General features: G+C 51.5%; 1 protein-coding gene and 1 long non-coding RNA gene across 3 annotated transcripts; one reads left to right on the top strand and one right to left on the bottom strand.

Annotated features, from left to right (window-relative positions):
• Window positions 1–16,704: 16,704 nt before the first annotated feature.
• Window positions 16,705–45,362, bottom strand: CHST3 (carbohydrate sulfotransferase 3). 2 transcript variants are annotated; one of them, XM_059397675.1, is made up of 3 exons: window positions 45,251–45,362; window positions 19,567–19,792; window positions 16,705–18,342 (listed from the first exon to the last, which is right to left on the bottom strand). In XM_059397675.1, the coding sequence occupies exons 2-3, from the start codon at window positions 19,704–19,706 to the stop codon at window positions 17,046–17,048; spliced, it is 1,437 nt and encodes a 478-aa protein (XP_059253658.1). In that variant the 5' UTR covers window positions 19,707–19,792; window positions 45,251–45,362; the 3' UTR covers window positions 16,705–17,045. The 2 variants fall into 2 exon arrangements, with proteins under 2 accessions (XP_059253658.1, XP_059253657.1); XM_059397674.1 differs by lacking the exon at window positions 45,251–45,362 and adding an exon at window positions 44,318–44,800.
• LOC132015238 (uncharacterized) lies at window positions 23,722–32,707 on the top strand. The gene is made up of 3 exons (XR_009403600.1): window positions 23,722–23,903; window positions 24,445–24,525; window positions 32,536–32,707. It is a non-coding gene; the product is annotated as an uncharacterized LOC132015238 (long non-coding RNA).
• Window positions 45,363–70,541: the final 25,179 nt, after the last annotated feature.

Here is a 70,541-nt window from a genome sequence, read left to right as displayed (position 1 = left end):
GCAAGCACATAGGACCTCGGTAAGACAACAAATAAAGCATGATTAACCTATTTTGGGGTGCCTGGGTGGCTCAGTGGGTTAAGCCACTGCCTTCGGCTCGGGTCGTGATCTCAGGGTCCTGGGATCGAGTCCCGCATCGGGCTCTCTGCTCAGCAGGGAGCCTGCTTCCTCCTCTCTCTCTCTGCCTGCCTCTCTGCCTACTTGTGATCTCTCTCTGTCAAATATATAAATAAAATCTTTAAAAAAAAAAAAAAAACCTATTTTAAGGTTGGCTCTTTTTTTTTCCCCGTTTGACACGCCCTGACCCACTGAGTCAGAAACTCTGAAGTTAGGGCCAGAAATCTGTGTTTTAGCAGGTCCTCCAGGAGATTCTAATGTGTAGGAAAGTTTGAGAACAAGTGGGTGATTTTTTTTTTTTTTAAGAGAGAGAAAAGCGGGGGAGGGGCAGAGGAGAGGGACAATCTCCCGCAGGCTCCGCACCCAGGGTGGAGCCCGATGCAGGGCTTGATCTCACAACCTTGAGATCATGAGCTGAGTCGAAATTAAGAGTTGGACACTTAACCGACGACTGAGCCAGCCAGGCTCCCCGAGAACCAGTGGGTGATTTTAATGTGTGTCCGGAGTTGAAAACCACTGGGTTTAGGGAGCTCTATTTGTTGTTGCTGTTGTTAAATAAGTAGTATAAAGGGGTGCCTGGGTGGCTCAGTCGTTAAGCGTCTGCATTTGGCTGAGGTCATGATCCCAGGGTCCTGGAATCGAACCCCACATCAGGCTCCCAGCTCAACGGGAGGCCTGCTTCTCCCTCTCCCACTCACCTTGCTTGTGTCCCCTCTTTCACTGTGTCTCTCTCTGTCAAATAAGTAAAATCTTTCAAAAAATAAAATAAATAAGCAGTCAAAGGGTGAGTGTTGATTTGAGTGGCTTCTTCGGACAGTGGACCATGGTTTATCTCTTCCCTGCTGAGCCCCAGGGTTCAGGATGAAGGCATCGGGTCTCTGCTTCCTGGAGGGGGAAGGGAATGTGACCTGCCCTTTCTTTGAACATCTTCTACACACATCAGGGATAGCAAGGCAATTAATATTCCTGCCCAATCTGTCCCATTACTAACAGACCCCAAACCTGCTCAGGACATCCTTGACCAACGGTATTTTTGAGATTTTACTGATACGCAGAGAAGTCAAGCACAGGCTGCCTCAGCTGCTTCTGCATGAGCTCCATTGAGCCAACTTCACGCCCTGCAAACATAAGGCCTTTTTTCGGGTTTTGGCACATCCTTCACAATCCTAATCCTGGAGGAATTAATTTCTCATTCTGGAGTAATAGAATAGTTATGGGAAGTGGGTGGAGTGGGAATTTCTAGGAATCACAGCTTTTTTAATGCACTTTCTCTCATTTTCAACCTGATGCTTCTGTTTACCCTTCCTGATGCTGTATGCAACAACGATGGGTACTCTGCTTTGCCTTGGCTCCACAGAATGAACACCCGCATCCTTCCCCATTAAATGTGGAACTCGGAGGCATCCTTCTGGGTTAAACCCACTGGAGGATGGAATCTGGCCGGAAAACCCCATAACCCTTTTTGCCTACCCTGTCCCAAAGGAGGGTGTGTGTGTGTGTGTGTGTGTGTGTGTGTGTGTGTGTAGAGGAACAACTACAACATGTTCCATGATCCTATTCTTCTCTCATGTCTGGAGAAATCTGTGACCATATGAGCCAGCTGCTGCCTCATGAGGGGCCACAGAAGAGGATAGAAACCAAGGGCAGGTGGATGCTTACCAGAGGCGGCTGTTGGCTCCAGTGAGCATGTCTCACTCTGGCCCCTTCCCTCCTGATTTCTAAATACCTCAGTCACGTGGACATGCCGCCCCGCCCCAGATGCACCCTGGTCCTCCCGAAGGCTCTTAACCACCCTCCTCATTGCTCTCCATCTCTGCCTTTTAGGGCTCCTGCTGGCAACATGGGGTTTCTCCGTGGCTTCTTCCAAGTCTGCTGGGCTAAGGGAGATGTCTTGGATTTATTAAAATCAGCTCCATATTGGAGCCAGATGCTTCACAGCAAACGATGTGGTCAGGATGGAGTGAGGAAACCGGCAGGACAAACAAGGAGACTCCAACAACGATGACTGTCTCTTCCTGGGCCTTACTGAAAAGTCTCCTTTCTTGCTCCTTCTCTCCTCCCAAATCAAACATTTGCTTATGCATTTTTGTAAGCTTCCGTGCCTCACTCTGGGACCAGCAGAGCAATGTTTGTTGGGCCGTTTCTTCCAAGCTCTCTCTGTGCCCAGGGGCTGGAGTCCTGGCGAGTGTGAGTGGAAGGCCTGGTGGGAGGTCAGAGAGCAACTGCCAGCCTTGGGGGTTGGGGATGAGCTGGTGGGGATGGCTTTCTGGCTAGGTGGGCAGAGAAAGCAGGCAAACACTCAGGCTTTTCTTCTTCCTAATTGCGAGAGTTATGCTGGTAATCATAACAATAATTAGTCATGGCAATCATAGCAATGGTGATGATAATTCACTGTGAGGCTTTGTACTAGGGACTTCACACATACCGTCTCTCTTAGAGCTTCCCAGCTCCCCTGGAGCAGGTGCTCTGATATGACTGATATTATCCCCATTTTATACTTGAATGCAGAAACTTAGAGACATCTCTGCGTAACCAGAGGTAGAACTGGGAGGCACCTGGGTGGCTTAGTCGTTAAGCGTCCGCCTTCAGCTCAGGTCATGATCCCAGGGTTCTGGGATCAAGCTGCCACATCGGGCTCCCTGCTCAGCGAGAAGCCTGCTTCTCCTCTCCCACTCCCCCTGCTTGCATTCCCTCTTTTGCTGTGTTTCTTTCTGTCAAATAAACAAAATCTTAAAAAAAAAAAATAAAAAGAGGTAGAACTGGGATCTGATGGGGCACCTGGGTGGCTCAGGTGGTTAAGCATCTCTCAGTTTTGGCTCAAGTCATGGTCTCAGGGTCATGGGATCAAGTCCCGAGGCAGCTCTGTGCTCAGCAGGGAGTCTGCTTGAGATTCTTTCGCCCTCTCCCTCTGCCCACCCCCCAACTCACTCTCTCTCTAAAATAAATGTAAAAAAAAAAAAAAAAAAAGAATTGGGATTTGAACTCAGGAAGCCTGACTACAGAGGCTACACGCTTAAACGCCAAGTGACAGATGCAAAGAATACATGTTTGTTAGAGAAATTGTTGAAGACTCAGATAAGTAATTTACTGTCAACAGTTTAGCTTATGTGTTTCCGATCATTTCTCTTTGCAAATGTATTCACAGTACAGAGAATAGTTTCTATAAACTGAGTCATATGGTACTTGCTGTTTTATACTTCCGTCATGCAATTTTCCTAAACATCTTTGTCATTAAAAGTCTTCTGCATGATCATTTTAATGGCTGCAGAGAATCCCATCATATGTGTAACCACAATTTATGTGACCAATTCTCTGTTTATTCAACACTTAAGTGGTTTTCCTCTTTTTCACTGTTATAAGCAACATTCAAGTTCAACAATATTAAATCATAGCATTCAGCCACAGTTATCTCCTTAGGATAAACTCCTGTACTGGGTTTGCTGGGTGAAAATGTATCAAAAAAATATGAAGGTGTTTGATATATACATACAAACATATATACATACAAACTTTGCTCCTGGGTTCTCCGGTTAAGATGAAAGGGTGTTTCTCCACACCTTCGCCAGCAGGGGTGTTTACTAGTTTAAAAACTTTGTTGCCAGTTTAAGAGGTCTTTGTTGTTTCGGTTCACAATTCTTGGGTCTCTGCTGGGTTTGAGCTTTATTCCACTATTCATTTGGGTGTCTGTCTTGAGGGCATCAGGTGACCTTTCCTCCAGGAGCCCTGCGTGTGATGTTTCCCTGCCTTAGCTCCACACCTCTGTCATTGAAAGCCAAGTTCTAAAGAGAGTCTCAGGTCCCACTGCCTCTTTCTTGTCCGGGTCAAAATTTCAAGAGCGATGTTCACAGAGGCAGACAACATCTGCAGGGATGCCCCAAGATCCCAGACCACGAGGCCAATGAATAAGTGCCTTTTATTTGTCCGGCTGCCAAGAAGAGGGACGAGGGAAGTCCCGGAGCTCACAGATGTCCCTGCAATAGTGTGGCACAGCCATTCTGAGGTCAAGCACTGGAGGCAGGAAGACCTGGGTCCGCAACCTGGATCTCTTCTCCATTCACCTCTGCAAGTCTTAGTTCCCTCAGCAGTAAAACAGGTGATACTCAAGTGTCTGTGTCAGATTGGGAGGATCATGCATGAGAGGCACGGGGCCCAGGACTAGCAGATAGACATGCTCGAGAAATCTTCGTCATTATGACTCCCATTCGGTTGTATCTGGAAGGCTTCAAGGGAGGTATTTTGAGTGAGAAACAGTAATACCAGTGGTCACTTGCTTGAAATGTTCATGGGCACTCAACCAAGAGTGGGAAGGAAATTCATCAGAAGTCCATTTTATTCTCTTTATCCCCACCTCTGACCAGGTTCTTAACATAATAGCTAACATTTATGAGCACATACAGTGTGCCTGGCCTCTTACATGTATTACTTGACTTCATCCTTAGCTTACAGTGACCTGCTGAGGTAGATATCATCTGTGTCCCCATTTGACTGATGAGGAAGCTGCAGCCCAGACAGGTTCAATGCCTTGCCCAAGATCCTAGGGCATGGATGTGGGCAGAGCCAGGGTTGGAGAACAGGCAGGCTGGTTCCAGATTGCACACTCCAGGCTACACAGATGCTAAAGTTTGTGCAAATGTGGTGGGCGCATCTGTCTACTTGGGGAAAAAATGCCCAATCTCACTTAAATCCCACTTCAGTGTATACTCCAAGAGGTCATACGTGGCCCAGCTGGGGCTCTGTGGGAGGCTCCCAGGACAGGCATTGAACTTCCTGCAGTGTCTGAGAAAAAACACGAAGGGTTAGGCTCTGAGCCCTCCAGGTCCTACCATTTGGTGCCTCTTTGCTGGATCCCACCCTGGGGGCCTCAGTAACTCAGGTGTTGGCAGGGCCCTGCAGGAGCCCTCTCCTTCTCAGGTCCTCCAGACTCCACACTGTAGAGGGCTCTCTAGGCGCGATGCTGAGAAATCATTGAGCCCCCACAGGACTGGGGTCTGGTCCCTCTTCTGTGTCTGAGATAAAGTGCATGGCAGGAGTGGTCCTGGACCATGTGAGGAGACCTATAAAGCTCCCTCAGGGAGCTGTGGTCTGTGATGCAGTCTGAGCGAGGTAGCATGGTCAAGGGCGAAAAGGAGCTGGTGAGTTACACCTGAGCTGGGGGCCCCAGCCATTTCCATCTGGACATTCCTGTCCAACGCTGGGGCCGGGGTGTGTGTGTGTGTGTGTGTGCGCGCGCGCGCGCGAATGGGTGGGTGGGGGTAGGGTTTAACATAGACACTATGTATTGATGGTGGGTTTCCCCCATTGTGAATTTTTAGGTACAGATGGTTACAAAGTAAGCCTCATTAGAAACCTCAATGAATTTCTTGTATTGGGTATTGGAAAGTATCAAAGTAAGTAATGGGGAGCCGGACCTGGAAAGTCTGAGGGGACTATGCTTGCAATTCTTTCCCCTGCAGCTCTGTGTGGGGGCTGGTACACAGCCGGCTGGCAGCTGATGCTTGCTGGACTCAACTATTTCTGTTACTTTGTATCTCAGCAAGTTCCTTAAACCTTGGAGAGCCTCAGATCCTTTATCTGTGAAATGCAGAGAGAATTTCCACCCAGCTGAGAGCAGTTCTGAGGGCTTAAGAAGAGATCACGTGCAAGTGCCCAGCACAGGGCCTGGGTCGTAGTAGGTGTGAGGAAATGTTTAGTAAGCAAAACTGTTGCCGGCAGACGGGAAGGACCCAAGGGGCCATCAGTGGATGAATGGGTAAACAAAATGGGGTCCATCCATACAACAGAATAGTATATTAGCCTTAAAAAGGAGTGAAAGAGGTGCCTGGGTGGCTCAATGGGTTAAGCCTCTGTCTTCGGCTCAGGTCATGATCTCAGGGTCCTGGGATGGAGCCCCACATCGCATCGGGAATCTCTGCTCAGCGGGGAGCCTGCTTCCTTCTCTCTCTTTGCCTGCCTCTCTGCCTACTTGTGATCTCTCTCTCTGTCAAATAAATAAATAAAATCTTAAAAAAAAAAAAAAAAAGGAGTGAAGTGCTGAGACATCCTAGGTGGCTAAACCTCAGAAACATGATGCTCAGGGAAAGAAGCTAGACACAGAAGGTCACGCGTCATATGGTTTCATTTGCATGAAATGTCCAGAAGAGGCAAATCTCTAGAGCCAGAAAGCCAGTGAATATGGGGCTTCCTTCTGGGGTGATGAAAACACTCTGGAGCTAGAGAGTGGTAGCAGCTGCACATTATGCATGTACTAAATGTCACTGACAGTATACCATTCATTCACTCATTCATTCATGCATGCGTGCATGTGATCCCACTGTGTCAGGCAAAGTGGGAGCCGATGTGAAATGCTCAAGCCTTTTCCTGAGGCTTAACCACTCTCGAAGGAGAACGAGGAGGGGGCATTGACATCTGGAAGTAAGATGTCAGGAGCATTGTCCTGTTATCGGGTTCCTTGGATTCCTGCTTGCATGGGCAAATCTTGACACATGTTTTTTCCCTAGCCAAGCAGGACATGGGTCAGGAAGCCGTGGGCGCCAAGCCAAGTGCGAACATGCCTCTATTTGGGGCCAGGGGAGTGGGGAGCAGCTCCCATCAGGCAATGTTTTGAATGAACTGACCTCAGCCCACGTCTTCTTTTTTTTTTTTTAATTTTTTTTTTAAATTATTATTTTTTTTATTTGACAGATGGAGATCACAAGCAGACAGAGAGGCAGGCAGAGAGAGAGAGGAAAGCAGGCTCCCCTCTGAGCAGAGAGCCTGATGTGGGGCTCGATCCCAGGACCCTGGGATTATGACCTGAGCTGAAGGCAGAGGCTTTAACCCACTGAGCCACCCAGGTGCCCCCAGCCCACGTCTTCTTGGTCCCCCAGCGTCAGTCACTCTACCCATACAGGTAGAAGGCAGAAGGCATGTTCTCCCAGAAGGGACGCTGCTTAAAGAAATCACTATCCAACCAGGGGAAAAGAGAGTGTTAAAGAAAGGGAATTAATGGAAACTTACAAGGGGAAGCAAGGTTAGTCCCTGATCATGTACCCAAACTCTGGAGGAACTCAGTGGGGCATCTCAGGTCTGTCCCTGAAGCTCAGCTCTGTTCTTCAGGATTTAGGACAGAGGGTAGCCTGACTGTCTGGGGCAAGTGCTGAGGGACCCATTCTCTTTGGCCCTGGGTTCCATTATAAGTTCTAGTTGGGCCTCCCTTCCAGCCTTCAAATATTTGTCAATTCACTGATGAACTGAGAGGTGTTCAGAGGAAGGCGAGCATGGAGTGAAGGGCCTCAGGTGAAAGCAGAAGCTGTTTATTCAGGACTCATTATGAGCCAGGCACACGGTGTACATCCCTATCCTTCAGGTTGATATCTGCCCCTTTTACACAAAAGCAACCTAAGGCCCAGAGAGGGCAATTCACTGGCCCAAGGTCACACAGCTAGGACACATTGCTGCTATTTAAGGCTGGAGAAGAGCAGACTCAGGGGTTGACTTTGCAAAGTGGGCACTTAGAAAAGGGGTGGGACTTGTTTTGTATGACCCTGAAGGGAAGCCTTTGGTCTGCGCATGTGCCTCCTTGGCATTTCTGTGACCTGTGGGCTCTCAACAGATCACAGTGGGACACTTGAGGCAAAGGATGGGACAGAAGGGCCTGTGGGGATGACAGACAGGGATTCATATCCTGACACTTGCTGGTCATGTCAGCTGCCTGGGCCTCACTCTTCTCATCTGTGAAATGATCACAGCAGGCCACTCTGCTTCCCTCCAACTTTCAGTGGCTCCCTAGCTCGAAGGATCAAGTCCAGCCCCTACCTAGTGTGGCTTGGAGACTCCTGAATATTCAGGCCCAGCTCTGCTTTCCAGCTTCCTGTCTGCTCAGAAGCAAGCTGTTTCTTGGGCCACAAGCACTCCCAAGCCTCTTTGTTTTCCAGGCCCTTGCACCTGCTGCCTCCTGGGCCCCTCTGTTGAGCTTTCCAGGGTGAGAGAGAATAGGGAAGCCATTTGGACACAGGCATCAGCAATTGCCACACCGATCACTGTAAGAGCACACCCAGGGGGCCTGTGTACCCCACAGGCGGGCATCACCCACTGTGCATATCCAAGAGAAAGGAGTTGAAAACTCTCCAGGGAGGGCAGCTCCGGCATGGACTGGACACAGGCTGGCTTCTTCCAGCCTCTAGGTGGACAAAACCACCTGTCTTCGTCCTCACTGCTCATTCTGGCCCCTTGCGAAGCTGAGCAGTAGCTGCTCCGGGGGTGGGGTGGGCGGGAGAAACCCAGGTGGGAGCAGATGCAGCAGTTGAGCTCACTGTTTTGACCAGGCAGATGGACAGAGCACACCGTTTCCAGACTAACCGGCTTATTCCTCAGGGTTAAGTGTTAAGGAGCCCGGGTAGGCCTTGCTGGGAAAGCCTACTCAGACCCCAGCATGCCATCAGGAATTCCAGCAGAGGCCTCTGAGTCCTGGGGAGCTATTATAATGAGCCTCGAGTCACAACAGGGGCTTTGTGCACAGATTCACAGAGATGTCTGAGTCGGAGGTAGAATGTCAGGGTAAGTGCGGTAGTCAGTAGTACCTCAATGTGGGAGGGCCCTGGGAGACAGACTGGCTTTTCTCCCCTTCGAGGGACTGCTGCCCTCCCCCAGCTGCAGCCCATTGTCCCCACGGGAATGGAAGCATCACACAGCCCAGGAGCAGGTGCCGTCAGACCCCTCCCCCCACGCCTTGCTTCGCATACTTACACTGCACTCTGGAAAGTTCCAGCTGCCTGCATCTTTGGGCCTGAAGGCTTGTTCCAGAATTCTGGAATGCTGTTCTGCCAGCAAGGTTGTGCTGAGGAATTAATATTCCCCAAAAGCAGCCTCCAGCTAGAGTCTGACAAGGATTGGTGAAGGAAAACTCTGGGCTCCCTCATCTTCCTCTTCCGGTAGAATAATTCTAAGGCACCGGCTTTATACCTCCCAGGGGGCTTCTGCTCTAATTGCCCAACAGGGCGGCTGGCTTACCAGTGCACCCTTCACTGGCTGCCTTGCTCTCCTCCTCCCCCGTGGGCTGTCTGCACGACTCAAATAATCCCTTTGCTCTCTAACCCTTATCTCAGAGGTCAAACCAAGATACCTAATGTTCTAGAAGAAGCGGAAAGCTGGTTTTCACATAAAACCCCTTACCTTTTAAGTGTGGGCCTCTAATGCCGATGGTTAAGAACAAAACGGGACCCTGTGTGGGCCATGCATGCACAGGATAGATCCAGCGTGTGGCCGGTGGTGTGCACGGCTGCGTGCGGACTGGGTCCTGGGTGCTTGGACACTGTGGCTGTGGCTGTGGCTGTCCTTGTGGGTGTTCTGGGCACCCTGGCTGTCCTCCCCCCTGCATCTCATAAGGACGCCCCCTCCTTGTTGTCACTCCCCCACCCTCACCCCCTGCTGCTTTTCCTCCCTTCCTTCTCACGGTCTGATTTTCCTGGGCAAGCCTCTCCCGCTGCGCCTTTACTACTTGCTTGCTCTTCCAATAAACCGCACAGCAGCGTTTAGCACAGGGTTTACTAGCTAGGAGAGGATTACCTCTCCAGGGAGCCTGTTTACTGTTGGTAACCTTTGCCCAGCTGTTTCAGAAATGGCTCCTTTAAGAGTTACCTCCAAGCTCAGATCAATCCGGTCCTGTGGTGTTTATGCCTGGCCTGCTTCCCCGGGGTCCCTGTTCTCTGTGGGGGTTACCAGACCTTTTGGGAAAGGCTACAGAGGTTCTGTGGGTGTGGGCCAAGAGTTGAGGAAGCCAAGGACCCGGGCTATCAGGTGACCAGGAGGTTTTACGACAGCAGCATGGATGCCTTGGGGTTTGAACTTTGACCCCCAGTGCCCCTGCGGCTGCTACAGTCTCAACAGGCCAACCCTTGCTCCCGGCCTGCAGCTCTTTGGAAATGGCCTAAAGGTGGGAGGGGGTCCTCAATCTCGATCCTGAACTTTTTCTCCTCACCCTCTTGGCCTACAACCTTCTTGTTTGCTTGTCATGGCTTTTAGTCCCATAGGCTTATATTTCCAGGTTTTTCTTTTATTTTCTGAAGATTTTATTTATTTATTTGTCAGAAAGAGAACAGCTGGCAGAGGGAGCTGGAGGGAGAAGCAGCCTTTCTGCTTGACAGGGAGCCTGATGCAGGTCTCTATCCCAGAACCCTGAGATCATGACCTGAGCTGAAGGCTGATGCTTAACCGACTGAGCCACACTGGTGCCTCAATTTGCAGGTTTCTGATAGCTACAAAGTGTTCTATAGAATGTCAGAGTCTTGAATGCATTTTGACCAAAAAATCCCCAAAAGACAAAAAACAAAACAAAACAAAATACCCCAAATTTTTCACGATGAAAGAATTCTACCCATAAAAATGGTTTGGAGTGAATTCTGGTAAGCTGGGGCAAAGGAGAGCAGGACTTCTCAGAGCCTTTAATATGCGAATGTACCCTATAACTTCCCAAGAGCAGTTAGGTGACCACAGTTCTTCCAGACACACTTGGGGACACACTGATGTGGACTCCGGTGCCAGGCCTGCCACGAGCAAATGACATGGGTCCCAGACCCCCATATCCCAAATGAATCCTGCAGACTGTCACTCCTTCAGAGACCTCAGGAAGTACTGGCTCCTTCCCAGGGCTGGGTAATTTGGGGAGGAAGATCAGTAGTCCCAAAAGGTCGGAGAGCAGAGAGAAAAGATGGCTCCAGCCTGGGGTGGTGACCGAGGGGGTGAATGGGTGGGAAGTTCTCCCGGCTTCTCTGCTCTACGATTATGGCAATTTGTTTCTCCAAGAGGTCATTTGTGGTAGGAAACATAGCCCAGAAATTAAACTAAATATACCCAGTCCCCAGAAGAGTGGGGACAGCGGTGGCGCCTGACTGGTGGGGGGAAGGGCAGCAGAGATACTCAGGTTGGGATGTCGTTGCACACAGCTGAGTTTTAAGGGTTGGGAGGAAAAACGGTTTGAGTTCCCAAGGCCCTGCCTGGGTTGAAGTGGTAGAGGCACAGGTTTGAGTTTGGGGAAGCGGTCCCATTCCTTCCCGTCATGCCTCTCTCTGTTGTCACCCCCTCACCCCAGATACTCAACTGCTCACCAGTGCTCTGCCGTTCTGTTTCTTCGAGGATGCTTGTGTCCCCGTCTCCCTTGGGCCCCCAAACCCACAAAGCTTTACCAGCTCAATCTTCTTGTGATCCAGAATGAACGGCCTCCCTTCTCCCTGGGGAAATGCCTACTGCCTCCAGGTGGCTGTTAGACAAAAGGGCCAAAAATCTTAATTTGCACTACAGTTATGAGGACTGATAGAGCCACAGAGCAACAATCTGAAAGGGCTGTGTTAAATTTCTTAGCCGAAAGGGTCTTTAGCAATCTCCTCATGTGGTTTTCTGAGATTTTGTTGTAGGCCAAAGGAATCTTAGGTGCCATTTTAATACGTGAAGCAGATGAGTGTACAGGTGCTGTGGGCGAGAGGGAATCATTGCCTGCCTTTTTTTTTTTTTTTTTTTAAAGATTTTATTTATTTGACAGATAGAGACCACAAGTAGGCAGAGGGACAGGCAGAGAGGAAGAAGCAGGCTTCCTGCTAAGCAGAGAGCCTGATGCGGGGCTCGATCCCAGGACCCCGAGATCATGACCTGACCTGAAGGCAGAGGCTCAACCCACTGAGCCACCCAGGTGCCCCTCATTGCCTGCCTTTTCAGCTGACTTTGGAACAATGCTTGTAAACCACTGATTACCTGTCTCATTCTCAAGGAAACTCAGGCTCAAGGAAAGGAAATGACTGGTCCAAGGTCACAGGATCAGACAGTGACAAAACTGGGACTTGTCCCCAGGTGCCCGGACCTCTTGTCAATGCTCCTGTCCCTGTCCTATAACCCCTGGGTGTTCATGTCTCAGCCTGAATTCTGGCTGGGAGCTCCAGACACGGTTCCCACCAGTTCTGCCATCTTGGTGACACAGACAAGGATCATCAGAGCCCCTGCGTGTAGCCATCCTTCCGTGTCTTTCACTGCTCGGGAGCTTTCCTCTGCCCTGCTAAAGTAATCCCTTTTCCACTGCTGCTCATTTTTTTTTTTTCTCATTAATTTTTGATTGCTGCTGAGAACAAATGCAAAAAGAAAGGCAGAGACACATTTCAGATTTTGCTCACTCCGTGTTTTCATTTTTAATTAAATAAGTCAAGTAAGCCATCAAGTAATGGTTCACATTCTGTTCCACAAAGCGAACCCTGACCGGCGGTGGCCCCTGTGTTTCCAGGAGATGGCAGACGGCAGCCATGGCAAGGACATCTGGGACATATGACAGCGGCAGGGCTGGGGGCAACGTGGCTGAGCAGAGCGGGCAGTATACATACATACGTGTGGACACACATGGCCACAAAGGGAGTGTCCCATACCACGTGGCCATGAAACGTGACACAGGGCCGAGAGCTTGGCAATGAGTTTGTGGGATCCAGGAGGGGGCAGGGGAGCCAGGCAAACTTTGCCTGAAACAGAGGAGATGGAGGTTTCTGGGGTGCCCACTTCAAGCCCAGTGGTAGAGGAAGCGGGGTCTTTTCCCAAATAAAATACTTGGTGTACATTGTGAGCTGGGCCCACGGGGATGGCACGGTGTCCATATCCTCAGAAACACACACCTCACTCATCCCCCAGGCACAGTCATGGAATGACCAAGGACCCCAGACCAAAGCATCTGGATCTCCCAGCTCTTAAGACTGAATTTGCCAATTCTGCTTCCTCTTTTTGAGGTTAATGGCGGCTTCCACGATTCCTGAAACTGTGGGCCACTGAGAGGGGATGTGGCTGCATTCAGGAAACGTTCAGGAAGCCTTCTGCCTCTCATCCAACTGGACCACAGCCTGGCGATCTCCACTAGCAAACCTACCAACCTGGGGCCCTTGGAGCTCAGGGGATGCTCCTTCTACTTTGTGCAGATGGGCAACCCCTACCTGCCCTTACTTGGCTTCTGCAGATGCATTTCCCTTTGCCCACCCTCCTTTCTTCCTGCCCCAGATAGCCATCCCTTCGGGACCTGCCTTTGCTTTCAGCCTTGGAGACAGGAGCCGGGGACTGCCTCAGGGACGCGGCCATCTGCTCTTCTGGTCCTCTCCTTCATAATCCAGGGCCTAGCGAAGGGCAGGCCATCAGTCAATTAAAACAGGACCCAATCTGGGACCAGGGCTGGAAGAGACCTTTGGGGGTCAGGACCAGACCATCTGATGCTTACCTCACCAGGCCAAGCGCTCATCTCCTGGGACAGGGATCCCTGACTTCCTGCTAGAACTTGCTCCATCATCAGACAGGACAGTGGTGGTGTGGAAAGACGCTACTGTAATGGGTTGGGTGGGCCCTCTGCTCTCAGGGGTCCTGTCAGCAGCTGCCCCATTAGTCGAGCACCTGGCAGAAGCTTCCAGGCTGAGGCTACTGGCAGACAGGGAGCCAATCTTCATTAAACATTTCTTTCTATTCATTTAGTTATTTTCAAGTATACGTATCACATAAAGGGACCAAAGGCTAATTTCGTTCATGTCCCTCAACCTTAGTTAGAACTTGGTGATAACGTGCAGTGATGTGGGGTGGGGAGGGAGAGGGCCACAGAGCTGAGAGTCTGCTTTTTTTCCTCTCTGTGGGGACTCAGGAACCCTGCTCCCAAAGACCCCTGCCCCCAACCTGGCGCCTTTATCCCCTCCAGCATTTACCAACAAGGCCAGAGGAGAAGCCAGGAATAGGCAGCTGCGGTAACAGCCTGTGGGTGTTAAGACACTGCCCTGTCTCACTAAGGCCTGGAAATGTTCTGAACTATTTATACAGGCCAGGCTAAAGAGGTCTTCATCAGGAAAAAGAAAATGAGTAAACACTCATTCCTGAATGGGACTCTTGTTCTAGAGAAGCTGGCAGCCCCAAAGGTGAGGCCTCAGCTGCTCCCTCCATCTGAAGGCAGGTGAACACAGTGCAGGGGGTGGGGAGGGGGACACTAGAGCTGGCAAGAGCAGAGACGCCTGGGCTGGCCTAGGTGACAGGGGAGACACTTGCCCCAAATGGGCCACCATCCTCGTCCCAGCTGCCTGCTGAAAACCCCAAATGCATACCTGAACCAGGTCCCCCAGAGTGTAAAGTCAGTAGTCACCCCACCCTGTCCTTCCTCAAACCCCGAGGGTTCCCAGGGCGCTGTTGAGCACTCTCTCGAGTTGTGTCCTGTTTCAGACACCAGGGCAAAGGGAAATACAGCAGAAAGGGCCTTCAATGTCGCATCATCAAAACTACAAGAAAAAAACAAGGTACCTCCTTAAACAATGCCCCAAGGACAGTCCAACACCCCCGGTCCTTGGGCTTTGCTCTTCTCTTGTATTTTGAATCGTCTTCTTGGAGTGTACTCCGAGTATGGCGCGAGTTTCTACTATGGTTTCTCGTCTTTCTTGATTTGGGTACAGCTTTGAGTCCCTGCAAATAAGGTATTTTATGTCTCTTCTTTGTCACAAAATAAATAAATAAAGTCAACTCGTAGTGTACAAATTGTCAATGTCCTGAGAAGTCCCAAAGGTCCATTCTCGGCACTGTCCTCAGAGCTCCGGGGTGGAGACCTTAGCTTGAGGCACAGGAAGGAAGAAGTCTGCTGTCCACACCAGGGCAGGGGTCGGGGAGGCAAGAAGAGCCCCAGAGGGAGGTGCCTGCCCCCATCCCTACCAACTACTGGTGGGACGCAGTGGGGTAGGGGGAGGAAAAGCCAGCACTTCTGGGCTCACCAGAAGGCTCTTGGGTCTCACTCTGCCCCAGAGTCAAGTTTTCAGGGCTGGAAACCCTTTGGACCCCAAATTCGAGCCCCTGCACCACTTATTCTGGGACTGGAAAGCCAAGACTGGAGACATCCTTGAATGACTGTAGTCCACGGTGATGGGAGACCCAGAAGCTCCAATGTGGTAATGGGCACAGACCCCACAAAATGGCTACGGTCCTCAGCGTCTCAAACAGCAGCTTCTGGCCAGGACACAATCCCCATGGCAGAACCAGCTGGACTCAGATCCTGTTTCCCTTGTGTCCGAATTACTCAGACTGAAACTCAGCCCTCTGGGTTTGACAACAGGACAGATTTGACAGAGGAGTTGTCCAGGAAATCAGAAACAGCCCTAGTGAGTTCACTACTCTGCAGCTCTTCAAGGTCTGAGGGAGACTGAGTTCTACTCCCCAGTGTGGGGACATTTGCTGCTTGGCCACAGGCCCCTGACCCCCTCCACCCCAAGGAAATTCATTTGGACTTTGAGATGTTCCAATCTGGCCTTGTCTTGGGAAAGGGCGAGAGCTAATTTATGTCACTTCTCGACACACAGCAAAGAACCCAGGTGGCTTCTGAGACTCATTTCACACAAGGCTCAAACAGAAAAGCCCGTGGGGCACTGTAGGCTGCCATGTGGCCGCCTAGACTCTGATCCTTCCTCCTCCTCCTCCTCCTCTCCCTCCAGCAGGAGCCAGGGTGTTCCCTGCTGGTCCTCCCAACCCCCTCATGCCAAGACTGCTTCAAAGCTGCACTCTTGCAGTAAGAAAATTAAAAAACAGAGCCACAAAACAAGATACCAAACTATAAATAACTTAAAAAAAAAAAAACCAAAAAACCAACAAGTAGAATATCCAGCCTATCCCAAGTTGAGCAACCCTCTTCCCAGAGCCCTGAAAGTTGGAATTCCAGACACTAACCATGTAACCACGGTGACCAACCGCAAGGCTGACCTCTGTACCCTGTCTTCCCAGGGTAGGGGGGTATCCTGATATGACTTCTCCCCCAAGAGCTCTCTGTACTCTCTTCTGGGCCCTGCCCCACATGAGGCCTGGCAAAAATGGCAGGACTTGCCAGCTGCCTTTTGCCTCCAGTCAGGCCTGGGGCAGCCTTCACACAGGGTCATGCTCTCAGGGAGCCAGCCCAGCTGGGACAGGGTATTAGGGCTGCAGTCATGTGAGGGCTGGCCACCCCATTTCAAAACATCCTGCCTGCCAGCAGGGAGGACATGAATGGGCCAGAGGAGATAGCCAGGGGAAACCAAGGCGGGCAGAGGCTGCAGACTCAGCCCTTCTGGGTCTACCTTTCAGTTCAAACCTGGTCAGGAGCAGGGTCATGGCTCATGATGGTGTTTCCTTCCCCATCCCCAGCTAATTCTAAAAATGTAATGAAAGGCTCCACATTAGGGGCGTGATAGTTAAATTCTGTGGAATAAAGCAACAGGGCAGCTTGCCTGTGTATGTGTGTGTGGATTTGGACTTCTATGTTGTTTGGGTCTATGTGTGGTATACATAGAGGCCTTATTTTTACACACGTGTGTGTTTTATAGTTCCTTGTAGGCCTGATTTCATAACCGGCCCAGCTCTTCCATTTGTGAAAATATCGAACCGTTCTTGGTTGAAAAGCCCCAACTGCCATCCCCTGACATTCTGGGCGGTTCCAGTCCCTCCCCAGGGATCCATGAGGATTCCACACTGGATGGTGTAGAAATCCAGAAACTGAACGATGAAGGCTGAGTACAACGGGAGGGCTGCTGTTGACTTGTCTGTGCGCACAGCCACTTCCAGATCAACACCGGGACTCTGGCCCACAGTGTCTGTAGGCATTTATGCATGTTTCTTATATTGTGTGTGTGAGAGAGAGAGAGACAAGAGACAGAGAAAGGCTTGTTGTCAATAGCTCCGGGCCTGGATGCCTACTCAGGAGACCACAGCTTCTTAGGTCCTGGCCTGGCAGCCCTGGGGGACAGGCGCTGTCCCGCTCTCGGTGAGAGACCCCAGGCCCCAGGCTGCGACATGGGGGGAGCCCACTGCTCCAGAAAGGCTGCCTGCCCCGCTCACCCGCCCGGCCGCCCTCTACCGGAGCCACCAGCTCACCGCCGGCTGTCCTGGGGGCAAGGCAGGCAAGGCGGGTCTTTCCCAAGGAGGGGAGTGCGCGTGCGCGAACCCGGGGCCGCCTACGTGACCCAGAAGGTTCCGCGCTCCTCCAGCAGGCTGACGGAGCGGTTGGTGAGCGAGGCGGCGTCCCGCGCCAGCCGGTAGCCGAAGAGGCGCATGGCGGGGCCGCAGGCGGCCTGCACCACCTGCGCCAGCTTGAAGGGCATGCCGAAGCGCCACTTCTCGAACTGCTCCGAGGAGTTCTTCTGCGTGGAGTAGATGCCGTTGCCGTCCTGCGCCGCCTGCGTGTTCCTCTGGATCCAGTCCTCCACCTGCGGCGTCAGGGGGATGCCGGCGAAGCGGTACATCTCGCGCGCCTTCTGCAGCGGCCAGCGCGCCACGTCCTCGTAGCGCACGAGCATGTAGCGGCCGCGCAGCCAGGCGGGCTGCCGCAGCCCCAGCTCCGCGGACAGCCGGATGCTCTCGCAGTTGCCCCGCAGCCGCTGCACCTCCTCCTCCCCCAGGCGCGCCTGCCCCTCAGCCAGCCACTTCTTCCAGCCCTCGTACTTGCCCGCGAAGGCCACCATGCGGGAGGCCAGCACGGCGCGCGGGTCCCGCACCAGCTGGATGACGCGCAGGTCCAGCCGCGGGTCCTCGGCCAGCGGCTGCAGGAACTCCAGCTGCCGGATGCGCACGGCCTTGAGGGCCATGTGCTCCTTGCGGCGGCAGGCTTCGGCGGCCAGCGTCACGTTGAGGGGCCCGCAGCGGCGGTTCTTGCAGTGGTACTTCTCGAAGACCTTCTTGACGAAGGGCGTGCACACGGGCTCCTCGCACAGCGAGCGGCTGGAGCCGCGGCGGAACATGAACTGGGTCAGGTGGTCCTCGGGCAGCGGGCTGATGAAGTGCTCCAGCACGTACAGGTCGCACAGGAACAGCTGCTTGAGCACGTCGCGGTAGACCAGGGCTGAGCCCGCAGCGCTGGCACCTCCCGACTCGAAGGACACTGTGCGCTCGATGTGCCACAGCGGCTCGAAGAGGTAGAAAATGTTGCCCTGCTGGTTGAAGAACTCGCCCACGAATGAGGAGCCGGTGCGCGTGGTGGCCATAAGCAGCACGTGGCGCCGGGGCCCGGCCCCTGGGGGTGGCGGTGGCCCCTCGTCCCCAGCTGCAACCTCAGCCTCTGCCCCAGCCTCTTCCCCCACCGGCTCTACACCCAGCTGCAGACTGAGGTTTCGCAGGCGGCCCTGCAGCTGGGTGAAGGCCGAATCGAGCTCACTCAGGGACAACAGGGACGCATTGTCCGCCAAGATGAGGGCTGGGTCGGTGCTGTTGGCATCAGCCAGGGGTTGCGGGATCTGCTTCAGCTTGTCTGACACCCTAGGATAGGAGGACAAAGGGAAATCGGAGTCAGCGAGTGACTAGGGACTCCATCCCTTGTGCACCTGGAAGCTGACTCCCGGCCTGATCACCCAGAGCCTATCTTAGCTGGGTTTGCCCAGAAGCTGACATGGAGGCAAGGATTTGAGGGCTGTTAAGTAGTTTATTTGGGACATGATCGCAGGAGAACTGGTAGAGAGATAGGAAGTGAGGTGGGGAGAAAAAGAGGTCTGTAAAGGGTGAGCAGGCTGTGCCTGTGGGCAAACCAGTCCCCCTGGGGCCTCCTAGGAGACCGTGTAGAACACACTGGAGGATTCTCTTGCCCAAGGGACATGAAAGGCCAGCTGGTGTTGGCTGCGGGTCCTAGCTTAACTGTGTGCAGGTAGAGAAGAAGTTTGGTGGTGGAGAGCTGCAGGGGCTTGCAATAGGACCCCGTGGGCACGAATAGTCCATGCTGAGTAACACAGTGCCTGCTACACAGCCCAATTCCTAATCTATCCATGGTGGCTACTTTCTTGCAGGGTGTTGTGTTAGGAAAATAGGTCTAAGAAATCCTTCTGTGGCTAGCAGACACACAGCAGAGACCCTGCACACACTAGTATACTGCCAACTCCAGGAGGGCAACATTCCCAGTGAAGCCAAGATAAGTACGCACCCCTGGAATTTAGCAGTATATAACACGGACAGCTGCACATGGCAGTCCTGCCCACCAGGGAATGTGTACCAGCAACCCCTGCCTTTCCATGGGCTCACCCTCACCCATGGCTTCGGCTGGTGTAGTAGATGTGCTGTTAATGTGAGGCATCATCCTATCCAAGATTAATAATAATCATCATGGTCATCAAATACTGGGTACCAACTGCGTGCCAGCCACTGAGCTAAACGTTTTACATTTCCTAATTTAATCTTTGTAAGGAAAGCCCCATCGTTAGCCATATTTTATGGAAGAGAACTTAGGACACAGAAAAGTGAATTTATCCAGGCTGTCCCTACCAGAAAGGGCCTGAATCAGGATTGCAACGCAGGTTGCCTGAGTCCAGAGCCCCAGTGTCTCCCCTGTGCATTCCTGGGGACGTGTGCAGGACCACTGCCTGGGCACAGGAGGAGCCTATGATTACCAGTTTAAGGACGGCCTTTGTAGGTCCACAAAGAGCCCTATGGCTACCTCTTTGCCCCATCCACCCCTCCCTGATAAGGAAGACTTTACGCACTTGTACTCCTCACCTTGATATGATTTTATTTTCCTTTTCAATGAAGACAAAAACCACCACCACAAAAGCCAGGAAAAGGGCATATTTGCTCCTCATCCTCAGGCTGTGCAGAAAGTCCCAGCAGTCCTGGGGTAAAGCAAGTCCTTTCTCCATGGGGAACGGTGGGGCCGTGGGCTGTCAGCTCAGCAGCATCACTCAGGATCTGGCTTGCCAGTCTTCAGGTGGGTGACACCCTCGTTCTGTGAAAAGACCGCTGGTCAGGACAACCTTGTCTGGAGGTGAAGAATGAAGAGTTTTCCCACCCAACTTTTGAGGGCCGTGGCCTGGCTTAGCAGCCAGAATCCCAGACCCACTCTCCCAATGGATGAGGTGAAATCCGGTCATTTAAAATGCTAATCAGCCCTTTAATTCATTCATCCCACTTCCATCAACTTATCCTTTGACCTCACACATAATTCAAGGGCAAGGAGATGGAAAAGAATGTTCCTTGAACTAGAAATGTTTGCAACAAGAAAAGGCTACAAATACCTAAATAAAAAATGGAGATGGACCTATTGTAATGATATATATACACATCTACATGAGATCCTTCACCTGGGTCCTTCCAAAATCCCTCACATGGCCTCAGCCTTTGCAACACAGCCCCTCCTGGAGCAGCCAGCCCCTACCTAGGTTAGGGTTCCCCCCGGTCCCACCACCATGCAGACTCCCATTAGCATCTGAGACTGTCATAAGGTGAGCTGACTTGTAAGATCTGTTCACCGCTGATCATCCTTTTGTGGCTAAGGGGGTTTTGTTCAGGCCCCTCATTATCCTTTAGCACTGGGCCAGGCACACAGGAGACACCCGAGCACAGCTGCCGAACAACAGAAGGAATAAAGGAATAGATAACTCTCACCGGAAGATATATATATTTTTAATAGCTGAGCAAATACAGCATTCCCCAAGGAGCCCATTTCTTGCACACATCTGCACCATCACACACACCTGTCCTGCATCATGAACCCCAGATTCCAGCACAACACCACCCCATCCAACTCCATCCAAAAGTCTATGCGTTCTCCATGAGGACGGTCATTCATGGGATACTGTTTGCTCCAAGTGTGGGGAAGGCTTGTGACCTAGGTCAGTGCATCCAGGATCAGCTCTCTTCTGGAAAAGATTTCCCCACAGGAAGCAGCTGCCATGGACGAGAGAGTAAGAAGGCAGGAAGGTAGATGCTGGGGTCACACCTTCGTCACACAATGGAAGTGACTAGAAGGACAGCCAGTGCATCTGTCCTTTGGGGAAAGCAGTGGGCCAGGGGCTCTGCAATACCAGAAGGCAGATGTGGAAGCTGGCAGCAGAGTGGTGTGCCCCAGCTGTGCAGGGCAGAGGGGTGGTGAGGCTTCCTGAGTGTGGGTGACTGAGGAGCGGCTCAGGGGGAGGGAGAGGAGACCTGCAGAGACAGCTCCAGAGCAACTAGAATATTCCTGCCCCTTCCTAATTCTTCTGGGCCTTTCCCCACATATTCATTAAACAACGACTCCGTAAGCACCCACTCTGTGCCAGCCTCTGGTCTAGGTACTGGGGATACAGCAGCCAGCAAGCAGAGTTGGTCTCTGGCCTCATGGAGCTGACACTCGGGTTGGAAGGGCCAACTGGAATGATCTGGGTGGCTGAGATTCATTGAGTGCTTCCTGCTCTGGGCCACGTGCCATGCTAAGCGCTTGATTTGCATTTTCTTCTCCAACCCTTACAGAGTCCGGTTAGGGAGCAGTTATCCCATTTTACAGATGAGGAAACAGGCTGACGGGTTAAGTAACTGTCCAAGGTTCCCCCAACAGGAGCCTTCATCATCCCTCCAAGACCCAGGTCGTCTGAGCTTCCCAGGGCTCCCCAGTCACCCCCACTATAGCATATATGGTTGGGCTTTCCAGCTGATGGTCTGCCTGCCTGTCCTCCCTTCCCAGAATCTGAGCTCCAGGAAGCAGGGACCAGCATCTAAAACGGCACCCAGCATATGCCAGCTGCCCAACAAAACACAGGTGAGCAAACCTGTCAAAGCTGATGCCTGGCTCAGTGCCTGGCAGGCTGTCAGCATGAGTTTGCGGAACACCCCATGGGGTATGAGGCCATCCATCTCTCTGGAAGGGTGAGAGTCAATGCTGAGTCTGCAGAGCAAAAGGGATTAAAATCCTGACTTCCCGCCCTCTCATCTCTTGGCTGGAGAGTTGCCTGTATCTGATGATGTAAGGGGAAGCAAAAGGAGCTGGGACCAGGAGTCCTGGGTTCTAGTCCTTTCTGTGTGTCTACCATGTTGTGTAGCCTTGTAGGAGTGATTTAACTTTTCTGAGTCTCAGTTTCTTTACCTGTAGCATGGAAAACCTGTACATAAGGCTGCCATGAGGAATAGTATCTGGGGCACGGTAAGTGCTCATTAACTATGATAGGAGAGAAACAAGGGGAGAAATGGCAGGGGTGGGTGGGGGGAGTTGCTCTCATTGTCCTCTCCCTTCTGGGTCTTTGATAAGATCAGAAGTTCAGCCGCCTCGATGATGGAAAGTTCCCGCACCTTCTCCTTCCCTCCTCTGCAAGCACTGTTTCTATTTTTGAGTTGCCATCTCAGTCCCCTCGCCCCCCTGAATAATACAGGGTTCCTAAGAACCTTCCCAGCATTGCCCTAAAAGGAAGAAGCAATGGTAAAAACTCTTGACAGGAAACACAAGGCAGGCTGCTGGTTCCTTCGCTCTGGCCCAGCAGGCTGCCTTTAGCCTTAGCTCCAGAGACCCAGTGGATGGTGGGCAGGCAGATGAGGGAAGTTTAGAGATCCCAGGGGCAATGTGGGAGGTCCTCCGACCCAGGAGCTGGGAGAGGGCCACAAGGGCCAGGAGGTCACAGGGTCACCAGGGAGGAAGATGGGGCCAAGATGGGAGTCACCTGGCAAAGCTCCCAGCAGAGGCCCCCTCTAAGAAGTGGGTCTATGACTTCTGTCAAGGCTAGTCAAACCTCTGTGATGCTCCCTCCCAAAACCCAGGGTGCACTCTTCCTTCGCTCATGGTGAGAATGAAACATTTGTGCTTCTCTCGGCAGATGCCCCCTGCCAGTGGAGTACTCAATACCTTTCCTCCCCTGATACCCAGCAAGTGGAGTGACAGCCAAAGGAAAAGGTGAGATGCCAGCCGAGGTCCCATTTCCAGGGCGCCAGGGTCAATGGGGAAGAAGGCCAGAAGCACGGGCCAGTGCAGCTCTGCCAGGAGGCCGCAGAGGGTGGGACAGCTGCCCTTGGTCCAGTCATCCCCAGTGCTCATCTCTGGAGCCCTCCCCTGGAGCCCTCCCGACCACCAACTTCCCAGGGACCATCTCCCCTCCCCCACACTTCCCTTCTCAACAGATTGTTTCATTTCCTTCCTGGACAGAAATGTACTGGTTTCTTGCCAAATTCAACCACTGGCACGTAGCTTCCGTGACAGGAGAGCTTCGTCCATCTGTTCCACCCCTGTATTCTGTGCCCAGAATCCCCGTGCCCAGCTCTGTCTGCATGGGGCACAGAGCAGGTGTTCGAGAATGCTTGTCGGATGAACGCACTCATGCCTTTTCCAAAGCGTCTGGCCCGGCGGGAGATGCTCACTCCTAAGTTGGTAGGACACAGGAAAAAGGAACAGCAGCTGTTCCCTAGATGAATAAACCACCTGTGTGCTTACGGGTGTGTGCTCCAAGTATACACCCCGAGTGTGTACTGCAGGCAAGTAACTAGAAGTGTGTGCCATGGGCAAAACTTCACACTTGGGGTTTCAAACATTGGGTCTCTTGAATTATCACTATCAATCCGGGATGTCATTTTGAGGATGAAGAAACCAAGCCCTGGGGCTTTCAGTTCAAGCCCCTACAGCGATGCGCTAATAATGGGAGGAGGGCAGAAAAGCCCCAGGGGTATTCCAGACAAATCTTAGAGAAGGAATAAAAAGAGAGTAGGCTGGGCTAAGGCCCCAGCTCTACGCACCAACCTTCCTACCCTCCTCTCCCCTTGGGGGCCTTTCTGGCCAGGCCTCCCCCCTGCACCACGAGGGACCCCCACTAGACAACAGTTTTCTACTTGGATGCCTCCCAGCCTGCCCCTGCCTCCCCTAAGGGAAGGTGGGGTCCCAGAGTCTGCTGGGAACGGGAGCTCTGATAAGGGACGGGCCCTGCCAGACATTGCATCAGGCCGCAAAACTCCACTCCCCTCACTTGCTGGGCCCCAGAGCCGCGGGGCCGACTGTTCACACTCCAGAGCTCCAGCTTCCTCTCCCAAGAACAAACCCCTCTAGGATCCCCTTAGGGGCATGGGCCCAACCTCAGCCAAGACAGACAGAGGAGAAGCAGCCACAGGTAAAAGTGTGTCTCACCTGAGAGGCAGTGGAGGTCCAAGAACTTGTGAGAAGCTGTGGGCCACCATCACGAGGTGGACCAGGGGGCAGAGGGCCAGCCTGGTGGGGGTGGGGCTGCACCAGCTCCACCTGGGACAGCCCCAGCTGCCCCTCAGCCCTGTTTTGCTCGGTGGAGATAAGGAGAACACACCCTACCCCCATTTGAGAGTCGCTCTATCAGGGTCTGCTCAGCCCTATGAGCGAAACATCCTGTGTGAACCCCAAGGCCAACCGATGCATGAAGTACAGGGCCCCAGAGAATAGTTCCGGGCCTTCCAGCACCTCTCACACCAAGCCCAGGGCCCTGGGTGGGGTCAGTGCTGACCCTGCACTCTGGGCTTTGCCTAGTCAAGGCCTGCAGTGGAAGCTGGCGTCCAGGATGTCCAAAAGAGCAAAGTGTCCTTTCTACCACTCCTGAAAAAACATGACTCTTGTTCTAACGCTGAAGAATGTCAGCACCAGGAAATTTTCTAACCTACCTTTCCTCATTTTTTTATCTACAGAAATTCAGGCTCCGAGAGACCAAGGCATACCCGTGGATGATGACAAAACTCCAACTACTACGTGGGTCTCCTGTGTCCCAGGTGAGTGATGGCCCTGTCCTCCTTTATCACTCTGACTCTCATAGCTTAGCCTACTTAAAAAGCTTCATGACAGGGCACCCAGGTGGCTCAGTTGGTTAAGCGTCTGCCCTCCATTCAGGTCACAATCCCAGGGTCCTGGGATTGAATGAACCCCACGTCTCGGCTCCCTGCTCAGTGAGGAGCCTGCTTCTCCCTCTGCCCTCTGCCTGCTCTTCCCCTAGCTCCAGCTTGCCCTGGAGCACACACACCACCACTCAGCAGTCCTGTGACTGAAGCAGACATCACTAATCAATCACTATCCTCTCTGCAGCTTGAGACTCGACGTAGCCTCATACACCTTCCCTCTGAAGCACCAATCCGTTAGCATTGTCCCGTGAACAAAAACCAATTTGCCCTCCCAACTTTACAGGATCCTTACTGGCTACCAAATGAAATTCCTTACCACCTCTTAGTCTGGCATTCTACACTCTAACTTCACCGTGCAATGCCAGCCCAAACTCTTACATAAACCCTCCATTCAAGCACATGAGCCTTGTACCCCCATCCTCCAAGCCTTCCATCCAGCCCATTAAGCCCTTTACTGAAGAAAACACGCCAGTTATAATCCATGGGAAGGTTACTAAGAACAGCGAAGGCATCAAACATTTGCAAACCCCCTCCCCCCAAAAAATCGCTTTTTGAGAAGAATTGCTAGGGATAGAAGGTTCCTACAGCCCCACCCTTCTCCCTCATGTGGTTTGTGCCTTCCTGAAGGGGAGTGGAGGCGGAGTTACGGAGAGCTTAGGAAATCTCCCAGAACCGCTGCCAATCCGTTCCATACCACAGCTGGCAAAGATCTTTACATGGCTAATTTTATATTATTACTCACATGCCTTTATATGTTTTTATGAATGAGAGCCAAAACTTAAAAAAAAAGTCTCAGGGCTTCCCCACAAACTGTTTTTTGGGCTCTGTGAAAAATGTGGGCAAGCCCCCTGGGGTGTGTCTTGAGTGTGAACCTGTCCGCTATGGGTACCACAGCTGGAGGTGAAGGCCGGCTGCCTAAGGAAAGCATGAGGGTAAATTGAGATGATACATGGTGCCCGTTTTTTTTACACATCAGACCGGAAGACAGTGTCTTCCGTGACCCTGTGTGCTGGTAATGTTAGGGAGAAAGAACAGGCAGACAGGCAAACATGCGGGGCTCGCCAAGTGCCCGCACGCCCTCCAGCTCCCCCAGCCTCTGGGATCAGCGGGATGTGGGTGGAAGCGACATGAGCTGCTTCAGGGCCTGGTCCTTCAGGGGAACCCACATGCCCCTCAGGCCTTCTCTTCTCTTGCCGTAGCCACACTGGAGACCCCAGGTTCCAGCTGCCTCAGCCCAGGTCCTGAGCTGCGGACAGGGAAGCCCCCCAACCTGCAGCAGAGGTGGCGTGAGGGGAAAATAAGCTTTCGTTGGGTGAAGCCACTGAGATCTGAGGATCTGTTACTGCAACATGGCCTGCTGCATCCTAACTAATAGACAGGATTCTCTCGTCATGCTGCTGGAGTGTTCTTCTTGAAGGACAAATTGGCACAACCATCCCAACTCTAAGTGTGCACGCTCTTTGACCCAGCAGTTCCACTTCCAGAAAATTCATCCTGCAGCTCCATGAGCACAGTCCGAACAAGGCCACACATAACAGCATACCGTTCGTGACTGCAGAAGGCTGAAAATAACCTTCAAGTCTGTTGACAGGCACAAACATAAAAACCCAAACAAAAAGCTAGCAAGATAAATGAGGGTCCACTTGTCAGTGCAATACTATGCTGGGGTTAAAAAGAGAGGCAGCTGTGTATGGGCTGATGGGAAAGGCTGGTCAAGATACAAGGGATACAAACACGGGACAAGAGTGTGTGAGGTCCTGTGGTATCTGTGTAAAGTCGGGGTGGGGACACAGCCATGCTGGTATGCACACTGTCCCTAGAGAGGAAAACAAGAAATTGGTTGAGAGTGGTTGAGGGGAACTGGGACACAGGGGTGGGAATGGGGACCCACTGTTTGCATATACCTTCTTGTATGGTTTGAATTTACCATGTTTATTGGTTACTCTTTCCAAAGAAAAGGAGTGGTTATAGGGGCACCTGCGTGGCTTAGTCGGTTAAACATCTGACTCTTGGTTTCAGCTCAGGTCGTGATCTCAGGGTCATGGAATCGAGCCCCACGCTGGGCTCCATGCTGAGTGTGGAGCCTGCTTAAGACTCTCCCTCTACCCTTCCCCCCGCTCATGCTCCCCCCCGCCCCACCCAGGGAATGCACTAAAGCTGTGCACAGCAAGCAGTCCTCAACTGGTGACCCAACGCCAATCAATTGGTATTGACTGCCTAGAGCTCTTTGAGAAGACTGAGGTCAAGCTTGTTCACCATGAGCCAGAATGATTAGTGATGTTGATTAGTGATGTCTGCCACGTGTGTAGGATGGGAAAGGGTGGACACAGGTGTCAAATAGGGGTCACTTTTACTTTAGGGGGATAGCCGAAGAAGGCTAGGAATCTCTAAGCCATGGAATTCTATTCTTCCCTCCCTCATGTGGTTTATTATTTCCATTTTGGTCATGCTCATTACTACAAATTTCTGTGCTCATTCGTGGGCTTGGAAGCCTTTGTTTTAGTCTGATTGCTCTGCAACAGTTCAACCAGAAATGCATGCAAGTCTGTATCCATGCCTGTGGGTGCATCAGAGGTGAACATGTTCAGGAGAAGCCCTCGACAGCTGTGGGGGGGGAGGGGGACGGGGTTGCCTTTCCTTATGGTCACACAGCTTTCCCATCTTACTCTGCCCCTTTGCAAAGATTAACTCCACTACAGCATTTCTGGGACCCCTGGGTAGGCAAAAGCTCTCAATGCACAAGCTCAGGAGCCCCTTCCCACTCTAGCCTACTTACTGACCTTTCTTGGGAGACTTCAAACCTTTCTGTGCTTTGAGTATTACACACAACTTAGATGAATGTCGGGGGTACTGAGTGAAAATAAAGAGCCAGTCTCCAAAGGTTACAGACTGCATGATCCCTTTTATGTCAAATTCTAGCAATGATGAAATTGTAAAGAGAGAAGCACAGATCAGTACTGTCAGGAGCAAAGGCAGGCGTGGGGGCAGGCGGGAAGTGGTTACAGCTATAAAAAGGGTGCCACGAGGGACCTCTGTGGTGCTCTATCTTATGTGTCAGTCAATGTCAGTGCCCTGGCTGTGAACTTGGGCGAGAGTTTTGCAAGATGTTACGAGGGGAACTAGGTGCATGGGATCTTTCTACATGATTTCCTAAAATTTCATGTGTATCTGTAATGATCTCAAAACTGAGAACATTTAACAATTTGGGAGGACAGACTATACCTGCCATTATGAACACCGGGTGATGTCTGGAATTACAGAACCAGTATACTGCACACCCGAAACGAATACAGCACGGCATGTTAACTCACTGAAATGAAAAGAAAAACTTAAAAAACATAAAAAGCTTAACTGAAAAGAGAAGGAAAGGAAAAAGTCTCTTATCACAGAGGCAGGGTCGAAAGGGGACTCTGGAAATACAGCTGGAGGCAGGCAGTAAGACTGACCAGAGTGGCTGTCCTGGGGCAGAGACTGGATGAGTTGAATCCAAACTGTACCCCTGAGCTTGGCTTTTTGTAGAACCACAACTGGCCATACCCCTGGGGTCTGTTCATGTGCAAGGATATGCTTGGGGGCTTTTTGTGGGGGAGGCTGAGTGAGGATGAGGAAGCCCCATCCTCACAGCAGGGAAGAGAGAAAGGGGCGACGTGAGGGACCCATACGGTCTGTGACAGCGCCTAACCTACCACCAGCTTGAAGGCCTGGCATGGACTCTAAGTAGGAGCAGAGACACTGGGAGCAAGCAGTGGGTCCATGTGAGGCTACAGGAGACTTAGTGTGCAAACGGAGCTGCCACCGGGCCCAGAGACCCCCCCAGGGAGAGCTCAGCAGGCTGGCCAGGTGCAGCCTTGGCAATGGTGTAACACGGGCACTCAACGGTGAGAACATGGGACCTCTGGGTTATCTCTGAACCACTCCTGGGATTTACCAAGGAGTGGAGCAAGCTTCCGGCTGCTTTCAAACCTTGGTACAGCTCCCAGTCAAGGAGGAGCAGGAGGAGGGTTTGATCTAAGGAGGAACTTGTAAAAAGCTGAAAGTCAAGTAAAGTACCTAGTAAGCCTCTGGATGATAAAAGCTGGGGATAGGGCAGGACCCGTTAACTCATTTGCAGAGTACTTGCTCTGGGTCACGCAGGGCTCAAGGTGCTGGCGGCAGAGGGAGGGAGAGACACAGTCCCCGTCTTAGAGGAGCTGAATAATGATGAGCTAGCACGGACCGTGAACGTGAACGAGGCACTTCCAAGCACTTCACACGCGTAAAGGAATTTGGTCCTCAGCACAACCGGAGGAGGAAGGTGGGGCAGCACCCTCCTCGCTGCTACCCCTCACCCCCACCTAGGGCAAGGAGAGGACAAACACCTGTCCTCGGGCACAAGGCAGAGCTGGGTTTTGAACCCAGGCAGTCTGGCTCCATGGTTCAGGAACGCAACTACTGTGTCCTATCACTGAGACAGCAGGTTTAACCCAGTCATGGGAGCGGCACGGTAGCAGGCAGCTCAGAGTTCCAGGCCGGGAACTGGTCTGCCAGGACCTGTCACCTACTTGCTGTGTGACTTTGGACAACTCTCTAGACTCTGCCTGCCTCACACGCCTCAAAGAGACACACGTGACCTCCAACACAAGGTTCTTGGCGTCTTGGAAGAAACATCCTTTGAAGGCACAAGGCCTTTGCTGGCTTCCCGGAAGATGGGATCTCGCTGGCTGTCCCAGATAAGCAGCTGTTGCTGGCTGAGGGTGACAGCTGAGTAGAAGGCTGCTGCTCCTGCCCAAGCCTGCGGCCGGCTTGTGGCCAGCGGCCAGATCCCAGAGGCAGAGTGGCCCTGAGAGACGGTGTGATGACAGGCAGCAGAGAAGATGGGGGTATAGTGCCTGTGGCTCCGCTTTTCCAGAATCCAGTTCAAATGTGGCATTCTGGGGCACCTGGGTGGCTCAGTGGGTTAAGCCTCTGCCTTCAGCTCAGGTCATGATCTCGGGGTCCTGGGATCGAGCCCCGTATCGGGCTCTCTGCTCAGCGCTCTCTGCCTGCCTTTCTGCCTACTTGTGATCTCTGCCAAATAGGTAACTAAAATCTTTAGAAACCACCAAAAAACGAATGTGGCATTCCACCTGGGGGCCAACCTGGCCCACCCCAGCTTTCCTTCACCTGCCCAACCCCCCTCCCCTCAACCCTCCCCAGCCGAATGAGCCCCACCATTAACAAAGGACACAGGAAAGAGCGCAGTGGGGTGGGCCTTCGGATGCATATCTCTCTGGCAAAGAGGGAGGGCGGTGAGGTGGGGGACATCAAGTGATGGGTTCTTCCTGCTCCAGCTCAGCCGCTCACTAGCCTCGTGACCCCAGCTGACTGCCTCGCCTCTCTGTGCCTCATCGGTAAAAAGTTAGGAAGAGGCCCGTATTCGTTCCCTGTAGCCACTAACGCACCACCATCAACTCAGCGGCTTAAAACAACATGTACTTATTCACCTGAAGAGTTCTGAAAGTCAGAAGTCCAAGACCAGTTTGGACTAAAATGAGGGTGTCCACAGGCCTGCCTTCCTTCTAGAGGCCCTAGGGAGAAAATCTGCTTCCTTGACTTTTGCAGCTTAGCTTCCAGAAGCTACCTGCTTTCCATGGCTCATGGCCCCCTCATCCGTCTTCCAAGCTAGCAACGACTGGTTGAATCGCTTTCCTCAGGCATCACTCTGACTTCTTCTGTCCTCTTATCTCCCTCTTCTCAGGACCTGTATGCTGAATCTCCCTCTTCTCAGGACCTGTATGCTGACGTTGGGCCCCCTGGATAATCTGGGGTCATCTCCCTATCTCAAAATCCTTAACTTAGTTCCACTGCCAAGTCCCTTGACCTTGAGAAGTAACACAACCTCCGGGTGGAGGGGGGGATTATGTGTAGACATCTTCGGGAAGCCGGTATTCAGCCTCCCACAAGCACCTCCCTCATGAAATGGGGCCGACTGGTTCCATGCCTAGCAAGCTTAGCGTCTAACCAGTAAGAGGCCCAGGATGCTTAATCCCAGCTGGGAATGAGGATCCCTCTGAGAGCTTTTACAAAATATCAGGGCCTGCGGTGCACTCTTGAAGATGGGTGGGGGCAGCGGCTGCACAATGGAACTTGTAGCAGCTCCTTAGGGACTCTGTTGGGCAGCCAGGGATGGGGGTGACTCTAAGAGGCACTGAATTCATGTCAGCCATTATTTTTACTCCCCACAGCTACGTAGCACTGAGCCTCCATGCCCAGCCACTGTCCAATAGATGTTTGTTGAATTACACAGAACTGAATCACTCCCGGGGCCTCGAACTGCCCCCGGGATAGGATAGGAGGGGTGAGTGGGTTTCTCACTGTCGCTTCAAGGCCTGAAGAATGAGGTTCTGTGGCCAGAGGCCGAGGACTCGATCCACTTCACACCCAGAAATGGCTGCCTGGGAGAGGCGGGTGTTGGAGTCGGTCCTCCTCCCCGAAGTCCAGTCAAGGGGGCCCGCCCTGGGCAGAATCCAGTCATCAACGGGCCATTGTTAGTGGGAACAGAGGGGCTCTGTGCCCATTTAACACTTCCCTCCCTCACGAGGCTGCTCCCAGCTGAGGGCTGGCTTCTAGAGGACTGTAAGGCTGGGGAGGGGGCCCCAAGGCTGTGAAGGGGGAGGATTAGAAGTGGGGGCTGAGAGTTCCCTGGTTGGAGGAGCAGAGGCAGCTTAAAACCTAGCCAGGCCCCAGGCCCCAGTGCTGTCGCACGGGCTTCCCTGCTGTGCCAGGAAGAGGTGCCGGGGAAAGCTGGGGACCCAGGGACAGCCACTGAAACCTAACAGACCCCAACCAGAGGGAGGGGAAACCGCTTTCTCCGTGAGGTGGTCATGCTTGACTTACCTTCTTCCCTTTAAAAAACCAGAAAAGGTGAAATCTACATGGTAAATGGCACCTTTCATTGCCTATAGAGGAACAGTGTTTTCAAAAGGGCTGGGAGGGTTTTATGTTCTGCTGGGGATTTAAGAGGTAGGTAATTCAACCGGGGCTGGGCATAAATGTGCCTTTGCTTCGCATACGGTTTCTGCATTTGGACTTGGTATTAACAGCGTGAGCTGGATTTCAGGAGAGTGGTATTTAAGATCCTGAAGACACTGCTTGACCGGCACCCTCCAAACATGTCAGAGACCCAAATTCTTGTGTTATCCATCAGCGGTTCTCATCTGCTGACTAAAGCAAACCCTCTTGAAAAGTGTCTACTGAGAGTACAGGGCCTTAAAAGACAATCTTGGTTGTCTTTTGGATCTGAGTTGGGGTCTGGGGCCAGCAGCAGCCGCCGCACCTGGAAGCTTGGTGGAAATGCACATTCTCGGGGCCCTCCACAGACCTCTCCAACTAGAATCTCAGGAGGGTGGGCACAGCAAGTGGTTCCAGGAAGCTCTCCAGGTGAGTTTGGTGTAAAGTTTGAAGATCACTCTTCTGGGGGAATAGTTTTCAAACTCTAGCTCACAATCAATTTGGTAGGTCAATGAGCTTTTTTAAAAAAGTTAGCCAGAATGGTGTAGAACTGAAAATTTGAAAAGTCTCTCCATGAGACTTCTGTTTCAGTTCTGTGTACCTTTGTCTGAGGTTTTGGTCGAAAGATTGAAAACCACTGTTCTGGAGCTGGTATGTACCAACTTCAACCGGCTCCCCTTTTGTAATTGGTCTGTATCGGGAGGTTTTAAAGGGCAGAGCATCTGGGTTTACCCCCGCCTCCAAGCAGCCCTCCCACCCCCCACCCCGTCCCCACCACACTATCCTCATAGACACGGGCAACAGATGAGAGGGGCTGCTTCGGGGCACACACAGTGTCCTTAGAACACTGGCCTAAAAATTAAACTAAACTGTGCATTTCCCCAGGTTTATAAAACTTTCTGCCTCTCTATACAGGACCTCCCCAGGGAGAAAGCCAGGCCAACCCCCAGGGAAGAATTCACTGGACAAGGAGCTAGATTTGGAGAGTGGCTGGGGAGTCTGCTTGATAGGCTCCCTCTTCCTCTCCCTCTGCCCCCTCTCCCCCCAGCTGGCACACATGGGCTCTCTCTCTCTCTCAAAAAATAAATTAAATAAATAAATAATCAATTAAAAATAAATTAAAAAAAAAAACCTTCTGCCTCTCTACTGCCCTCTCTTCTATGTAGATGTGCCTAGAGAAGTATGAGCACGAAATAGCTACCTGGTTACATCTGGGTGTGGGACTGAGGGATGAGTCGTTGCTTTCTGCTATTTGCCCCTTTTACTTGAATTTTGCTTAGTAAGCATCTAACACAAATATAAAAACTCTAAACTCATTCCTTAAAAAAAAAAAAATACAAAGCTAAGGGTCCATTTCTGCGTAGAAATAGAGACAAGAAAAGGCATTCCCATGGTAGGGCAGGCAGCCATGAAGCCCAGGGCCAAGCTGCCTAAGGGGCCATTGTGCCTGGTCAAAATCTACCTAAGGCGGAGCCCAAATCCCACGGTCCCCAGGGTGCTCCCTGATCTAGTCCCCACAGCCATAACCAGTCCTCCAGAGAGGTACAGCACTGCACACCCCCCTCCCCAAACACACACCTCTGTCACCCTTTCCTCCTTAGAAGCCCTTTTGCTCCTCCTGGTCCTCAGGCCAGCCCTGTACCCAGCATGGATTTTTACCCCCACCCTTGCCTTCATTCTCCAGAGGAGAGTGTAAGGTTCAGAGAAGCTAAGCAACCTGCCCAGGGTCACCCAGCTGGAGACGCAAGGCCAAGGCATGAAGGGCAGGGTCTGCTGACATTAAATCTCCAGCACACTGCTCTCCTGGCACTATTTCTTTCTCTAACTTGCTCCACTCTTATGAATTCGAGTTAACATTTGCTATATAGCACCACATAAATATGTCAGGAAAGAAGGGAAGGATGCAGAGAGGAAGGGAGGGGAGGGGGGAGATGAGAGGAGCAGGGGAGGCCTAGGTCACCCTCAGTCTCACCAGGAATGGCAGTGAAGGGTGGACCTGTCCGTGTGAACCCCAGCACCTAGGGGACCCTGAACCTGCTCTCAGGCTGGCCAAGAGGCAGGATGTCTGGTCAGATCACCAGCGTGGGGCCCTGACCCCCCAGGCCACGGCTGCAGGCCCCAGTCCAGCCAGACAAGAGGGGAAAATGGAAGAGGCAGCTGGGAATGCAGGAGAAAGCCACCCTGGGAAGCTAAGGGGGATGCTGGGGCTGCGGGGGCCTTTGTGTCTCATGAGTGGAGTCCAAGGTGACTGCTGAGGGGGGCTGGGATGCGGCTGCCAGCACAGCCTGGGAGGGAGCACCCACCAGCTTAGCAATGACCCCGCGGCAGGGGTCACACTGACTGTCCGGGACAGCTACTCTCCAGCTTGTGCCTTTCACCTTATATCCATATGTACCTCTCCTATTGTGTACCATGGGCATGTATTACTTAATTTATAAAATTTAATCAAACTAAAAAACAAACATTAAAAGCAAGCAACAGTTTTCTACCTATAGAAATAGAGGCAAAGTAGTTTTTGGGGTGAGACTCTCACTTGGAAGACATTTTAACAGGCCTTTGAATTTAAGCCGAGGCTAAGCCAGAAAGGACAATCCGGAGACAACGAGAAGTGAGACAGCCCCTACAGTCAAACTTAAGTCTACTTTCCCTGCAAGAAAAGTGACAACTGCCCAGAAATTCTTATTGTGGTGTTTGGAGGGAATACCTGAAGGGTCCCCTCCCTTCTGGGTGTGTGGGGGGGATAGCCACCCCTGAAGCCAAGGGGTCTTGAGGGCTAAGGGGAGGGCAGGGTCAGGAGGAACCACCCTGCAAGACCATGGAATCCTGGGGGATCCCCACATATCTGTGGGGAGGGCCCCTGGGGGTGGGCTAACCTGGGACTTGGGCATTAAAAAGGGGATTAGGGACCCCTGAGAATCTGGCCCCTGTCCGTTGAGTCACATGCCAGGTTAACCCCTAAGCCAGGTTATCTGGTGGAGGCCCTTTGTTTCCAGGCCAGGCCCACTAAGGTGGGGCGGGCGCTCTGCTGGGGAAAGGGCCCAGCCTGGAAGCCTGGAAGCCTGCAGAGGGCCCCTAGGCTTCGAAAGTGCTCCTGGGAAAATGGTAACTCATACTCTTCTCTCACCCCAGAGGGTCATTCTCGCAGCAACATGGGAGCCCAGTGACTGCAGAATGAATCCGAAATGCAAGCCTGAGAACAAAGCTGACCGATACCCGTGTCACCCGTGTCAGAGGGGAGGCTAGCTCCCTGCTCCTGTCCTTGTAGACAGAAGACTTCACAGTCTCATTTCTCCCCTTTCCAGCCAAAGGAATTTCAGGTGAGCCAGAAAAGCTCTCTAAGCCTCAATGTCCTCACCTGGAAGATGGGGCTAACTGTGCCTCCCTCATGAGGTTGTGGAGGGGGAGGGCACCCTTTTGCACAGGCTGGGCTCCAGCTAGGGCAGCTGGGGCGGGCTGGGGTGGGCGGAGCTGGGAGCCCCAGCAGCAGCTGCTACAGCCTGGCATCCTTCGCCTGCGGGCGAGGCTGAGGAAGCTGGCGCTCAGCCCCTCTCTTGACTCACACTCCTTTTCCAGGTCTGGCCCACCAAAACCAGAACAGACACACCCTGCATGCCTGTGTTCCTTCCAGAGAGGTAAGATACACCTCCGAAGGGCCACATAATCAGGGTCTGCACGGCCAAGGAGCTGGGTGCTTTCTGCCACTTCCTTGGAGATCAACATCTCCATGAAACTCTGGGGAGTGATTCACACTACTGAAAGATGAAAACTCTCTGGGCACTTCCTGTCTGCGCCGCGCCATTTGGCAGGCCTGGGTTCATACACCCTACCTCCTGTGACTCACTTCATTTTGCAGCTGGATCGTGGAGTGGCTAAAAGCATAGGCACAGCTACAGTTGGACAGCTGAAGATTTGCAGTTTGGCTGTGTGACCTTGGACAAGTCACTTACCCTCTCTAGGCCTCAGTGTTGGCATCTGTAAAATAGGGGTACCTCATGCTGTAAGACTGATGAAAATAAATCACTCAGCCTAAGAATGCTTAGTCCGTAAAGAGCTCTCAGATAACTGTACCTACCAGGAAGGCAGAGGCCTTTAGGACCTGGCAGAGTGCTGGGGACACAGCTCAACCAGGCTTTACTTTTTTAAAAGTGCTTCCAACACTGGAATGCCCAGACTTCCAATCAGAGGCCTGGCAAGGATATACTTTTGGAAGTTCCTCATGCCTATCACCACTTCTGGAAGCTTCTGCCACAGCAAAGCTTATGAGTAAGGGGGTGGGAGGAAGCTGATCTGGCCCGGCTACTCGGGGCCGGAGGGTCCCTTGCAGGACTTTAGGCACACGGTCATCAGAGGGCCAGAGGGCAAGAGAGCAGACTGGCAGGTAGGCGGCAGACCATGAGGTCATGCTTTCCCAGAATGACTCAGTAGTGCCCCTAGGCTGTAAATGGTAAGCTGTGCGCTGTGGCCTCAAGGCCTCCCTGTCTCCGTGCCACCCCACCCTCCCTGTGGCTTGCAAGGTATCTCTCCTTCCCCATCCTCTCCTGTCCCCCCCTTTCCCCAGGGGCCCATGACTACAGCATAAAGGCAGTTGCTCCGGGCTGTGACCCCCATGCTGCCTCTGTCATGTCTCTCCAATCTCCACACGGACAGAGTAAACTGCCAGACAGACTTCGATTTCGTTACTGCCTCAGACTTCTCCTGGCCAAGTGGTCTAGGGTGGGTCAACCTGCCTCTCTGAACCTCAGTTTCCTCATCTGGAAAATGGACACATGGCTAACAACCTTGCTGGGCTGTACGGGTCTTAGTGAGACGGTCTGTAACTACTTGGCACGAAGCAGGCGCTTAGCAAATGGAAAGTACGCCATTCTAGGGCCTCGATGATCTGACCTCAGTTGACTTCTCTAGCGGCATTTATTTAAGAAATAAGAAAAAATAGCTCATTCTTCTCAATGTTTACTGTACGGGAGTCACTGCTCTGAACACTTGTATAGGGACACATTTTATTTTCCTATTACCCCCATGTGATAGGTACTGTTACATCTCCATTTTACAGCCCAGAAAGCTGAGGAACAGAGAGGTGAAGCACTTTGACCATGGTCACACAGCAGGTGAGGAGCAGGGCTCCCCTTCTCTTGCCAGCAGCCCACCTCTGTGGGCTCATCACAGCTCGACCTGAAGGTCGTTATCTGTACCCAAGTCTCCTCTCCCCTTCCAGCGTTGGGGGCACCTTCTGCCACCCCCAGGCCACCCTGCACAGTGTCGGGCTTGAGCGGGCATGCAGTACCTGCACAGGCGAGGCCCAGGCTGAAGCACCTAATGTGTGCTCCCTGGGTGGTGGGGAGGCGAATCTAGCACTCGGGGGGAACCCCCTACTTCTGCAAGAACATCTTGAGGGCTGCAGCTAGAACCAGCCGTAGCAGGCAGCGTGCCTGCTGGGCTTCCTCTTCTCTGCTGGAAGGCCTACATTGTCTGGGGGGCAGGTCTGAACCCTGGAGGAGCTGGAGGGGCTGGAAAGACATCCTTCCATAAGGGGACAGACCTGAGAACCACTTGCTGATGGGGTTGAGCAGTGGAGCACCCACCACCCCACCTAATTCAAAGGCACCTCTAGGAGGGTTTCAGGCCCATTGTCAGGACCCCAGCCCAGCCCAGCACATAGGATAATGCCTGCAACAGGTTCATGTGCCCAGGGTCCCACTCTTCTGTTTCCACCCAGTCCCACACAAAGCCTCTGGTCCACATCAGCTGCTTCCTCCAACTTGCACGACTCCCCCTACCTTGCCCAGACTCCGATCTCTCCCCTACCACCCTCAGAGAATGGATACTGTCCTATCCTGCATGGTGAAGCTTCATGTCCCATCTGTTGCTCTTGGTTCCACAGTCAGGTGGGGCCTCAGGGGGGGACACCAAGGGGAGCAAGACAGATGCTGTTCTCACAGAGCTCACTACCCGCAGCAGGGGACACTCAAGCGGAGGCCAGAGGCTGAATGGGAGCTGGCCACAAGGAAGGAAGGAGAGGCTGGAGAGGCTACAGAGAGCAGGATGCCTGCGTCTGGGGAATGAGGACAGTATGGAACAGGGAACAGTGCAGACAAGGGGAAGGGAGGTTGGGCCATGTGATCCACATCACAGGGCCCGTGGAAGCCACCGGCACCCAGAGCAGCTCAGCACCTACTCCAGGATGGGGGTCTGTCTTGCTGGAACACCCCTAACCTGCCAGCTCCTCCTTGCCAGTTTAAATCTCTTCCCCTGCCATTCTGTGCCACTTCCTGAGCCCAGGTCATTGCCAAGGGGAAGCAGCGATCAGATCAGCCGATGGTCGGCCTTGCAGAAGAGGCCCTCCTACCATCAGGAGTGCTCTGTGCAAGTGGGGGTGGGCCGGGGCTAGAACTTCCACCCACAGGGCCCTCGAAGGGCTGTGGCGACCCCGGAAGCCAGCCTCCCCTGAGCCGCCAGGTCAGAAAGCAGCAGTCTGGCCCGGCCCGTGATGAAGTGACTGTCCTCTCAGGCTGCAGCTCTGGCGGTGTGGCTCACACATGGCGGGGCTCGGAGCGTGGCTCCGCTCTGCTCACACCAGTCGAGGGATGCAGGCCACCTCTCCTGCTTATGGGCTTCTGGGCGCCTGTCTGCGAAATGGCAATCCCAGGGTGCCTCCCCAACGAGCTTCCTGTTGAGAACCAAGCGAGTGCAGGCCAGGGAGGCCTGAAGGGTACAGTCCCTGTCGGGCTTCCTGTGTACTTGACCACTAGGCACCTGCACCACACCTGCACCAGAGGGCAGGAGGAACGTGTGGAAAGCAAACAGCTCTTCTCAGATAAAAAACAGCCCCAGTGACGGGCCTGACCGTGACGGGCCTGACCTTCCCGGTCACGGGTGTTTCAGTTCTTCATTCTGCCCCACGGACCGAGGCTGACTTCCCCTTCCTCACAGGTGCTAGGTTTCTATCTCGGGCCTCTTCAGGTAGGTTGTCTTTGACCCTGCAGTGATGAACCCCGGGCTGTGTCCAGAGCAGAGCCAGGCCCCCATGGCCCAGCTCACGTGCCTTAGGCCTGATGCGAGTTGTGAAATGCCTTGCTGAAAATTGGTGCCATCTCAGCCAGGGGGCGGCCAAGTCTGTTTTCAAAATATTTCCTCAGATAGCGCTGCTTTGGCTCAGACCCCTCAGCACCTTCCAGAATCCTGCAGATGGTGAGGCAGCTGGAGGGAAGGGAGGAGAGTGGGGAAAAAGAGTGGGGGAGGCCTGAGACAGCACGTCAGGTGGCTGCGTGGGCTCTCACCGGCGCTGGGCGAGTGTGAACAGGCACTCACAAACGCAGGAAGAGAAGCAAGTCCGCCTGGAGAGGGGGGGCTTTCAAATGGAGAAGCTGTAGAGCCTTCTTCTGAACCAGAACCTCCCTCAGAAGCCCGGTGTGTACAACACACCAGGTGGGGAGAGGCCTGGAGCCTCCTCCCCTCAGGCCTCTGAAGGGTCCCCACTGCATTCTGGGGCTCCGTGGAACCTAGTCTGAAAACCCTTGCTGCTAAAGGAATCTCCACCCTTTCCGGGGGTGTTAGTACCAACACCGTTTTAAAATAATGAGCTTTCTGAGGGAGCATGAAATTATTTTCCTCATAAATTCTAGTTTGAGTCCAGTACAGCAAATGGCACACATTCTGAGAATCAGGGCTCCAAAAGTACATACAAAGGTTTTGATTCCACTCACTGACAAGTCTGTGGGTACCTCTCTGAGAAGTCTTGTGAACTTGAGTCTGAGTATCTGGGGCAGAGGTTGTGGTGAATCATACTTTAACACTGGCCTAGTTCTCCGTACACTTCTAAACTCCTCACATATTATCAATTCATTGACAGCCCTATTACCTATGACCTATTACTGATTAAGAAACTAAGGCCCAGAGAGGTTAAGTAACTAGCCCAAGGTCACAAGCTACTAAGCAGGACTGCAAGCATTCCGGCTTTAGGATATGTGCTCTTAACCATTACTAATTTGGGATGATTGTGTTGTACCTACAAATGTTTTGGTATATAATGTGCCCAGGTATTTACTGAAATATCTGTGGGTGGTGGACCTATGTGTGTGTGTGTGTGTGTGTGTGTGTTTCAGCCTGTGATAATGTCATGGCCTGTGAGTATGTGGTATGCAGCTTCTCTCCCCCCAGGGTGCAAGTTACGGCGCTCACCCCAATTCTCTCTCAGCAGCCTGGCAGCAGCATGACAACCAAATGCCCCCCAAGCTTCCCAGCCAGAGGCGGGACCCAGAGCCTCCCAGCAGTGTCTGCTCCCCAGATCCCGGAGGTTCCAGTTTGCCAACCCAGCTCGGTACAGTCCCATGCAATGGAAAGGCCCCTCAGCCATTTCTGCGTCCCAGTCAGGAGCTCCCCCCACCCAGAGCCCTGGTTCTCCCTTTTCACCAGACGCTGCTGGGCTTTACAGTCGGTCAACTAAATGCACTGGAGTTATTAAGTGATCATGAATTTGCTTCCTACCCCTATAGACATAGCAACTTACACCGGTGCTCAAGCTCCTTGAAACCTCTGGTGTGAACTTACACTACCAGCACCCTAAGCTGATAGGGCCTAATCTGATATGACTCCAGCCATAAGCAAAGAACCTTAACATTCAAGTTAGTCCCCAAAGCCTTTCAAGGTAAATGTACGGGTTTGAAGGGTTTCTTCACATGTGAGCCCCACCTTTTGTGGGGAGGGGTGCACAAGAGGGGAGAATTAGCTTTGGTCCATCTACTCTAGACATTTAAGACACAAAACTTCATCAGGTGCCACAAAACTGGAAAAAGCCCCATCATTCTCTACCACCAAAGTCCAACTCACCCACTGGGAGACCACCCTCCGCCTCGCTGAGTGGAGCCGACTCCAGGAGACTTTCAGATGGAGCAGGGCTGAGTGGGCCCTGTAGGCGCCCTTTCCTCCCTCATGTTCCTCCTGGTCCCCACAGCTCACGCGCCAACCTCTCACAGCACAAGGACAGGCCAGCAGTCTGCTTCCCTGACTTTTGAGGCTCCCAAGTCAAGGAGGGGCTGGACAGGGAGAGGGGAGGGAGGGGGGAGCTGGTGAAAGCAGCCAGTGAGCCAGGTGCAACCATGGGAGGCCAACACAGAGCTTCCCAGGCTGGCCTCTGGGAGGGCTGTTTACTTGTGGTATTCAGGAGATGCTCAACTGGGAACTGGCTTATTTACTTTCCACACTTTCCTCCAAATCCTTTTCAGAGTCCTCTAGAACCCCAGTGATAAATGTCTCAGGGCCCAGAGAAACCCACAGACCTGTAGCACACAGCCATCTTTGTGGAGCAAGTCGGGGAGGGGGGGGGCGGGTAGGGGAAATGTGGAGGGGAGAGGCAAGATGGGGAGGAATGAGGGGGTGCCGTTGCCTGCCTGCCTCCTCTCTCCATGGCGGTGCATAAGCGTGGGGGGAGCAACTGGCCAGATTTGGGGCAACAGAACCCAAGACTGAATGTGTCTACCTCCAGCACGGTCCCGCAGGCCAGGGACCACCCCACCCCCAGCCGTGGAAGCCACATGCTCAGGCAGAACAAGCAGCATTCTATCTCGTATTTAGTCATCAGAGAAGAGATGACATTTCTTACTCTGTTTAAGGAATGAAACGCAGAGCTGTTTTCTTTTCATGACAGGCAGAGACCTCTGTGAGCCTTTCCTCATGGTGAGGATTCCCTTGGCTCCCTTGCTTTATGACTTCCCAGCAGAGGCGCTCGCCCGCAGCCCCTCCCTGGGCTTCACCCATCCACTGACCATGGTCCCCAAGTACGTTCATGTCTCAGATGCTGGGATAGAGCCAGGGTACAAAGATGAGCACCCCCTGTCCCTGGCAGCTTCTCTCCACACCCAGTCTCCCAACTTCTACCCTGGCCAGCATGACCACTCAGCAGTGGAGGCAGGAGAGGGTTCTAATACCAACAGCTCAGCTCGGTCAATGTTCTTGGACTCCCCAACGTGGGCTTCCTGGGGAAGGTGCACAGGGCCTGCTGGGTAGTGGTCAAGCTCTGCTCCTTACTTAAGGTTACATTTTTCCTGTGTATAGACACCTTGGGCAGAGCCCTATGAGAGGCACCCCTCTTGGCCCTTTTGGGGTATAGAGTACCAACCAGACTGAGGACAGTCACCCCTAAAAGCGCCTGCAGGGGTGCCTGGAGGCAGCACAGCCTGCAGTTCCGTAGCTTCGTGACCACTGCACCTCTCTGAGCCTCATGTCTGCATCTGTAAAGTGGGGACAGTGACTGCTGTCCCTCTATGGGACATGTTATCACCCCCACCCCAGCTCTGCCCCACCCATCTCTCTGGGGACCAGAAACTGCCCCTGGGCACGCAGCAGGCATGGGAAGGACAGCTACTACATGTTCCTTTACGTTCACCAGGCAGGAGGTGGCAGGTGAGGGCTGATTTCCCTGTCGGACAGATTTCCAGGTCAGGGCCGAAGAAAGAAGGAATATAATAATCCATTTGAGAATGTCTGCCTGGCCGTTTCTCACAAACCCAAACTTATCACTTATATGGTCACAAGTGGCAGCTTTGTCCCCACTTCTCCACTAAGCAGCAAATCATCTCTCACTGGAATTACTAAAGTATCTCCCTCTAGTCACTTCTGAATCTCTTGTCATTTCCAGACTCCAGTCCTACATGGAAGGTTCTAGCAGCCCAGAGCCACCCAGATTTTGATTTCCTATGGCCCATGGTATAACCCAGTCTGGGAAGGGTGTGTGGAAAAAGGACTTCAGTCAGAGGCCCCAGGACCATGTTAGTAAGTAGCCCATGTTGCTTCTTTGTTGTCATGGAGAACCAGTAGGGACCATAGAGACAGCCTGGCATGGTGGAGACAGCCTGAGTTCCAGAATCAGGCTGTCCAGGTTCAAATCCCAGCTTTGTTCCTCATCAGCTGTGTGACTTTGAAAAAATTTCTTAACTTTTCTGAGCCTCAGTTTCCTAATTTGCAAAAGAGGGATAAAACGCTAACTTCATAGGGATGTAGGGCTCAATGAGACAATGTACACAGAGGTCTTGATTCACAGAAGACACAAGGCAGGAACGTGATATAGGGAAGGACTGGCTGCAGCATTCCACCTGAAATTGGAGACAGCCAAGTCCTGGTCACTCCTGTCTCTCATCTGGGGCCACAGTTCTGGTGCTGCCCATATGCTTTGCTAATTTCAGCACCGAGACCACAAAGGGGCAGGGGAATGATACATTTCCTTGTGATTCCATGGCCAGGTTGTCCCATATTCTTGCATGCTCTCAATCCCATGGCAGCAGGGAATCTCTCCCCAAGAGAGATTCTAATCCCAGTTCCCGGAACATGACATGTTTCAGCTCCTCTGGGAAACTCACGCCAGCTGGCATGAAGGAAAACACCCTATGCTCAGTGACTACCCCTCCACCTGCTGCCACTGCAGAGCCAAGCCCCTGCTGCTGGAGGACATAGCTCCTAGACCCTTCATGAGACCCATTTCCAGCCAGGCCAGCAGGAGCCAGGAAGAAAACACCAAACACCATCCTCTGCTTAGCCAGATGTACACATGGAGACATTCCTACTGAGCCTCTTAATAGGAAGCACAGGCCAATGATGAGATTCAAGTCCCCAGCACCAGCCCACATGGCACTGTGAACACGCTGCTTGGGCCACATCTCCAGACAAATCAGGCAGGGCTCCTTGGGACCACTCAGGGCCCCTTCCTCTGCAGGAAGGCCCATTCCAAGCCAGCTGAGGCCACCAGGCCAGAGCATCTGAAAGCAAACGCATCTTCAGACGCAGTGAAAATAGCGCTTCTGCACTGCCCTGGTTTCCTCCAGACCTTAGGAGTCTTCAACATCCCCTACCCCGTGTACACACACACACAGACATCCAGGGCTGGAATCTCTGCAGGTCCTCCTGGAGGTCCTCTGAGGAAGTATATCCGAAGGGCGGCTGGTGGTCTGTGCACTTTCCTTGGCAAGCCCTGTCACTGCCACCACCCAGCTGTCCTGCGCTGAGCAGCACCGGCCTGCAGCCTTCCCCATTCTGCTCACAGACCTCAGCACGCTGGGTCCCGAGTTTGTGAATCACTCCCCCCTCTCTCCCGGCCTCGCCTCCGGAAGGGCTGCGCACACCCAGACACATCACCAAGACACCGAGTTTCCACACCGGACTCGCTGCTGATGAACCCCCGAGATCCGACTGCAGTATCCGCTTTCCCCTCCCCACTTTCAGCCTCGGGGTTGCCGGCCACGACTTTCAAAGACAAGACAGCCCCTCCCCCGGCCCATAGCATTTGGGGGGCTCCTCACTGGGGGGCTGTAAGGGGCACTAAACAAAGACCGTGGATTTATCTGCGGGCAGGAGGGCATGCTTGGTCTCAAGATCCAAACCCCGGCGCCCCCGGAGTTGTACATTTCGGCCTGCAGCGTGTGCCGGGTCGGCGTGGCGTATGCTCCCAGCGCGAGCGCCGTGTGTCTGTGGCTTGAATGATGAGCTGCGAGTACCTGGCAACTGTGAATCTGAGTGCGGGCTGGGTCTAGGGGTCGCGGGGGCCTGCGTGGAGTTTCCCCTGAGCCGGGAACTCCCTCTCCCACGCTCCCTTTCGGCCCCTCTTCCTTCAAAGTTTGGAGGGCCGCCCAGACGGGGAAGATTTGGGGGCGCACGGCTGGGCGGCCTTGCCCGGGCCTCGGAGGCGATTCCGGGACGCCGGCGCCCTACTTACCCCGGCCGCCGAGCCTCCTCCGGCGGGGGCGGATCCGACTGTCCGCGGCTGGGGTCCGGCGCCGGCAGCATCCGCTCGCAACTTTGCCCTCCTTTGCGCAGGACGCGGCAGAAGAGGCTCGGTCGCTCCGATCCCTCGCGGCCCGGGCTCTGCGCCCTCCCCGGAGGCGGTGGCGGCGGCTGGGAGGGAGGGAGGCGCGGCCCGGCCGGTTCGCACGCCGAGCGGGAAGCGGCGCCAGGCGGGCGCCGTCCTGCGCAGCGAGCGAGCGAGCGGTCCTGCCTGGCGCCCTCCCCACTCGGGCCCGAGTCGGCGAGCGGCCGGCGGCGGCGGCGGCGGATTCCTGAACCGCGTCCAAGGCGCCCGGGGAGCCCTCCTCCTCCTCCTCTCCTTCCTCTCCCCACCCAGCTCCCAGCACAGCGCGCCCGGCAACTTGGGAACCGTTGGCGAAGTTGGCTCCGCTCGGGCTGCGCGCCGGCCGGGCCTCTGGGTGGAAGGAGGGGAAGAGAGGGAGGAGCTGAGGGGGAAGGAAGGGGGGCCCGCCCTCGTCCCCGGGGAGCCGCGCGCTCCAGGACCCCTCTGTGGGCCTTTGTTCCGCGTGCTGCACCTCCGCCCACCTCCCCGGGGATTCGCTGGGGGGCCGCTCAGATCTCCCACCCCCTCCAAGAGAGGCTGGGAGGAGCTCCGGTCCCGGGGTGGGTAGGTGGGGGGAGAGACGGCGTGGAGACCGCGCGGCTTCGCCCTGCCAGAGCCTCCCAAGCCATTACCGGCCTGCCATCCTGTCTCCCCAGAGACATCCCTCTGGCTGCGCTGGTTCTCGACCCAGAGCCGGGTTGGGGAAGGGGGGGGCGGGGAGTCCAAGTGATGGTCCCCCAGGGCTCTTAAAGACCAGAGCACACCGTCTCTGGGCGGTCACCGGTCGCCCACCTGCCTTACCGCCTTCTGGCGCGGCTCCAGTCAAGTGTTCCCTTAGTGCGACTCCAGGGAAGCCAGAAGGAAGTGGGGTCCTCGCGGGCCAGCCAAGGCGGCTTCGCCCTATCTTCCCACCCTTCTGGGCAGCTGGCGCCTCAGGCGGAGGGTGGGGTGGGTGCTGCTGGCCCACAAGCGAGGACGGGTTGCCTCCCACACGTGGGGCAGTGCCCAGCTAGGCGGCTCGGGCTCATGGGGGCAAGGCCAACTTCACCAGGAGCCTGGCCAAGTGCTGGGAATTGGAAGACGGAGACTGCCAGTTTGCTGCGGGAATACTATGGTGCCCTGGGCTCAGGGGGCTTTGATATGCAGGCTGGAGGCTTTTCTTCTGGAGTCACTCAGCACTTAGCGCCATGGGCTAATTCAGCCTCTTGAAGACAGTGGTCCTGGCATTTAATGGGATAGTATATGGTTCAGAACAGTAAGTTATTTCCTATAAAGGAGAAATCAGAAAACCCCAAAAGACAAAAGCCTCAACACCTGCACTTTCCCTGCCCTGTCATTTTCAGCATTTGTAGAAAGAAACCCAAGCAGAACAGAACAGAGCACCACCCAGACTTTTCCCCAGGGGAGAGTCCTCAGGTGGGGGAAGTCAGAGGTCCCTGTTCATTATCTGGGTTGGGACCAGCCCAAGCTGTCCTGCCCCCCTCCCCCACCACCCAGGACTGTGGGCTGGAAGGGACTGGGGAAATTTGCTCCAGATCGTGAAGTGAGACCTGGGTGTCTCTTCTGGCAGAAACACCCAACTGGGTGCTGCAGTTATATTATTAGCAGTTCTGTGGCCAGCGAAAGAAATTTGGTGAGAACTGAGACCTTAAGTCCCCTCCTGGGTGAGCATCCTGAGGCCCTCACCACATAGCCAGCAGCTTTGGCTGCTCCCACCTCATCCACACGATGCAGGCCTCTGCTTTAGAATCAGTCTGCATGCCCTCCAACCTGGCTGGGTTCTCCAGACCCCATCATCTCTTCTCTGAAGGGAGGGTCTCTCTGGAGCCTCACAGATCTTTCAAGAAGCTATATTTAATTGTGCCTGCTGGTCTTGTAAGGGAGGTCTTCTGGTCAGCCACATGGAATCTGGGCTTTCATTGCTGGAACTTTTTAAATGCTTCAGGGGATACAAAGGATGAAACCTAGGACTGTGTCAGCCCCAGATTATAGAGCAGGGACGGTGCTACTGAGGGAGGGGTGGGGAGGAGGAGCACAAGCGGCCCGTGTGAAATTCCTGTATTCACCCAATACTTATGGAGCACGTATTGGATACGGGGGCCCACAGACGTAGACAAGCTTTAGTCCCACCTCTCGTCCAGAGAAGACAGAAGTATGTCTCAATAAATACTAGTGATACAATGTGCTATGCAAGGGGAGGCTGGGTCCGGGGTAAGGGAGTGGGTGTCCAGAACAAGACCAGAGGCTTGCACAGCTCTGGGGGCCCCAGGCAGATGGAATGTTATATGACTGTTGGCCCCTGGAGTGGTTCAGGCCTACAGCCTTATTCTTGGAGCCAAAGACCCCAGGCCTGGGCTTCAGAGATGGACTGGAGTTCTGCAGGCAGATGAGAAGGCGGAGATGGGACAGGGCTTTCTAAGTGATGGGACCAGCAGTTCAAAGAAACAGGTTCCTTTGGGCTGGCATAACAGCCAGCACCCGCCTGGGGCCTTCAGTTGAGGGTAGCTTGGTTGCAAATGAGAGGGGGAGGGTCAAGTCCTGACAGGACATGGGGATTTTCATCCTAAAAGAGTTTCCAGGCTCAACTTCTTCCCACAATTGCTCTGCCAAGAGGTTTGGTCTCGTTTTTATTGTTTGGTTTGGTTTTGTGTTATACTGTTTTGTTTACCCTGTTTGAAAAATTGAACAATTTCACCCTGTTGAAAAAAGAACTTTCCAGGCCAGAGGCAGAATGGCAGAGTGGGTGAGAATATAGGAGCCTGAGTACCATATGAATTTATCCAAGTTAAGATCACTAATCATGGGACTGGCCAGCATCATGTGTCTCCCCATACGCTACACTGGGAAGCTTACAGTGTCAAATATGAAATATTCCTGCCCAAAATGATGCACCATCTGAATCTGATCATGAGAACACAGTGGACAAACTCAAACTGAGGGACATTGACAAAAGAGCTGGCCTGTCATGTTTTAAAACTGTCAAAGACAAAGAAAACGACCAAGCCACTCCAGACTAGGAGAGACAAAGGGATGTGGGCACTGCAGTAGGTAGGCTTCTCAGACCGCCCCCAACAACCCCTCCTCCAGATGTCCACTCCTTTCTCCTTGAGGGCATCTGGACCTGGCCACTTGCTTCTAAGGAATACAGCAGAGCAAAGATGACAGCGTTGCATTTCTGGATTACAAAAGATCATAATTCAGGTGACAGATAAAAGATCATAATTCAGGCTTCCATTTGCTACATTCTCTCTGGTTCTTCTCAGCCTGCTTGAATTCAGAGCTGCCCTGTGGAGAGCCCCTGGTGACAAGGCACTGAGGTCCCCGGGCCAGCAGTGTGCGACGACCTGAATTCTGTCAAACATCTTCTGAATGAGCCTTGGAGCGGATCCCATCCCTGTGGAACCCTGCGATCATGGGAACCCTGGCCAACACCTTGACAGAGGGATCCTGAGTGAAGGAGCTAAGCCCTATCCAGGTTCTTGACCCACAGAAATTGTGGGATGATCGGAATGGTTGTTTTAAGCCACGAAGCTTTGGAGTGACTTGTCATGCAGCTACATATAACTGATACAGCCACTAAGTATGATGCATAATTCTGGAACTGAAAAAAAAAATGCCACGAAGGACATTATTTTGATAATTGAGAAAGTATGAGTGGGGGTCAAGTGATGGCTAATATTGTGTCCGTGGTGTATTTCCTGCGTGGGATGACTGCACTGTTCTGTAAGGTGACATGTGGTTCATTAGAGATACACACCCGACCATTTAGGGTCATGATTTCTGCTGCTTCCTCTCAAGTGTTCAGAAAAACTAAAGAAAAATAAACATTAGGGAGGGCAGAAATTGAGAATTGGGAACCAAGAGCAGAAATCCAGTCTGCCTCAGGTGACCAGGCCCATGTCTTGTCCTCAGGAAGCTCACAGTCTAGTGGGAAGGACTCCTGGAGACACAGTTACAGAGCAGTGAGGGTGCAAGGAGGAGGCGCAGGTGGGTGGCATGGCAGAGTGTGTGTGTGTGTGTGTGAATGCACACCCACGGTATGAAAAATGCAGGTGGGTCCCCCCCAACAGCTATACATTTAGAAGATATTCTAGAGAAGATGCCTGAGGTAAATGTGACAGGAGAAAATAAACAGCAGCTCTTGGCTGAAATAGAAGTGGGTAGGGAAGTAGGGAGGGCATCCTGGGCGGTCATGATTGTGTGAAACAGGGACACCAAGAGGCAGTTTGTTGTCTCCAGAGCACCTGGGGGAAAGAGTGGGTGTCAGGAGTTGATGAGAGGAGGACATAGGTGAGGCCCACCCATGGAGGGCCTTCATCAGGTGCCAGGTCCCTTCCCTTCGCTGCCAAGAGCGCTGCCCACCTTTCTGCACCTTTGTGCTCTCGGTCCTGGGGGATTGCCCCGTATGGACTGCAGCCAAAGAAAGCCTCTATTTTTCTGGGATGATGGCGGAATGTAGAATGTCTCTTCCCAAATGCCCTCTTATGGACTGAAAACTGTTCTCCCCCAAATACATGTGTTGAAGTCCCAGCCCCCAAAGTGACTATATTTGGAGACAGGCCTTTAAGATGTAATTAAGGTAAAGGAAGTCGTAAGGTAGGGCTCTAATCTGAAGCGTCTGGTGTCTATAGAAGAGAAAGAGAGATCAAATCTCTCTCTCTCCCTCCACGGAGGAAAACCCCTATGAGGACCCAGTGAGGAGGCCTTGATCTTGAGCTTCTAGCCTCCCAAACTGTGAGGAAATAAATTTCTGTTGTTTGAGTCACCCAGCCTGTGGTGTTTTATCATGATAGCTTGAATTAATATGCTGAACCCCCTCGCCTTAAAACAAAACAAAACAACAACAACAATGAAAGGCTAGGTTACAAAAAAAAAATCAGAAGACCCACAGACAACATCTACCAAAAAAACTAGGTGACAGGTTAAACCCACAAGCCCAAAATACAGGTGGGCTGGGAACAAGCCAGAAGCAGTTAGAAGCCCCATGGGTATTGGTATCTGTGTGGGAGGAAGCAGAAGGAAGGGCATCTCGCAGTCCCAGAAACAGGTAAACCCCCAGATCACCAAGTGGTGCTCAAAAGTATAGCGGACCTGTTCAGTAGTAGCTGAAACTGGAAAATAATCTGGCAAAATCCAGTTTGTGTGGGAGTGCCAGGGGACCGTTGCACAATGACGAGGGACAGTGCTGGAACCTTCTGGGCCCTGTCAACTCATTCTTGCTTCCCTTCTAAACTCTCAAAACTAATAGACTGAAGCTCTTCCATGATCAAGACTCTCACAGCGACTTGTGGAATCCAAAGTGATCAGGACACTCTGCTAAGAGACAAAGAAAGAGAAGTTTCAGGGCAGAGTGGGATTAGAGGGTGGAGGGTGGAGGGTTCTCAGGAAGTACAAAGCCATGTGTGAGAGAGAATGTGTGTATGTGTAATCATTGAGGCAGATTTTATTTTTCAATGATGGCTGCAAAAATTATCTCATCTTGACATTCGTCTTATTAAATGGTGGGACCTATTCCCCTGATTGGAACTCCGTGACCAGCTTGAACACCAGAGTACAGTGGACATAAAGGCCATGTGATTTCCAAGACTGTTCACATGTCATGTGCGTCTTCCTTTTTTCTTAAGATGGTCATGCCTTGGGGGGCCTGGGTGGCTCAGTCGGTTAAGTGTCTGCCTTCAGCTCAGGTCATGATCCTGGAGTCCTGGGATCGAGGCCTGTATCGGGCTCCCTGCTCAGCAGGGAGTCTGCTGCTCCCTCTCCCCTGTTCATGCTCACTCTCTCTCTCCCAAATAAATAAATAAAATCTTAAAAAATATATATATATATGGTTGCACTTGTAAGTTAACCGCCATGCCGTGAGGAAGCCCAATGAGGCGCATGTGTGTATTCTACAAGACAGCCAGCGTCCACCATCAGACACATGAGTGAGGAGCCTTCAGATGGCCCCAGCCCCTAGCTGTCACGTCACCTGCATGCCGTCTTCCTGCTGAGCCACCAAGCATCAAAATGCAGAGACACGCCATACTCATTGTACTTTTCCTGACTGTCTGAGCCCTGGAAGCTGGGAACACAATCATGATTATTGTTTGATACAGTACATCTGGGGTGGCTTGTTATGCAGCAGTAACAATTAGGACAATCACACGGTAGACTCAACAGAATTTGAAGCTCAAGAGCCATAAAGGTAGAAAACTATCCTTACTCACCCATGTCTCCTAAAAGTGCTGGAAAGAAACTAGACCGTTTCCTTACAGCACACACACAAATAGACTCAAAATGGATGAAAGACCTCCGGATGTTAAGACCTCCAGCAAAATCCTTGAGAACATACGCAGAAACCTCTTTGACCTCAGCCGCAGCAACTTCTTCCTAGAAACATCACCAAAGGCAAGGGAAGCAAGGGCATAAAGGAACTATTGGGACTTCATCAAGATAAAAATCTTTTGCACAACAAAAGAGTCAACAAAACCAAAAGACAACCCACTGAATGGGAGAAGGTATTTGCAAATGACATATCAGATAAAGGGCTAGTATCCAAAATCTATAAAGAACTTATCACACTCAACACCCAAAGAACAAATAATCCAATCAAGAAATGGGCAGAAGACAGGAGCAGACATTTCTGCAAGGACATTCAGATGGCCAACAGACACATGAAAAAGTGCTCAGCGTACCTCGGCATCAGGGAAATACAAATCAAAACCACAGTGAGATACCACCTCACACCAGTCAGAATGGCTAAAATTAACCAGTTAGGAAAAGACAGTCATTGGCAAGGATGCAGAGAAAGGGGGACCCTCGTACACTGTTGGTGGGAATGCAAGCTGGTGCAGCCACTCTGGAAAACAGCTTGGAGTTTCCTCAAAAAGTTGAAAATAGAGCTACCCTATGACCCAGCAATTGCACTACTGGGTAATTACCCTAAAGATACAAATGCAGTGATCTGAATGGGCATGTGCACCTGAATGTTTATAGCAGCAAAGCTCACAATAGCCCACAATAGCCAAACTACTGAAAGAATCTAGATGTCCATCAACAGATGAATGGTTTAAGAAGATGTGGTAGAGGGGCACATGGGTGACAATTGCAGGCTCAGTCATTTAGCGTCTGTTTTCACCTCAGGTCATAATCCCAGGATCCTGGGATCAAGCCCCACATTGGGCTCCCTGATCTGCGGGAAGCCTGCTTCTCACTCTTCTGCTCCCGCAACTTGTGTTCCCTCTCTCTGTCAAATAAATAAATTTTTTTAAAATATATTTTTAAAGATTTTATTTATTTACTTGGCAGACGGAGATCACAAGTAGGCAGAGAAGCAGACAGAGAGAGAGGAGGAAGCAGGCTCCCCGCTGAGCAGAGCCCGATGCAGGGCTCCATCCCAGGACTCTGGGATCATAACCTGAGCAGAAGACAGAGGCTTTAACCCACTGAGCCATCCAGGTGCCCCATCAAATAAATAAATTTTTAAAATCTTTTAAAAAATCATTAAAAAAAAGAATATGTGAGATTTTTTTACACATACCACGTGTGTGTAGGTGTGTGTGTGTGTGTGTATAATGGAATGCTATGCGGCCATCAAAAAACCTGAAATCTTGCCATTTGGAATGATGTGGATGAAACTAGAGGGTATTATGCTAAGCAAAATAAATTGATCTGAGAAAGACAGTTATCATATGATCTCTCTGATATGAGGAATTGGAGAAACAAGACAGGGGATCATAGGGGAAGGGAGGGAAAAATGAAACAAGATGAAACCAGAGAGGGAGACAAACCATAGGAGAATCTTAATCTCAGGAAACAAACAGGTTTGCTGGAGGAGAGGGAGTGGAGGGTAGGATAGGAGGGCTGGGGTGGCTGGGGGATGGACGTTGGGGAGGGCATGTGCTGTGTGGAGTGCTGTGAATTGTGTAAGACTGATGAGTCACAGACCTGTACCCCTGAAGCAAATAATACGTTATATGTTAAAAAAGAAAAAAAAAAGAACAACGCAAAAAATAAAATAAAAGTGCTGGGAAACTCAATCTAATTTTATTTTATTCATTTTTTTTTAAGATTTTTATTTATTTGACAGAGAGAGAGAAATCACAAGTAGGCAGAGAGGGGAGGAAGCAGGCTCCCTGCAGAGCAGAGAGCCACCGGACATGGGGCTCGATCCTATGACCCTGGGATCGTGACCTGAGCCGAACGAAGGCAGAGGCTCTAACCCACTGAGCCACCCAGGCGTCCCTCAATCTAATTTTAAAAGGAGCATTGGGAAAGCACCAGGGTTGAATCCTGGGTAAAATTATAAGAACAAGGACAATAAGTAGCAAAATAATATTCCTACAAATAATAAAAGCGTGCCAGAAAAACATGTCCCCAAAAGAGATAGAAACAGTAACTTAATATTTCAAAAACAAATTAGAGAAAATTTTAAAATGTGATAGAAGTTGTGAAATGACATAAAACGAAGTTAGAGAAACTCAGAAGTGATGAGGAAAAAAAGAAAAAAAGTGGGGAAAAGTGATGATAAAAGTCAGAAAACAACTAAATATAAAATAGACACCGTTTCGGAAATGAGGATGAAAAGAGAAAAAACAGAAGAGAGAAGAACCACAATAGATAATATTCTAAGAGAAAAATGAGATGGAAAGGAAGGCATTTTACTTTACTTTTTCAAGATTTTATTTGTAAGTAATCTCTGTCCCACATGGGGCTTGAACTCACAACCCCAAGATCAAGAGTCACATTCCCTGCTGACTGAGTCAGCCAGATGACCCGAGAGGAAAGTATCTTATCATATAAAAATAAAACCAAGGGATAAAAGAAGGGTACGTGATAGACTCCGCACAGAGAAAAGGAAGATTCACCATCCATGTAATAGAAATCCACAAAGAACCATAAAGAGAACCAAAACAATGGAACAGAACAAATACCCAAAGCTAGAATTCAAAAAACTGTTCCTCGCAGAGAGCCTGGCCTAAAATTTCATGCTGAGGAGGCGAGCGGTACATCTGGGCAAAACAGCCCAGAGACTCAAATCTGGTAAGACTGCTGGGCTTTGAAGAAAGAAAAAGGGGCACCTGGCTGGGTCTGTCTGAAGAGGATGCGGCTCTTGATCTCGGGCTTGTGGGTTCGAGCCCCCATGTAGGGTGCAGAAATTACTCAAAAATAAGTTTGTTTTTGTTTTTGTCTTTTAAAGATTTTATTTATTTAAGAGAGACAGAGAGAACCCAAGTGGCGGGGGCGAGGGCAGAGAGAGAGAGAGAAAGAGAAGCGAACTCCCCGCTGAGCAGGGAGCCCGATGCGGGGCTCCATCCCAGAACCCTGAGATCATGACCTGAGCCGAAGGCAGATGCTTAACCAACTGAGCCACCCAGGTGCCCCTAAAATCTTAAAAAAAGAAATCTTAAAAAAAGAAAAAGAAAAACAGAGGGAATCCAAGCAAACCATTCCAAACAGACCACTCCACTGATGAAAGAAAAAACAAACTGTCACCTGACTTTCTACATCTATGCTTTATGCCAGAAGACAATGTAATGTTTAATATGAGACAATACGGGGCGCTTGGGTGGCTCAGCGGTTTAGGCCTCTGCCTTCTGCTCAGGTCATGATCTCAGGGTCCTGGGATTGAGCCCCATGTTAAGCTCTCTGCTCAGCAGGGAGCCTGCTTCCCCCTCTCTCTCACTGCCTGCTGCTCTGCCTACTTGTGATCTCTGTCAAATAAATAAATAAAATCTTAAAAAAAAAAAAGGGATATACAGTATTTCGGGACACGTGAACCACAGATTTAACACTGAGTGACACTGACCATCAGGTTTACGAGTCAAACTATTCCGAAGATGGAAGAGCCTGAGAAATACCGTTCCCGTGAACTCCTTCTGGATAATCCACTAGACAACTGACACCGGAAAATCGAAAAGATTGGTGCATCATTGGCATTAAGTCTTGTGAAACGGAACCTCCATGATGACTTCGCTATGACCTGAAACCCTCCTGAGCACAGCCCCCCTCCCACATTCTTTCCTTTTGTTTCACCACACCTTTAAGCCCACAGGAGTTGGGGGGGGCCCGTGGCTGACGCTGTCCTTGATCTGCCCTGGAGATACATTCTTCTTTTGGGTAGTCTTAAGGGAGGTGGGGTTGCAGAAGATCTACTCCCTCTGCAGCCACCCCCTTAATGAACCATTTCTTGTCCAGCTGGACTTGTTGGCTTTTTTCTTTGGTTTTAGGGCTCCTTGGGCTGTTGGGAGTTCATTTTGCACATACCTCTTTTTCCAGAACACCAGGTAGTAATCAAAGAAGGAATCATATCACCATTTTGCATCCCTTGTAAGTTAAAGGATCTGGGCATTGGTCAACTATGACTGCTAATATTGAGGAAAGGTAGTTGGAAGGCAGGCAAGCAGGGACAAGACCCCGCCCTAAGAGGAAACCACCCTGAAGAGGATTTTACACTGCTCTGGAAGGAGCCCTCCACCCTTTCCCATGTGATAGATAGGTGACAAAAACCTGCTTGGATGACAGGCCCAGGGAGGGTCAAGCAGATTAAGATAGTTGGCCAACAAGCCCATTAAAACTAGACTTAGAAACTCCAGTGGCAACCCACTTGGGTCCCCTGCCTCCTCGGGAGCTTTGTACTCTCGCTCAATAAAATTTGCTGCCCTTGCTCTGTCTGGTCTACCTCTTCAATCTTCAAAGTGGCGTGACCAAGAACCCTGGGCACCAAGGGAGAAAAAAAAATCCTTTAGCAATATCACAAAAAGAAAGATCACCAGACACCATGCATCTCCTGATGGACAGATTAGTTTTGCAAAAAAGAAGCAGAAGAAGAGGAAGAGGAGAAGAAATAAACCTGAATCTCGTCAAGCCTATAATCTGAACAACTAATTTAAGGAAATACAAGAGACAAAGGAACATTGCTAAAGGGATAACCATCAAGATGGACAAGAATCCAGATGATGGAAATTTCTACAATGGGAGACCCTAGTTCTTCAACAACAGCAACTGAATAAAAAATTGCGAGGAAGAAAAAAAGAGATGGATGGGAAACTTGCTAATTAAAAGAAATTAAACTAAAAACATGACATCAAAGAGGCATGTGAATCGAACACATGTACGAACTCTATGAACTCTGATAACGTATTTGATGGCTTAAGGAAATACGGTTACGTTTTAGAGATGGGATAATGGGGTTTTTAAAGAGAATCCTTGTCTTATAGAGGTACCCAGTGGAATAGTTACAGATGACCTGGGATGCCTGCTGTGTGGGTTTTCCTTCCAGATAATCTGAAGAGGAGGAAGGAGGGGGGCAGTGTAGAAGAACCAGGATCGGCCTCGTAGTGATCGTTATCCAAGCTAGAGGCACAGGCTGATGTGTACATCAGGCTCAGTATACTATTCTATTTGGGATATATTTGAACTTCAGTCGAAAGTTCCATGAAAGGCTTTCTATTTCTGCTGATACTTGATGTCAGCCAGAATGAGGGAAGCAGGACAGACAGAGCAGACAGACCGTGCAGGTGAAGAGCTGAAGGGAAGACAGCTGCTTGGAGCAAAGGTGGGGTGTGGGGGTGGCCCCAGCGGGGCAGCCTGGAGAGTCGGTCTCGGGTCTCCTTAACACTAAACAGCTTAACCAGTTTTGAGGAGCAGTGGGGAGAAATGGCAGGATTTCAAGCAGAAGAGTGGCACAACGAAATTTTTACTTTAGGGAGGTCATTGCGGATATGGAGCAGAGGAGAGCTAAGCAGGGAAGGCTGGACAGGCACCCAGTTTGGGTCCAGGCAAAGAGCTGATGGGGGCTTGGACAAGAGAGTGGCTGTGGGGATGGAGACAGGTGGGTGTTGTCAAGATTACGTTAGGAGGTGGAGTGAGTGGGGTCTCGTGACTGACCAGATGGGGGGAGGGGAGAGCCCAGCAGTGGGGAGGCGGAAGGCCCACCGGTAGCAGACCCTGTTCTAAGCCTTTCACATTAATGAGCTAATTTCACCTTCTCACAAACTCTTAGAGGAAGATGGTTGTCTCACCTGGATTCTTATCAAGCAAAGCCTAAGAGGCCAAGGGCTAGTGCCTACTGCTTGTGAGGAAGTGGCCACGGGGAGCAGGAGGGAGGGACAGACAGTGGAGCAGGGAAGGAGGCAGAGTTGATAATAAAGCTGCGTGACCCAAGTCGCTACCTGTAGAGCTGATGAATGAATGTCCCATCCCCTGGGAATATCCTTCAAGAAAGGTACATAAAATGTACCTCGGAACCGTTGGACCAGGGTAAAAAGGAGGCCGAATCTATCCACTAGCTCCTGTTGGCCATGTCTACTCCACTAGGCTTCCCCCGCCAAGCAGACACTTCTTACTGACACAGGAGCAGACACCAAGCAGAGCCCCCGGCATCCCACACTTTGTTGGCCTCGGAGAAGCCCCAGGACAGGAGGCCAGAGCACGTAGCATGGACAAGACCAGGGGTTGCCGGGTTGCCCCCAAGTGAGGCTGGTCATAGTCCATGCAGAGCTAGTTGCCACTGCACTCGCCAGAATGAATAACAGCAGAGGCCAAGGGCATCCAAAGTCACCCTTAAGAGGTGTCCGATCCCCCTTCATCATTGATGTCACCACCCTCATTATCCTCGTTTTACAGGGGAGAAAACTGACACCCACAGAGCTCACCAACTAGTCAATAGCAGAGCCAAGACTCAAGTGCATCTGTAAAATAGGGCCGTACTGGGCTGGGCAATGTGGGTACTTAGCACTGTGCCCAGCACAGAGGGTGAGAGTGCTTACTGACTCGCTCCCGTCATTATGCTGTGGTGGGCTCCCCTTTATCCTCAGGCCCGGAGCTATGGACCAGCAGCTCTGCAGGACCTTGGTTTCCCAGCCTTGAACATAGGCTTCTGGCCACCCACATTTCCCTAGCAGATGAACAAATGCCTGTCATTCTCTCCTTTCTTTGGATCTTTTTTTGCTTTTTTAAGATTTATTTATTGGGGGCGCCTGGGTGGCTCAGTGGATTAAAGCCTCTACCTTTGGCTCAGGTCATAATCTCAGGATCCTGGGATTGAGCCCTGCATCAGGCTCTCTGCTCAGCGGGGATCCTGCTTCCTCCTCTCTCTCTGCCTACTTGTGATCTCTCTCTGTCAAATAAATAAATAAAATCTTTTTAAAAATATATTTATTAATTTTAGAGAGGGGGAGAGAAAGGGAGGGCATGCACTTGGGCACTCATGGAGGTAGGGAGGAGCAGAGGGAGAGGGAGAGGATCTCAAGCAGGCTCCCCGCTGAGTAGGGAGCCCTATGTGGGGCTTGATCTCATGACCCTGAGATCATGACTAGAGCCGAAACCAAGAGTCAGACACTTAACCAACTGAGCCACCCAGGTACCCCTGGATCTTTTTTTCTTTTTCTTTTCTTTTTCCTTTTTTTTTTTTTAAAGTAATCTCTATACCCAATGTGGGGCTTGAATTCACAAGCCCAGATCAAGGTTCATGCTCTACCCACTGAGCCAGCCACGTGTGCCATGGGATCTTGATTGGAAACTGGGTCAGCAGGCCAGTCCTGAAGCCCTGGAGGGCTCAGCCCACTTGGTGTCTCTCTCTGGGGTCAGCTTGGGAAGTGGGGGGTTGTGGGCTGATGGGATGCTATCCAGAGATTTCTTCAGAGGGAAGCCAAGGGGCCCAGTTTCTGTGGTAACCAGAATGCCTTCCAGGGGCTGCAGAAGAGCACAAAGGCACATCTGACTTTCCCATAGGCCAGCAGCTGGGTCCAAGCTGAGCAGGAGTCTGCCACTGTGGCTGTGGAGGGGGGACTTTATACCAGGGTAGTCAGGTCAGTAACCCCCACTCCTCTAGAGCACTTTGAACAGGCTCTACTGCCATGCTCGGAAAGACCCCAGGTACCCACCCTACACTCAATTCCCTTTGCTTGAAACTTTCCAGGTGGATGGTGGGAGGAAGGAGCATGACTGGTTGTCACCTTCCCTTGCAGCTTCTCTCCCTGGGAAACCCACCGGGAAAGCCTGGGATTGGGGAACTGGGGTTCCAACCCTGAGTGCCTCCACCTGGCTCCATCCACCGTGGAAACTCTGAGCCTTGCTTTCTTTGGCAGGACAGCGGGACCAAAAAAGCACCCACTTTGCAGACCTGTGTCTGAACCTAGGCTTTGGCCCTGAATTCATTCAACAAAATGTGTTGAGTACCCACCGAGGGCTGTCGGGGTCCTGGGTGCTGGGGTGTGGCTGTGACCAGAGCGCATGACTAACTCCCTGACCTCGGAGGCCTTAGTTTATGAGAGCCACAGGCCATAAGCAAATCATATCATGGAATGAAGAGGAATGTGGTGTGCTGTGTTGGCCAGCAGAGGGTAGGGCTGTGGAGAAATAGAACCCAGGGCAAAGGACAGAGGATTTATGGCTGGGGGCGCAGGGTGGAGGGGACAGAGGGAGACTACTTTAGATAATGCGCCCCAAAGGAGCTTTGGGTTGGGTGAAGCTCCTGGCCCAAATCCAAGCCTCCGTTTCCTCATCTGGACCCCCCGTAGAAGCATGCCCACCTCCCAAGGATGTTGTGAGCATCAAATAACCACAAAACCTTCACCACACAGAGTAGATCTTGCCAGAAAGAAGGATCTATTTCAGCCACCAGTAAGCAAAGGACAATGTAGCAAATAAGTTCAACCAGTTTCTGATTTTATTTTATGATGAAGCCTTTTTTTTCTTTTTTTAGGGTTTTCGTGTAAATCGAGGCGCTAACCACTCATTAAATAAGTGGAAGTCTGCCGAAAGCTAACCAGTTGGAGCTATGTCTGTTCTCGGTAAGGCCTCAGTGATACACTAGATTTCCTCCTTCTGGGGGAGCTGGGGCTCATCTTGTGGCTGTTAGGGGAGCAGCATGGTGAAAGCTGAGTTTTAGCAGAGAAGTATGGCGGGCACACAAAGGGTCTCAAGTCTTCCTCGAGGCAGGAAAGCGTGCAGCATGTTATGCTGCCAACCCAGGCTGGTCGGGAAAGGCCGCATTCCCACAACTGTACACGGACCTTCACCAGAGGTTATCCCAAGCCCCAGTGGCCTCCCTGCAGCTTCCTGAGCCTCGCTGTTGAAAGGTCAGCCTCACACGCAGCACTAGCCCATCTCCTTTGAGAAGAGATAGCACAAGCGTACTTCCAGGATAACCGACTCTAGTTCAGTGGTAGAGAGGAGGCAGGTGCAGGAAATCCAGAGGCCTCAGTCCCTCTCTTACCCCGGTTTTGGTTCCATAGCACTGAGCCCTGACTTTAATTTGCAAGAGACTTCTGGCTACAGGGCATCGCCTGCGTGCACGTCAAAGGGGCTATCTCGAAGTCTGAGCGTCTGCTGGGGACTTGGTCAGGCTTCCAAATGACAGGCTGCCAGGCTAAGTGGTGACTGGGATGGCTATAAATAATCCAAGGCCAAGGTTGGGGGGTGAGGGACGTCATCTCCCCTTGGAGAGCGGGGGCAGCTCCAGACATGGACTTGGCAGGATGCTGGTGGAAGGGCCACACTCCCTTTAGCATGCAGCTCTGTGGTCAGAGGGCAGCCACAAGCAGGGCTGTCCCGAGTCTCTGTGGGAGTGCCAGCCCCTCCCGGAGGCCCTCTGCACCCCAGCCCTGCCTTACCTGCCTTCCCCTCAGCCTCGACAGCTGAGAGCCACTTGTCCAGAGATAATCTAGGCAAGAAAGAAGATTTAAACCCCCGGGATTTAAAATGTTCTAGAAAGGTGGAACCGTGCACACAGTCGGCTACCATTTGCATGAAAACATGGGCTGGGGAGAAATATATATTTGGGTTACCCCTGGACAAAATTATCTAGAAAATAATAATGTTAGTTGCCTCCAGGAAGGGAAACTGGGTATGGCTAGGGAACAGGTAGATGGAAAATCTTTATGTTTTTCTTTTGCTTCCTGTAGAGACAGACTCAGAAAAGAGCGGGTGAGGAAGAAGAGGGCATGGGGGTATGTCTTAGATCCAACAATGCCATTGCTAGGAATTTATCCCAAGAGATTACTGGTCAAGTGCACAAAGATTTGTGCAAAAAGATTTTTTTTTTTTTTAAAAGATTTTACTTGGGAGGGGGCAGAGGGAGAAGGAGAAGCAGATTCCCCGCTGAGCAGGGAGTGTGACGTGGGGCTCAATCCTCAGACCCAGAGATTATGCTTTGGTCGGAGGCAAAGGCAGACGCTTAACTGACTGAGCCACCCAGGCGACCCCCCCACAACAATTTTATACAGTGTTGTTTGTGTCCTGAACTGGGATTAGGAAAACACATGATATGTATCCACGGGAAACTATGCAGTTCTTTTTTTTTTTTTTTTTTTTTTAAGATTTTATTTATTTATTTGACAGAGATCACAAGTAGGTAGAGAGGCAGGCAAAGGTGGAGGGGGGTGGGGGGAGCAGGCTTCCTGCTGAGGCAGAGAGCCCAATGCAAGGCTCGATCCCAGGACCTTGATCCCAGGACCTTGGGATCATGACCTGAGCCCAAAGCAGAGGCTTTAACCCACTGAGCCACCCAAACACCCCAACTATGCAGTTCTTGAAAAGGGCAATTTACAAATGATGGATTTACAAACGATGATGTGGGAAGACATTCCCACATCCTTGCTGAGGGGGAGAGGCATGAAATAAAAGCAGTGTGGACTGTATGACCCCATCCACATGAGATTGCTGTTAAGTCCCCCAACATACGGGATTTTGTGAGGACAGCCTGAACAGACCAAGACGGAAGGCCAGCCCAGCCCATCTGCGACCCTTGGTAGCTGCTCACAAGGAAGCCGCCCATTTTAACCTTCACAGCCTCTTGTGGGTCAGTTGTTCCTCGGGCTGAGAACGCCATCCTGCCTCTGCCCACCGGCCTGCTCAGCTTCCAGACTCTGCCTGGAGACACAGGTGAGCCCAACCTCACTCCCTCACAGGAAGGAGAGCTTTCTGTGGCCCGCCTGGGCTCAGGAAGGCTTCGGGGTGGGGAGCAGGCAGGGAGGGAGGTGAATGACCCCATTCAAAAGGAGGAAGCAGTGCCCCCTCCGTGGGAGAATCAGCCCAGAAGCAGGAAGGAGCCTGGTGTGGTCCGGGTGTGGTGAGGAGACCAGAGAGGGCACAGGGCTCCTCCCAGGAAGAGGATCTTGGAGTTGGAAAATCTGGTCAAGGGAGGGGGGCAACCAGCAGCTCTGGGCTTCCCACCGATTTCTTCTGCTAGTGCTGCCATCACAGCTGATCACCAGCTGATGAAGTCATCCTTGCGCAGTGCTATGGGCTGAAGTCCCCCCTGGGGCTCCCTCCTTAAAATCCAGGTGGCCGCCAGGCTGCCTCCTGGTCTGGAAGCCCCAGGGGAGAAACCATGTCCCCCTCCCACAGTCCTTGGCTCCCCGCCTCCGTGTCCATCTTCAAAGCCTACAGTGTCACATCTCTGTGACCCTACTTCCAAGGCCACCTCTTGCTCTGACCACAACCAGAGAAGGTTCTCTGCTGTTTGGGACTCACATGGTGAGATGGGGCCCAAGCAGACCACCCAGGACTGTCCCCCTCCCTCAAGGCCACTAACCCTCATCACCTCTGCAAAGCCCTTCTGCCTGGTAGGTACCATCCATAGGGGACTGCGTCGTGGACATCCTGGGGGGGACACAGTGCCCCCAGCCACACCGTCTCACTCAGCCTCTTCTGTCCCACCAGGGTAAGCCTCGGGTTTTATGAAGGAGAAAGGGGAGCAGACAGTTTAAAGACCGATGGAGCCCAGTGCTGGGGGCCCTTGGGGACACACACACTCATCCTCTATCTGGTGTGGGGCAGGGGGTGGGGCGGTAAATTGGTGCAACCCCTTAGGGAAGTATTTGACAGCAGGTACTAAAATGTTCTATCCATGTACCCCCTCCATGGAATTAACCATCCTACTTCCAGGTACGAATCACACAGAAACACAGCAAGCCTGGAACCACCCCTGAGAGGTGCAAGTATGCAAGTATGTACTTACAGATTTAGATGCAAGTGTTTTTGGCAACACTGTCATGCCGAAAATCATGTGCATACATGTAATGGGATTCTACGCAGTGATTTAAAAGGATAAAGTAGATCTATAAACATGGAACTGAAAAAATGTCCATGATATATACTGAGCGAAAAAAAAGATCAATATTAATAGCCTAATCCCATCTTTGAAAAGAAAGGGAAAAGTGTCTTCAGCTGAGTACTTTCTGTAAACTCACATGTAAAGCTGGGTGTAGGGGCGACTGGGTGGCTCACTCGGTTAAGCGTCTGCGTTTGGCTCAGGTCATGATCCCGGGGTCCTGGAATCGAGTCCCGCGTCCTGCTCCTTGCTTAACATGGAGTCTGGTTCTCCCTCTCCATCTGCCTTTCCCCCTGCATGTGTTCTCTCTCTCTCTCTCTCTGGAAAGAAAGAAAGAGAAGAAAGGAAGGAAAGAAAGAAAAGAGAAGAAAAGAAAAAAAAAGAAAAGAGAAAGCAAGTTGGGTCTAGATACCCCAGGACCCCAGGTAGGATTGGAGGAGACTATGCCCCAAAACCTGGTAACTGGTTAGAAATGGGTGGGAACAGGGGACAGACAGGTGGGCAAAATGGAAAATTTCACTTCTTACTGTATAATTTGTAGAGGGCTGGGATTTGGGGTGACTTTTGAACCATTTTTTCCCTAGTTTTGAGCCTTAAGGGAAAAATCAGGGACACTTAGTTCAGGCCCCCATGAGGGGCTCTGAGACGGTGTGTGTCCAGGACGGGTAGGGGATGGGCCCAGGAGGCACTCCTGTGGGAGCGCCCATCTCCGTCACTCTGCACGACTGACAGAGGACTCTGGGTCTTCCATACTCCGGAGAGCAGGCGGTGGGAACCTGTTCCATGTGGGCCCCGCACTACTCCAAGGCCCCCATGGAGGGTGGCCCAGGTGGTCCTCTGAGTCACGAGTCTTGGACGGAAACAGGGGCTTCGTGCCCCACCCTCTCCTCTGACTCCTCCTGACAGTCACTGGACCCTTTATGCCTCAGTTTCCCTATCTTAAATGGGAATGAGTAGATACAAAACCAAAATCCACTGCATAAAATACAAAACAAAAAAATATGCAAAACCAAAAATCCACTGTATAAAAATTTTTATTAATTAAAAAAAATGCACACAAATTATAAAAAAAAACAAAACAAAACTAGGATATCTTCCAGAACATCCTCAGTGGTTCTCAGGAGCAGGACTAGGGGTGATATTTCTTTCCTTCTTTCCTTGTTCCCAACAAGGAACGGGAAACCGTGGTATTGTTTTTCAACTGCCTGACCCAAAGTAACTCATAATAATGCCTTGGGAAAATGTGTAAGGGACTCTGCAAAGGGGAGGTGGAGAGGCCGTAGGGAGGGAGGAGAGTGAGCAGGCCAGACTGAAACAGCCACACATTTCCCTCGCCAGGGATAGAGAGTGTCTGGGCAACCTCCTCCCTCCCCAGGACAGCGATCCACGCCCCACACTCAGCAGCTACAGCAGATCACGGCCCTGAGAGAGGACTGGCAGCCAAAGAGTATGGGACTGGGGCCTCAGGATTTTGCTTCTCTGCCTCCCCAGGTCCTTCGTGTGGTGGCCGTGTGAGCAACTATTCAAGCCCGTGTCCACATTCACTGGCAGACTGGCCACCTGGATATCTCCCCGCATATCTGCCCATGACAGAACAGTGGGCTCCTGAGAAATGTCTGTGGAAGGAACGTAGGACCCTTACCCACCATCTGTTCCTGTGGGGTGGTGCAACTTGCCCAAGGTCATTCCAGATCCTTCAGCCTGTGAAGGAACAGAACCCAGTCCCGAGCCAGCCTACGTGCTGGGCTCTGTATCTCCATATCGCCTTCAGTCCTGACACTCGAGGGGTGAGCACTGTTATCATTGGCTTTATAGGCAGGGACAGCAGGGCTCAGGAAGATGAGGCAATTTATCCAAAGCCACACAGCAAGGGAAAGGCTGAGTCAGACACTAACCCTGGTGTTACTCTGGCTTGGTGGCTATTGGACCAGCCCAGAAAAGGTCAGTGATTTGCCCAAGGTCACATAGCTGGGGGTCAGATCTAGTCCAGAGCCAAGCCATCTGCTTCCTTACCAGAAAGTGGACCCAGGCCTAGCAAGGTGAATGTAAGTCCAAAATCCCCACAAAATCAACTCACAACTATGGGACAGGGTATTGTGGCTTGACTGAGAACATAAGACAAGATTTAAGGGCTTAAATTGGCATCATCTCTGATTGGTCAGCAGGGTGAGGGGGCTTCTAGATGGGCTCCCTGACTGTATTAATAGGAGCACGGTGTGCAGAGCAAACGAGGTGGCAGATGCTCTCTGGCCTTCATCTCCCAGACACCAGGTGGGCTGGGTACCGTTCTGGACATCACCCCTTAAGAGAGATATTGATAGGAATGTGTCCAGGGGGAACGAAGTGACGTGAAAGATCAGATAAAGGGCAATAAGTGGGATCAGGATGGGGATCCACAGGGACCTCGGCCTCTGACTTCCACAGGGATTGTTGTGGGAAGGAGTGCAGGCTGCCCAGAGACAGAGAGACACCCACATGCAGAAGGTGCAGATTTCAGCTCAAAACGAGGAATTGGGGCTTGAATTCAACGAGGGGCTTGAATTCTTGTTCCATCAGAACAGCCCCGTGACAGAGCAGGCTGCATGGAAGGCGCCAAGTTCCTGTCACTGACCCTGATGAGGCACAGGACAGATGTCCGGGCTGAGTGTGGAAGGGGAAGACTGAGACAGTTCTCGGTGTCTCATGTCAGCTGACCCACCCACCGGGGCTCAGGGCTTCTGACTCAGGTGAGGTCCTAGCAACGCTCCAGGGGACAGTAAATACGGCCCCTTCCTCTGCCACAACCCTGCACCAGCAGTTCTGACCTGATGGTCCACTCCTTATGTCATCTCTGTTAGCCCAGCAGTCACACAGAGCTTGTCCCCACTCAATCTTAAATGGCTTCCCTGTCCCTGAGCAAACTCCTACTCCTCCCTGCCTTCCCAGGCAAGCAGAACCTGGCTGCTGCCCCGCCTGCCCCTTCCTGGCCCGTCTCCCTTTAGCTCACTCAGCTCCACACCTTGGACTCTTTTCTCGGGGTGAAATTCACATAACACGGGCTCAGTCATTTTCAAGTGCGCACGTCAGTGGCACTTAGTACATTCACAAGGTTGTGCACCCGTCACCCCTGTGTATTTCCAAAACATTCCATCACCATGGAGGGAAACCCCACATGCACGAAGCAGTCCCTCCCCCTGCCCCACCTCATCCCTGCAATTTGCTTTCTGTCTTCGTGGATTTGCCTAGCTTGGATGTTTCGTAAAAATGGAATCCTATACCATGTGACCTTTTGTGATTGAACTCTTGCACTTAGCATGATTTTTTTGAGGTTCATCCATGTAGCATGAATGTAGCATGTATGTAGCAGCCTCTTCACGGCTGAGTAGTATTCCAGTGAAACGGGCCTCCTTCAGGCATGGAGGGCGCCATGTTTTTACTCACCGCCAAGCTTTTGTACAGACTGCTCTGCCTGAAACTCTCCTTTTCCCATGATCACCTCATGAACTCCTACACCTTCTTTACATTTCTTTCTTTCTTTTTTGAAAGATTTTATTTTTAAGTAATCTCCACACCCAACATGGGGCTTGAATTCATAAATCCAAGGTCAAGAGTCGAGTGTTCCACTGACTGATCCAGCCAGGAGCTTTACGTTCATTCTTTACGTTTCTTTTTTTTTTTTTTTTAAAGATTTATTTATTTATTTGACAGAGATTACAAGTAGGCAGAGAGGCAGGCAGAGAGAGAGAGGAGGAAGCAGGCTCCCTGCTGAGCAGAGAGCCCGATGCGGGACTCGATCCCAGGACCCTGAGATCATGACCTGAGCCGAAGGCAGCGGCTTAACCCACTGAGCCACCCAGGCGCACTTTACGTTTCTTTCTTGATTGCCAGGAGGGAGTCCTAGGCCCCTCTCTCAGGTGTCCCAAGAGCAGCTGTTATCCTTCACAGCCCCTAAACTGTGTTCTGGTTCTTCTTTTTCACCTGGTGGATTTTGCTGCTGGCATATCTCCCCCCATTAGACTGGAAACCCCATGTGGGCAGGGCGTAGGCCTTTCTCCCTCATCACTGTGACCTCAGTGACTACTACAGTATCTGGCACTTTGCAGGTGCTCAGACATTTTTTTCTTCATTAAATGAATGACTGAATGCTATTGTTAAGCACCTACTAGCCACTAAAAATTTTATATACTTCAGGCTTTCCCAGAGCCAAGACAGTAGTGGCCAGAGTTGGCGTCCAATAACTTTATAGGTTTTTGCTGCTCAATTCTGCATCCTCTTCAGCCCCTCTGGGTTTAATGGTCTGGGGTGTCCCCTCCCTAGGGGCGTATGTGGAAGCTTACATGGGAGCTGGTGGAGATAACTTAGCCTGCTAACGGGGTACTCCAGGCATCATTATTGTGGGTAGCTCTATAAGGTCTCGCTTGCCCCAGCTTGGCTCTTCCTGGTCCCCTGTCCCATTGCCTGGGTACCTGGCTGCGTGTGAGGTTTCAGGTTGGGAGTCGGGTTTCTCACGGGTTAGCCCGGCAACTGTTGTCTTCTTCTGTCCTCTTGTGGTAAGTCTCGGGTTAGCAAGAGCCCGTTTCCTTGATTTCCGGATGCTATGCTGCAACTGGCCACCAGAGGGCAGGGTTCTCAACACTCACCCACACAATACTTCTCGCACACAAGCCCAACTTTTTTTTTTTTTTTTTAATTTTTTATAAAGATTTTATTTAGGGGCGCCTGGGTGGCTCAGTGGGTTAAAGCTTTTGTCTTTGGTTCAGGTCATGATCCCGGAGTCCTGGAATCAAGCCCCACAGAGGGCTCTCTTCTCAGCGGGGAGCCTGCTTCCTCTTCTCTCTCTGCCTGCCTCTCTGCCTACTTGTGATCTCTGTCAAATAAATAAATAAAATCTTAAAAAAAAAAAAAATTGAGCATCAAAAAAAAAAAGATTTTATTTATTTGAGAGACAGAGACCACAAGTAGGCAGAGAGGCAGGCAGAGAGAGAAAGGAGGAAGCAGGCCTGCTGCTGGGCAGGGAACCCGACGAGGGGCTCAATCCCAAGACCCTGGGATCATGACCTGAGCAGAAGGCAGAGGCCTTAACCCACTGAGCCACCCAGGCACCCCAAGCACAGCTTTTTAAAAAGTAGATTATTTTCCAACAGCTTTATTGAGCTATAATTTTTGTATTTTAAACACTTCACCCATTCAAAACATCCAATATTTTTTAGTATACTCATACAGGTCTGCAACTGAAATAAAATTTTGGAACACTTTCATGGCTTCAAAAAGAACCCTCCCCAACCCTTAACTGTCCCTTCCTCCATTCCCACCCCACCCCCAGCCCCAGGCAACGACTAATCTGCTATCTCCATAGAGTCGTCCATTCTGGACATTTCATATAAATGCTATCATCCCGTATATGGTCTTTGTGACTGGCTTCTGTCACTTAGCAGAATGTTTTCAGAGTTCCTCCATGGTGTAGCATGGATCAGAAATTCATTCCTCTTTATTGCAAAATCATCTCTTCTTGCATGAAGATACCAAATTTTACTTATGCATCCACGAGCTGATGAACGTTCAGATGTTGCTACTCTCGGCCCTTATCAGGAATGCTCTTGTGAACACTTGTGCTTGGGTTTTTATGCAAATACATGTCTTCATTTCCCTTGGGTGTATATATTTAGGAGTGGGATTGTTTCTCTTTCTGTTTAACAATTTCAGAAACTGCCAGACTTTTTCCCACAGCAGCTGTCCCATTTTACATTCCTGCCCGCAGTGGATGGTGAGGGTTCCAAGTTCTCCACGTCCCTGCCAACACTGATTTTTATTAGCGCCACCTCGGTGGATGTGAAGTGGGGGCCCTTTGCGTCCCTTTCCAAAACAAACATTTTAAAATGCTCCCTTGCAATTTTCAAATTAGATGCATCGATTAGTGGTTCTCAGACTTTTGGTGTTGGGACACCTCAACAGTCTTAAGAATTACTAAGGACCGAAATACCTATGAATCATCTAAAAATAACAATAAGCCCATGCATGTAATGGGTTTCTTATACAGAAAACAAAATATTTTTATGAAATATATCCATAAAATGAAATATATGTATGAAAAATGAACATACTTTTACCAAAACTGTCTACATTTCCACAACATCCAACAAATTTAGGGGGAGGAGCAGGGGTGTTCTTTACTTTTGTCAATCTCTTTAATGACTATCTTCATAGAAGACTGCAGGAGCCTTGTATCTGCTTCTGTACTGTCCATTGTGATACGGTGTTCTGACTGAGGAAATTCTGCCCTCACAGATAATGTAGTTGGAAAAGAGAGGAGTGGGTTTTTTTTTTTTTTCCAAGATTTTATTTATTTATTTGACAGAGACACAGCGAGAGAGGGAACACAAGCAGGGGGAGTGGGAGAAGGAGAAGCAGGCTTCCCGCTGAGCAGGAAGCCGGGTGCAGGCTCGATCCCAGGACCCTGAGATCATGACCTGAGCCGAAGGCAGACACTTAATCAACTGAGTCACCCAGGCGCACCAAGTGGTAGTTTCTTAAAGATAGTTGCAGTGTGGAATCTGAAACTACACCCATGAGTATGTCATATACTCTTATTTTTTTTTTAAGTTTGATTTATCATTTTGAGAGAGAGAGAGGGAATGCAAGGGGGGAAGGGCAGAGGGAGAGAGAGAATCCCCAAGCAGTCCCCTTCTGAAAACAGAGTTCAATGTGGGGCTCCATCCGAGGACCCTGAGATCACTACCTGAGCCGAAATCAAGAGCAGGTAGCTTATTAAGCGGAACCAACCAGGTCCCCCAGTGCATTCTTATTTTAAAATGTATGGATGAGGGGAGCCTGGGTGGTTCAGTGGGTTAAAGCCTTTGCCTCCGCTCAGGTCATGATCCCAGGGTCCTGGGATCGAGCCCTGCGTGATCAAGCTCCTCTGCTCAGCAAGGAGCCTGTCTCCCCCTCTCTCTCTGCCTGCCTCTCTGCCTACTTGTGGTCTCTGTCTGTCAAATAAATAAATAAAATCTTTAAAAAAATGCATGGATGAGTCTATCTTGGACTTGAAATGGACCTTTAAGCTAGCTATGATCTTGTAGTATCATGCATCCGCCGTTTGGAAATTTTTGGTTTGCTGAATGATTCCGACCTGCCAAAAGATAACACATCACTAAGCAATGTAAAAAAATCACATTTGTTGGGGCGCCTGGGTGGCTCAGTGGGTTGGAGCCTCTGCCTTTGGTTTGGGTCGTGGTCCCAGGGTCCTGGGATCGAGCCCTGCATCGGGCTCCCTGCTCGGGGGGAAGCCTGCCTCCCCCTCTCTCTGTCTGCTTGTGATCTCTGTCTGTCAAATAAATAAATAAAATCTTTTTTAAAAAGTCACATTTGTTAACATCGCCGCTCATCTCATCAGAATGCTTTTTAATTTTTAATTTTTTGTAAAATATTAATCACATTAAAAAAAAGATTTGTATGTATTTATTTGTCAGAGAGAGAGAGAGCACAAGCAGGAGGGAATGGCAGAGGGGGAAACAGGCTCCCTGCTGGGCAAGGAGCCTGACATGGGACTCCATCCCAGGACCCTGGGGTCATGACCTGAGCCAAAGGCAGATGCTTAACCAACTGAGCCACCCAGAAAGGCATCCCAGAAAACTTTTTTTTTTTTTTTTTAATATTAGCAAGCTGTCAAGTTCACAGTGGTAGATACAAGTTTTCCAAAATTCTAACTTCTGCTTTACAGCTCAAATTTGTCATTGACAACAAATGTGATCAACTTTTCCTTGAAGTGACAGCCTTGCTTTGCTCCTTATTTTGAAAAGTTGCCTGCCAGATAGCAAAGTCTGAGCACTCACTGTTTGCCCGTCCATCGCTCTTTCAGGCACAAATGGTGCTCTGTGGGCCAAGAGGCTGGTTTGCCTCCAACTCACATAACCTCACAAGTGCATTTCCCTACAGCCGTCCGTGTAGATCGGCCCCAGTACTCTAGACACACGGCTGATCTCATCACACGGAATACTAGAAGTTGGGCCCTTGAGGGCTGAGGTTCCATGAAATTGATCATTTTTACTGTTTCACCAAGGACACCCTTAAATGACGCTG

This window comes from Mustela nigripes, chromosome 4 (genome assembly GCF_022355385.1).
Source record: "Mustela nigripes isolate SB6536 chromosome 4, MUSNIG.SB6536, whole genome shotgun sequence".
In the NCBI taxonomy this organism is placed as follows: domain Eukaryota; kingdom Metazoa; phylum Chordata; class Mammalia; order Carnivora; family Mustelidae; genus Mustela; species Mustela nigripes.
Note: the sequence above shows the minus strand (reverse complement) of the source record. Positions and strands in the feature narration are given on the sequence as shown.

Bases quoted from the DNA above. Each gene is read 5' to 3' on its own strand.
- CHST3 (XM_059397675.1), bottom strand. From the start codon at position 19,706: ATGGAGAAAGGACTTGCTTTACCCCAGGACTGCTGGGACTTTCTGCAC. The intron at 18,343-19,566 runs GTGAGGAGTACA...CTCCTATCCTAG, and splicing joins GAAAATAAAATCATATCAAG to GGTGTCAGACAAGCTGAAGC.